The sequence below is a fragment of the Raphanus sativus genome, chromosome 1 (genome assembly GCF_000801105.2).
Source record: "Raphanus sativus cultivar WK10039 chromosome 1, ASM80110v3, whole genome shotgun sequence".
NCBI lineage: Eukaryota > Viridiplantae > Streptophyta > Magnoliopsida > Brassicales > Brassicaceae > Raphanus > Raphanus sativus.
Genome location: NC_079511.1, coordinates 5,834,827 through 5,903,459, shown reverse-complemented (window position 1 = coordinate 5,903,459; position 68,633 = coordinate 5,834,827). Strand labels below are relative to the sequence as shown.

At 33.8% G+C, this 68,633-nt stretch overlaps 13 protein-coding genes and 1 pseudogene across 13 annotated transcripts; 4 read left to right on the top strand and 10 right to left on the bottom strand.

The window, feature by feature from the left end:
- Positions 1 to 1,609, bottom strand: part of LOC108859436 (putative pectate lyase 2) — a 1,615-nt pseudogene extending 6 nt beyond the window's left edge.
- An 836-nt stretch (positions 1,610 to 2,445) lies between these two features.
- On the bottom strand, positions 2,446 to 4,257 carry LOC108859334 (putative pectate lyase 2). The gene is given in 7 exon segments (XM_018633229.2): positions 2,446 to 2,684; positions 2,687 to 2,753; positions 2,755 to 2,811; positions 3,126 to 3,263; positions 3,343 to 3,390; positions 3,392 to 3,448; positions 3,535 to 4,257. Coding segments are annotated over 7 exon segments (1,152 nt in total). The 5' UTR covers positions 4,225 to 4,257; the 3' UTR covers positions 2,446 to 2,589.
- A 1,822-nt stretch (positions 4,258 to 6,079) lies between these two features.
- On the bottom strand, positions 6,080 to 7,345 carry LOC108811663 (stigma-specific STIG1-like protein 3). The gene has a single exon (XM_018583753.2). It carries the CDS (start codon positions 6,661 to 6,663, stop codon positions 6,241 to 6,243), a length of 423 nt encoding a protein of 140 aa, XP_018439255.2. The 5' UTR covers positions 6,664 to 7,345; the 3' UTR covers positions 6,080 to 6,240.
- A 1,164-nt stretch (positions 7,346 to 8,509) lies between these two features.
- LOC108811655 (CSC1-like protein At1g11960) lies at positions 8,510 to 12,783 on the bottom strand. Its single transcript, XM_018583742.2, has 10 exons — positions 12,537 to 12,783; positions 11,478 to 11,844; positions 11,112 to 11,403; positions 10,827 to 11,048; positions 10,659 to 10,739; positions 10,225 to 10,565; positions 9,690 to 9,935; positions 9,294 to 9,618; positions 8,970 to 9,203; positions 8,510 to 8,897 (listed from the first exon to the last, which is right to left on the bottom strand). The coding sequence occupies exons 2-10, from the start codon at positions 11,789 to 11,791 to the stop codon at positions 8,646 to 8,648; spliced, it is 2,307 nt and encodes a 768-aa protein (XP_018439244.1). The 5' UTR covers positions 11,792 to 11,844; positions 12,537 to 12,783; the 3' UTR covers positions 8,510 to 8,645.
- A 2,022-nt stretch (positions 12,784 to 14,805) lies between these two features.
- On the bottom strand, positions 14,806 to 17,955 carry LOC108857408 (O-fucosyltransferase 2). Its single transcript, XM_057007168.1, has 10 exons — positions 17,271 to 17,955; positions 17,081 to 17,173; positions 16,903 to 16,996; positions 16,740 to 16,801; positions 16,571 to 16,659; positions 16,339 to 16,459; positions 16,123 to 16,266; positions 15,694 to 16,052; positions 15,352 to 15,592; positions 14,806 to 15,264 (listed from the first exon to the last, which is right to left on the bottom strand). Exons 1-10 carry the CDS (start codon positions 17,616 to 17,618, stop codon positions 14,947 to 14,949), a joined length of 1,869 nt encoding a protein of 622 aa, XP_056863148.1. The 5' UTR covers positions 17,619 to 17,955; the 3' UTR covers positions 14,806 to 14,946.
- Positions 17,956 to 18,097: 142 nt separating this feature from the next.
- On the bottom strand, positions 18,098 to 21,755 carry LOC108820238 (pyrophosphate--fructose 6-phosphate 1-phosphotransferase subunit beta 1). The gene is made up of 16 exons (XM_018593435.2): positions 21,472 to 21,755; positions 21,176 to 21,334; positions 20,950 to 21,071; positions 20,772 to 20,825; positions 20,573 to 20,679; positions 20,336 to 20,441; positions 20,118 to 20,181; positions 19,926 to 20,014; positions 19,703 to 19,834; positions 19,433 to 19,603; positions 19,219 to 19,334; positions 19,002 to 19,113; positions 18,775 to 18,859; positions 18,639 to 18,683; positions 18,476 to 18,544; positions 18,098 to 18,383 (listed from the first exon to the last, which is right to left on the bottom strand). The coding sequence occupies exons 1-16, from the start codon at positions 21,668 to 21,670 to the stop codon at positions 18,310 to 18,312; spliced, it is 1,704 nt and encodes a 567-aa protein (XP_018448937.1). The 5' UTR covers positions 21,671 to 21,755; the 3' UTR covers positions 18,098 to 18,309.
- A 2,056-nt stretch (positions 21,756 to 23,811) lies between these two features.
- LOC130500158 (uncharacterized) lies at positions 23,812 to 26,258 on the top strand. The gene is made up of 2 exons (XM_056994915.1): positions 23,812 to 23,990; positions 24,986 to 26,258. The coding sequence occupies exon 2, from the start codon at positions 24,991 to 24,993 to the stop codon at positions 25,984 to 25,986; it is 996 nt and encodes a 331-aa protein (XP_056850895.1). The 5' UTR covers positions 23,812 to 23,990; positions 24,986 to 24,990; the 3' UTR covers positions 25,987 to 26,258.
- A 7,873-nt stretch (positions 26,259 to 34,131) lies between these two features.
- Positions 34,132 to 35,807, top strand: LOC108850553 (1-aminocyclopropane-1-carboxylate oxidase 3). The gene is made up of 4 exons (XM_018624066.2): positions 34,132 to 34,346; positions 34,582 to 34,808; positions 34,905 to 35,238; positions 35,321 to 35,807. Exons 1-4 carry the CDS (start codon positions 34,233 to 34,235, stop codon positions 35,606 to 35,608), a joined length of 963 nt encoding a protein of 320 aa, XP_018479568.1. The 5' UTR covers positions 34,132 to 34,232; the 3' UTR covers positions 35,609 to 35,807.
- Positions 35,808 to 38,733: 2,926 nt separating this feature from the next.
- On the bottom strand, positions 38,734 to 39,668 carry LOC108843498 (uncharacterized). The gene has a single exon (XM_057005708.1). The coding sequence runs from the start codon at positions 39,600 to 39,602 to the stop codon at positions 38,904 to 38,906; it is 699 nt and encodes a 232-aa protein (XP_056861688.1). The 5' UTR covers positions 39,603 to 39,668; the 3' UTR covers positions 38,734 to 38,903.
- Positions 39,669 to 40,598: 930 nt separating this feature from the next.
- LOC108857109 (uncharacterized) lies at positions 40,599 to 42,623 on the bottom strand. Its single transcript, XM_018631045.2, has 2 exons — positions 41,842 to 42,623; positions 40,599 to 41,249 (listed from the first exon to the last, which is right to left on the bottom strand). The coding sequence occupies exons 1-2, from the start codon at positions 42,224 to 42,226 to the stop codon at positions 40,759 to 40,761; spliced, it is 876 nt and encodes a 291-aa protein (XP_018486547.1). The 5' UTR covers positions 42,227 to 42,623; the 3' UTR covers positions 40,599 to 40,758.
- Positions 42,624 to 43,603: 980 nt separating this feature from the next.
- LOC130510647 (fumarylacetoacetase-like) lies at positions 43,604 to 46,913 on the top strand. The gene is made up of 15 exons (XM_057007164.1): positions 43,604 to 43,961; positions 44,258 to 44,336; positions 44,438 to 44,496; positions 44,600 to 44,724; positions 44,814 to 44,888; positions 45,111 to 45,186; positions 45,274 to 45,373; positions 45,462 to 45,521; positions 45,616 to 45,686; positions 45,754 to 45,816; positions 45,912 to 45,976; positions 46,065 to 46,161; positions 46,261 to 46,386; positions 46,508 to 46,583; positions 46,738 to 46,913. The coding sequence occupies exons 1-14, from the start codon at positions 43,752 to 43,754 to the stop codon at positions 46,568 to 46,570; spliced, it is 1,269 nt and encodes a 422-aa protein (XP_056863144.1). The 5' UTR covers positions 43,604 to 43,751; the 3' UTR covers positions 46,571 to 46,583; positions 46,738 to 46,913.
- An 816-nt stretch (positions 46,914 to 47,729) lies between these two features.
- Positions 47,730 to 49,502, bottom strand: LOC130498886 (rho GDP-dissociation inhibitor 1-like). The gene is made up of 5 exons (XM_056992652.1): positions 49,203 to 49,502; positions 48,978 to 49,044; positions 48,353 to 48,577; positions 48,123 to 48,247; positions 47,730 to 47,885 (listed from the first exon to the last, which is right to left on the bottom strand). Exons 1-5 carry the CDS (start codon positions 49,386 to 49,388, stop codon positions 47,814 to 47,816), a joined length of 675 nt encoding a protein of 224 aa, XP_056848632.1. The 5' UTR covers positions 49,389 to 49,502; the 3' UTR covers positions 47,730 to 47,813.
- Positions 49,503 to 56,822: 7,320 nt separating this feature from the next.
- Positions 56,823 to 57,783, top strand: LOC108835435 (uncharacterized). The gene is made up of 2 exons (XM_018608716.2): positions 56,823 to 56,974; positions 57,249 to 57,783. Exons 1-2 carry the CDS (start codon positions 56,960 to 56,962, stop codon positions 57,627 to 57,629), a joined length of 396 nt encoding a protein of 131 aa, XP_018464218.1. The 5' UTR covers positions 56,823 to 56,959; the 3' UTR covers positions 57,630 to 57,783.
- A 7,646-nt stretch (positions 57,784 to 65,429) lies between these two features.
- LOC108814742 (14 kDa proline-rich protein DC2.15) lies at positions 65,430 to 66,214 on the bottom strand. The gene has a single exon (XM_018587721.2). The coding sequence runs from the start codon at positions 66,141 to 66,143 to the stop codon at positions 65,730 to 65,732; it is 414 nt and encodes a 137-aa protein (XP_018443223.1). The 5' UTR covers positions 66,144 to 66,214; the 3' UTR covers positions 65,430 to 65,729.
- Between the last annotated feature and the right edge of the window lie 2,419 nt (positions 66,215 to 68,633).

Below are 68,633 nucleotides of genomic sequence, written 5' to 3'. Positions count from 1 at the left end.
AAATCTAGAAATCTTCCAATATAATTTGAAAGTTCTCCCGGCTTAAAAAAAAAAAGAGAAACCGCAAAACACATTAACGAAGAAGAAAAATTAATCAGCAGATCCTGCCGGAGTAGCAGCTGAGGGGACCGGCGGAAGAAGTAAGATTAGGGACGAGAGAACCGTCGTACACCGAAAACTCCTCTTCCCTTTCGTACAACGACGTGACTTTTCCGTTGCTAGACGGCTCAAAGTAAGCCCGTTCAACAAAACGTCTTTTGAAGATATCCATTTCCAACTCTTTCGATCATCTCCACTGTCTAGTCTCTTTGTCACCTTCATATATAGACAACACCTTTTTAATATTGAGTTTTCACGACGCAAATCTTATATCATTAATATAATAATTTAAAATGAGAAACCTGTTTTTTGCTAGGGTCATCAGGAGCAACAAAGTAGTTGCCTTCACTGAAGATGGTTGGATCAGCACTTCCACCGATCGCGTACATTTGCCATTTGTCGTATCTGTTGTTTGCTACATGCGCATACCCTCTCCTTACCCTGCCATGTCATCAATCTCATATCCACGTCAGAATATACTAATTTCATTCTGTTATACATACTATTAGTTAGTAAAATATATTTATATACCTAGGCATCCTCTCAATGAGACCCAATCCAAAATGGTTGAATGCAACTGTAACTTTCATAATTTTATCTTCCACATAGTTGTCGTTATGACCGAGCAACATCACCTTCATTAATATCAAAAGTTATCATTAATAGTCAATATTTTAAAAAGTTCAAATTTACTGTAAGTTGTAAATACTTACTTTATCATGTTGAGTGAAGTAATTATTAGAAATTGTGACGGCAGTGGAACCAAGTACCACATCGATCAATCCATCTTCAGACTGAGAAAAGTAACAATGATCGATCCAAACATTTGACGAATTAAAGACGGAGACTGCGTCACCGTCCGAGCCTAGACGTCTACCAATATGAGTCGGAGTGCTCCGTACCATACCATATTTACCCGGTTTGCAGTGGTGGATACTGATACCATGTACAATGACATGGCTCACGCCTTGGACCGTGATGCATGGTCCGTTCGCGATTTCCACTTTTGCTCCTCTTCCGTCAATGGTCTTGTAGCCGTTCATGATGAGCTCGTTTTTCAACACTATGCCCATGTCACGCTCGAATGTGATCCATAGCGGCTCGGTCTGGATCACGGCATGTCGTAGGGTTCCAGGGCTAGGGTTTTCAGGGTCGTCTTTTGAGCTTGTAACCACATAGATCGACCCGTCTTTGCCCCCAGCCGCGTATTTTCCGAATCCCACGCCGCAACCGGCTAGGTCACGACGGTTTGATTCCCAGTTAGGGTTTGTACGCCAGCAAGAATCGATTGGATTTTGTGACTCAACAAGAGAAGAAAAGAATATTGCAAAGAGAAGTGAAACTGCTAAGAAGAAAGAAGAAGCCATACTATTTTGCTTGAGTTAAACTATGTGTGTGGAAAACTGAAATGTATACACACGATATATATATAGTTCTGGTCAGCTAGAGAATCTGCTGCTAAAGGAAACTTGTATCGTCTTCCATTGCTCAAATCCCATATATCACTCCTGTAAATACTCAATCACAATTATCTCGGTAATCAATCTCTGTGATCAATCCGTATGTAAGGCTCTAATTGAGCTTTGCTTCTATATATAAGTTGTGACTCCCGCTATTCAATAATATGCAAAAGCACACAGCTTTACATAATCTACATATAATCTATCTATAAACGTATATATTTAAAATTTGAATTTTTTGTCGGCTTATAATTTTTTTGGGTCTATTAAATGTTAAGAGGCTACTATAACTTTGCTTCTAGGAATAAATTTAGTCAAATGACTCAAATGGAATGAAAGTTATACAATCATTTAAATTGCTAAACCATGCCAAAAAAAATTGCTAAAAAGGTACTTCTTGATCGATGCTCATAGTTATTGAAACAAGTGGTTGAACAAGTCTGAGATGGCGACTTTGGATTTTTTATGTTCATTAATCTCAGAAGTTTTGATCTATGCAAACAGTTATTTTTCTTTTGTAAAAATACAATTAAGTTTAGGTAAAAAGTAGTGATCGCTAGTCTTTTCTAACATAATTAATTAATAGTCTATGATTAATGAGTTTGGTACCAAAGACATTGCATTTTGACATGCATGGTCTCGACCGATGTATACAACATGGGGCCAGTTATGTGATTGAATTTGTCGGTAACTCGGCGCTTTTAATTAAATACATATATAAAACATATATAATACATGTATAAACTGTATGATAATATAGTTTAACTTCAATCTTTATAATTATACAACTCAATTTTTTTATTGCAAGATACATAATTATCCAAGTCTTAGTAAAAACAAAACTTGAAAGAAATTCTTTTAAAAGATGTAAAAATCGATTCTCCAAGCTAATTTGAATTCCGTCCCGGGTAAGAAGGATTCACATAATACACCTCAGATACAGGAATTCCGCTTCAATGTTAAAATACGAAAACAAAACAAACATGTTTGTGAATATTATAAGGGTATATATAGAAAGGTGAGTAATTAATCAGCAAGTCCTGCCGGAGTAGCAACGGAGAGGGCCGGCGGAGGAAGTGAGAGAAGGCACGAGAGAGCCGTGGGACACCGGAAACCACTCTGCTCTCCGTACAACGGCGTGACGGTTCCGTATCCAGACGGTACGAAGTAAGCTCCGTTCTTGAAAACGTCTTTTTGATGTTCTCCATTTCCACCTTCTCCAATCATATCCGCTTTCTATTCTCTTTGTCACCTGCACATATGCAGCATATACAATACTTATCATGACACCAGTTTCAAACAATGAGCCTTTCCATGTTAAAATCAATTGATAATGCATACATAATATATTGTATAAATACGTTATAGATTTCATGTTATTGTGGGATATTCTAACCGTAGTTATTTAATTGTCATTTTTTCTTCATTTCATATATATATATATAATATATATATATTATATATATATATATATATATTGTACATATATATGTGTGTGCTTTTTAGTTATAGAATTCAAATTTCAATATAATTTATATACATACATATGTTTCAAAGATTAATTACCTGTTTTTTGCTAGGGTCATCAGAAGCAACGAAGTAATTGCCTTCACTGAAGATTGTTGGATCAGCACTTCCTCCGATCGCATACATTTGCCATTTCTCGTATCTATTGTTTGCTATATGTGCATACCTCTCCTCACTCTGCCACGTCATCAACCCCATATACATGTCAGCAATTTCAAGATTTTATTCTGTCACTGATAACGTATATAATGTATACCTAGGCCATTCTCTCAATGAGACCCGGTCCAAAATGGTTGAATGCAATTTGTAACTCTCATAATCCTATCTTCCACATTATTGTCATTATGCCCGAGCAACATCACCTTCATCATACGAAAATAACATCAATATTCAGAATAAACACTCGCTAATAATTTGTGGAAGTTACAATGTAAATTTAAATGCTTACTTTATCGTGCTGTGTGAAGTAATTATTAGAAATAGTGACGGCCGTAGAAGCATGAAGCACATCGATCAAACCATCTTGACACCGAGAAAAGAAACAATGATCGATCCAAATATGTGAAGAATCAAATATGGCGATCGCGTCACCATCAGACCCTTTCCGGCTTCCAACATGGGTCGGGCTGCTCCGCACCCGACCTGACTTACCCGGTTTACAATCATGGATACTTATCCCATGTATAATGATATGGCTCACATGTTGGACCGTTATGCATGACCCGTATGCGATTTCCACCTTTACTCCTCTTCCGTCAATAGTCTTGTAGCTGTTCATGATGAGCTCGTTTTGCAACACTATGACCATGTCACGTGCGAATGTGATCCACAGCGGTTTAGATTGTATCACGGCGTGTCTTAGTGTTCCAGGTCTAGGGTTTTCAGGGTTGTCCGATGGGTTTGTAACCACGTAGACCGACCCGTATTTGCCCCCTATTGCGGCTTTACCGAACCCCACAGCGCAATCGGCTAGAGCGCGGCGGTTAGATGCCCAATTAGGGTTTCTACGCCAGCATGAATCGATTGGATTTAGTAATGGTTTTGGGGTGGGGTAATAACTATTACTGTAAGCAGCCTCTACAAGAGAATAAGAGAAAGCTGCAAAGAGAACTGTAACTGATAATAAGAGAGAAGCCATTTTTGCTTGATGATGGGAGGCTTGATTTGAACTGTGTGTGGGATATATATACACGACATATATGAGCCAGACATTATTAAACAATCATTAATTAGCATCTAAGTATATGATTTTATGTGTGTGTTTGAAAGATGAGAAGGTGGGACACACGGATAGCGCTGACTAATGAAATGAAACTTATATCATCATTTGAATTTGAATTGTAATAGAAGTACTTCTTCGGTCGATGCTCCTATAGGTAGACGTGGTTGCACGAGTTTGAGATGACGACGGTTTGGTTTTGACTTTGCAATTTTTACTTCAACTTGTTTAATATAATGCTCTTTTATTTGAATACAACTGAAAAAGTACATATAGAATACTATCTGAGACGGCAATTAACAAATGGCATTATTATCGCTTTGTTATAGGCAGAAAAGTCAACTTCCGCCAAAATCCGTACATTCACATTCGCTTTTATAGAGTAAAATGGGAATCGGACAATGTTGTACTTTTAGAAAAAAGTTATGATTACTAGTTTAGGGTGGGAGTTCGGAAATCGGTGTTTGGTTCGAATCTATTCGGATTTTGGATTTCGAGTTTTTAAACTCAAAAATTTTAGTTTCATTCGGATATTTATAAATTTCGGTTAGGATCTGGTTCGGATCTTTGTAGATTCGATTCAAGTTCAGGTTTAAATCACCCATTTAAATTATTATTAATTTTAAATTTCATTATATGTTTTAAATTTCTCAAAATCTATAAACAAAACAATGAGTAACATATAAATTTGAATAAGATATATCAAAATACATAAATTAACATATAAATTAGTTTGGTTTGAATATTTGGATTGGGAATCATAGATATTTTAAGTATGTTTGGTGTTTTGAGTATACTTTAGCTATCTCAGATATTTACTTTTAACTATTTCTATATAATTTCAAGTATTTTGGACAACTTAAAAGTATCTTATATGTTTTATATGTTTTTATTATATATCAAATCTGAAAATAATTAATATATTTATATGTATAAATCTATTTTGGATACATTCGGCTTCTGAAATACTTCGGTTCAGATCAGATTCGGTTTCGGTTCTCTAAATACCAAAATTTTGAACCTATTCAGATATTTAATCAATTTTGGTCGGGTTCGATACTATTATTTCTGAAAAATCCGATTTGGTTCTTTGGATTTAGATTTTTTGCGCAGTCTTAAAACCTTCAAGTCTATGTAAAATATACTTCAGGCATGATAATAAATGTACAGATTATTATTGTTTACGACTATTGGATTTCTTACTAATTATATCATCACTTTCTTTGAAATGAATAGACTCAAACCAAAAGAAAAAAAAAAGACCAATGGTTAATTACCATCAAAAGTTAAACTTTAGGAAATGTTTTGTTTTACATATTGTTATTGGGAGATAGAAATTTCACTTTGAAAATATAAATGTATTATGATTTATTGCATGCTTGTTATAACTCATTTTATAAAAAAAATGAATGATATGAAATGCTGTTTAGCAGATGTATTTATATATACACACAAAATAATGAGATAAATTCTGTTGGAGTTGTCCAAATACGCCTTGTTATTCAGTCTTCACCAACCAGAAGCATCTGCCCAAACATCTTAAACGAGAATAACCATCTTTTGCGCAAGAACAATGCAATTCCCAAAAATGTTGAGTTTAAATATTCTTTGATATTCCTTTTTGTAATACTTACACCACAGTACCTATTAAAATGTGACAAAAAGCTTGAATGAAGTATTCATGACACCGTCTAACTTAGTTATGTTTAGATTTCGTAATAAGTAATAAATGAAACTGTATATGAGAAACCAAAAACGTTGTTGAAGATTAAACAGTAACACAATAATGATGACAAACATTTACAAGACCTTTCAAAAAAAAATTAAGCTAGATATAATGATTTTATTTGTTCCAGATTGTAATATGAATGTAATCCAATTTAAACCAACAAATCAAATATTTTTTCTCAGTAACCTTAATACACTCATGTTTCTTTAAGCATAGGCATAGCTGCACATGCCGTATGCACATCTCCCTTTGTTGCACTTCTTAAAGCAACCTCCACAGTGTCTCTTATCAAACATCGGGTTAACACAATATCCGTTGCAACATATCTCCGAGTATTGACAGCTTTTCCCACATCTTCCACAGTTGAATTTGTTGGTCCTCAAGTCCACACACCTCTCACGACAACAAGCAGTGCCTGAACTGCCTTTGAGACGACATACTCTGGGGCTTTTGTCACATGTCATTGCTGCACTTCGGTTCCAACCTTTTCTCCCCCGTGTACAGGCTATCAACCGACCATATCTGTCTCGGTGGTTCGCTTCAACCCTTAGCGGTTCGCTAAGTGTTAAACCAATGGCTAAGACCACTAGGACCACCACAACGAAATTGGATATCTTGAATGTATTCATTCTTTTATCGCCTTTCCAGAATTTAAAGGAGAGAAAGTGCAAACATTTTTTTGTATGGGAATGTGTGCTTGCGTGTGTTTGTATGTGTATGAATGTATTTGGATGAAGAGGTAACAAAGGACGGGAATGGTATTTATACACGAGGGAGTGATGCCACAGGTCAACGAAGAAGTGTTTGAAAAATTAGGTCTTCTAAGAAAAGTATTTGACTTTTGTATACTCTTCTAGTGGAGTAGTCTATTTCGAAGGGTTGATATTTAGAAGAATGAACGAGTTAGGCTCGCGTAGAAAAAGCAAAATCAATAAGAATTTTAAATTAGGCAGAACAAAAGTAACACGTGAAACTCATTTGACATCATCAATAATACAAATTAACTAATAACATGAAAAGATGGTTACAAAGAATCGAACAATAAGATGTCCGAGTTCTTTTTTCTGATAGCGAGATATCGGAGTTATTTTGATTTTTGAAGATTTTGTCCCCTAACCGGGGCTTCTAGCTCAGTTGGTAAAGGGTTCACAGCTGTGAGTTCCGCCACCTGGGTTCGAATCCTGGCCACTGGGGAATTAACATTTCGGCATCGCCAGGGACAGAGGACCGACATGTGGCAACACGTGACTAGTCTGGACCACTTCTGTGGGGCCAGGATACCTCTGTATAATTCAAAAAAAAAAAAAAAGATTTTGTCCCCACTAGCTTGACAAAGAAAAGAGGCAACCAGCACAGTGGAGGATCCAGCGAGATATTTAGTTAGGGGTTCAACACTATACTAACAAAAATAAATTGAATTGGAGGCACTTTTCATGTTTATTCAGTAAATTAAAAATAATTTAACTAAAATAACATATATTATTAATGCAAATTTTTAAAAAAAAAACAGTCGGGGGAACCTGACTTCATTGCCGTTGACATTGCCGTTGACGTACGTCCGCTCCTGAACCAGCATTGTAATGTCTCGATCGCGTACGGTAGTGGATTTTATACCTTTTATGACAACCAATCACATAATTTTAGGATTTTGAAAGAGTTTACTTATATGTATAAAAATAGGGTAGTTAAGTACGTTCAGATGTTAGCTTACCACTTACCAGCGTCTTTTAGCATCTTGAATAGCTTATAAACCCTTTAATTAATGAATTGCCTATAATGTTACAATTTTAATCGAATTATTTGAAGGACATCAGCTCTGAAACTATAAAAGACACTAGAACAAGTTTAAAGATATATATTACAAACGTTAAAACGACTGGTTCTCCGTGAAATATAGGATTGGATAATAAATAGATCAAAGACAAACCGTGGTATAGTTTTGCGATTAGTTATTCGACACTACGGTTAGCACGATATTTATGTCACAAAGATAAAAACGCCAAGAACGTGTTATTATAACAAAATTCACAAGTATCATTGCTATATCTATCAACAGCTGCAAGACTGTACCACATTGGAAATATAAATCGCTGCTCACAGTTGACATAACCCAACTTAAAAACTGTTATAAGAGCACTCGGATCCGAATCACCGATCCTCGCTCGGACACTTCCAACAAAGCTTCTCTAGCTTTTCTAACTAAAATAATAGTAACTGATGTTTCTTCCACTGCTAATTGCCGCGTTCACTTTCCGTAATTTTAACACGGTTATGATAGATTTTCAACGAAAATATGATTATGAACATTAACATACAATTTAGAAAAAATGAGTTTTCTTTTTTAAGATTCAGTGTTTTTAGCATTCAGTAGCATTTAAGTAGCATTTAAGCTGCTATTTAACGGGCACTGCGGTCTCTTTTTAGAACATGGGGTTTAGGCAACATCTTATACGTATTTTTCTTTGCTACTGAAAAGGTACTAAAAAAAAAAGCAATCCATATACAAAATCTTGAGTGAATAAACAAAGAGATCATCTCCAACATGGCTGATTCTGTTTCTTTCTGTACCGTACAAAACCAACCCGGTTAAGTAAAGTTTTTCTGACTATCCCTATGATGGTGAACGCAAAGAACCGCAGCTAGCATGACTAGCTGCTGGCGTAGTCATCCGAGACTGACGTTTGGTCGGCACGGTAACACATTCTTCGTCCGTATCCCCGAGGCAATAACCGGAAATCTCAGACCGAACATCTTCATATTCATCGTCTTTGAAAACCGGATGAATATATGCTTTCTTAAGATAAGGTTTCAGGTTAAAGTTCGGTTCTCTTGCTTTTTCCAATGTATCTTTAATCATAGCTTCCTGTAAACCAAACCAAATGAGATCAACAACACATACTTAAACCAAAAACCAGCCTACAAGAATTTTACTGACCTGCAAGGGATGGCGGAGAAAAGCCGGTTCGAACCGGCCTTTGCAGAACCGGTGAAAGAAAAAGGTGAGGACCGGTAAGGCGATGAGGAAAGGAGTGGACTGAGCAGCTCCTTTAGTGCTCATTAGTCCAAGTAAAAGAACTTGTGAGATGATCAACGCCGATATTATACGTCCATGAACATCAGGCCAGAACCTACCCGCGCTTTCGTATTCTTGATTGTACACATTTATGATCTGCAACCAAAACCGAACAACTTTGTGTGATCGATCAATCTTGAAGATGTTATAAAGAATGAAACAGAGTCTTTGCTTTTAGTATTATACCTGGTGACGAAAGACGAGGTAAGCCAATGCGAAAAAGATTATAATGAAAGGGAGTAGAACAGGAGTGACAGGGGCGTAGACAAGACCAAGGAGGAAGTAGAGTTGAATCCTAGGCTCAGTCGCATGGAAGTTGATCTGTCCAGGGTTCATTGCTTCTTCTCTATCCTTTTCAGTTTTCACCAAGAAGAAGTTCTTTACATGGAAAAAGATTAGAGGTTTTAACCTCAGTATCTCCCCTGCAATTCCCGCCCAACCATCCACCATTATATACGTGATAAAGAACGTCGCCTTTATTGGTATCGCTACTCCAACCGTCCTAGGAATCCTGACAAAGTCACAAAGAACATAAGCTCAAACAGATAGAAACAGAGAAAAAACAGAGAAGGGGAGACTTACTGATTAGCAGATTGTTTAAGGAAAGAATCAAGCTGTTCAAAAGCAGAACCGGTGACAATGCTTCCGAGGAAGACGTTGACGAGGTTGAAGATGTAATAACGAAAAGCAGCTCTTCTCTCCAAAGATGATAACGATACAAACCCTTCGAACTTGGACATGACCATCAAAATGCTTGGCAGAAATATTATAAAGAGCTTCAACGCGATACCAGGAAGAAAACCTTGAATTACAGACTTAACAAGATCACTGCAAAAAAAAAAACATAACAAACTCAACATCTCCATTCATACAAGGCCGTTTGATAACACGTGCAAGTAGAGCAGTCGAACATGATCCATAAAAGAAATTTAAGAATTTTTCATCAATATATACATAAATTATGGTCTGAATCTTTAAAATTTAGATATAGTATTGACTAATTTAGAGTTTGTAATTTATAAAAAACGTTAAACATATATAAATACAACTATTAATTGCTAAAACTATTTCATATATCATACATAACTAACTAGTCAATAGGGAGAGAGAGAGTTACTTCTCTATGATGGGTTTGAGGAAAGGAGCAGACTTCTCTATGCCTTCGATGCTCGCCAAGGACTGAACAAAGGCTATTGGGATCATGAAGAAGAAAGTGAGGAAGAAGAAGGCAACGTGCATTATAAGTCTTCTCACTGTTAGAGAGACGTAAGGAATCGCTAGGTTTGACCAAAACACCTCACGTGCCTCGGGAGCCCATTCGGTTAACCACTCGGTCGGGTTTCTAGACTGTTGTGTCTGTGCACAAACCGCAGCTCCCCAACGTGTTTTAAAAGAGACAAAAGCTGCTGGCATTACGCTCTTGTCATCTTTCTTTACTTTCCTCCTTTCCTCCATTATCTACAAAAAAATAAAAATAAAACCCATTTTTTCAATTATCTTCAATGGTTTCTACCATTTGTAGAAAGAAGTGAGAAGAGAGTACACACTTACTTGGTCGTTTAGTTTCTCGATCTCAGCTATGTAATGATCGATGGCATCAACTTTCTCTCCCCATAGCCCGAGAAATCCCGTCTGGATTCACAAAAAAGAAGACAGTATTAAAGACAAAAGCAAGCTTGTTTTTTAAGTTTGTGTCTTAAAGAGTCTTGAACAGTTTACCTTAATCATTGGTCTTTGATCCTGGTTCCTTGTATACTTCAACTGGTAATAGTCAAGCCAGTTCTGTGTGCTCCTCTTCTTCTCCACTAAATCCGCCAAATCGTTTGCATTGTACACAACTTGATGTGTAAGGTAATGGTCTGGATGGTTAACAAGGAAGAAATGCTCCACGCTCTCACTAATGGACTCATCTGGATCCGATGGTACATTCCTTACCAAAACCTGTGAAAACAAAACCAGGTCAACATCAAGAAGCAGAGCTGATTATATAGTAAGTAGCTTTACCGTGAATTGATCAGGACGTCTTTGCTCGGACTGGAGAAATGATAAACGCATAGAAGCTACTTTCTCATACTCTTTCATTAGAACATAGCAAGTCCAGAACGTGAATGCATAAGCCATCACGAGATGAGTCCAAAACCTCTCTGATCCACGTTCCACATTTGAGATTGATAACTTATCAATATCACTAGATGTTACGTTACGTAGCTTTGCTAGTTGCAGCCCGTCGCTTGTCCAATTAACAGGTACAAGAATCGACCATGCAAGTAACGCTATCGGTACAAAGATTTTAAGTCTGCAGAAAAAAAAACAGAGAATAAAATCAAACAATGCAAAATCAACAAGAAAAAGGTTCAAAACAATTAATACCCTATCAAGTAAATCCTCAAGTAGACCGCAGAATCCAAACCGGCATGATCAATAAGCTCAGGCTCGGGCATCTTCAGAGCAGCGGGCATCCAGTTCAAGAAACGTAGGTAGGAGCCTAAGTTTACGTTGACAAACTTGCTGACAAGAGCACCAGAATGCAAAGGGCTGCTTCTTATACCTTTGAGATACCATTTAGGAAAATAAACTCTGTCGTTGAAAGGTTGAATCCTCAAGATTGCAAACGCCAACAGGAAGATGATGGCAGTGATTATGTTGATCGTTGCAGCTACTCCAATATCTCCTAGTGTTGCCATCTCTTAGCTTCTTCTATCAAAATCTAAAACTTCGCTTAAATCGAATCCTTCACCTGCAAAAATTTTCAGACCAAAAATCTATATGTAAAAAGCTCGTTGAATTTAAAAGCTTCACCAACAAAATATTCAGCACTAAATATATTTATTTATTTCTTGTGGTTCTGTCTTTCTTTGTTTTATATGGAAATATATATATTCAAAGATTTAAAATAAAATGATAAAGTCAATAAAATCTTTACAAAAAAGGATATTGGTAATGCATAATTCATTAATTTGTAAGAAATTTGCCACAGGATTACCGAAAAAAACAAGAGATTCTCTTTAATTAAATTTCATTCCTTAATAAGTCTATTGTTTTTCTCATCCTCATATTCCTCTAATTACTCACTAATATAAAAAAGAAAATAATGGAATAAAAATATGTACTAATAAAACAGTGACATAAGAGTCCAGAGATTTCCTGTTAAGATTAAAAAAATTCAAAGTTCAAGACTTTTTAAGATCATGAAAGAGAAACTACTAAGTTTTTTTTTTTTGAGAAACTAGAGAAAACTGCTAAGTTATAGATTGAAATTGAATTAATCTTTTTGACCAAAATCTCTAAGATTTTATTTTCTTTTGCAGTAACTTCTCTTTTAGACAAAGAAACTACCTTTTTCATGAAACTTCTAGAGAAGCAATCTAACCAGTAGATTATTCGTATACAGAGAAAAATATCAGTTGAAGGAGAAAAGCTGAAACTAACCTAGAGAACCAGATTGCTGAAACAAAAGGTTTCTTTAGATTGTTGTTACTCTCCACGGCAGAAGCTTGACAAGTACTCTGCAACTCTTGTAAACTGGAAAGACTGATCTTTAGTCTGCGCGCATTAATAACAAAAAGAAAGGAAGAGAAAAATAAAGACGCTGTGAGGTTTTAATTGAACTGTGAAAAACGCTGAAAAAACACGGAAGAGGAAGAAAGAGGCAGGATGAGGAAGAAGAAAGATTTTTTTTAAACCTTTGACACCGAAAAGTTTTTTTCCTCATCTTTTTATATTCTTTATGATCAGTGGGTGATGAATATAATAAGGTTACGTTGGTCCCCGTATTGTCTCGGGCTCTTTTTCCAAAGTTAAAATTAAATCCTGATAGTCTTTCTCAGGTTTGCTTTAAATTCACTATTTATTTAGGAGTATTTGTCAGGCGTTAAGTAACCCCATACTTTTTTTTAATTTTAATTGCGTCCTATACGCATTTTCATCTTGTAACTTTTTTATAATTTTTTTTTGAAACTTAAAAAAAAAAAGATTAGTTCTGACAAAAAAAAAGATTAGTTAATATTTCAGATGTAAGATGAGATGAAGTATAATATGTTAATATAGTTTGTTTTATAATACGATGATTAGTAACAAACTAATATAATTATATAAATAGTGAAAACATTTTTCTAAACATTTTAGGTTAGTAAAATTATTCTGAATAATCAACAAAATTTTCAGAATAAATGTGAAAAGTTAGAGGAACAAACTGAAATGCATGGAAAATAAAGAGAATTTGTGTTTCATATACAAAGAAAACTTACTATTTAGCTAGGTGGATATGTCAGTATTGCTAAATAAAAAATTGATTAGTATATTATGGGGGGTCATATGAAATACAAAATAAAAAAAGTTGATTAGTAGATGGCAAGTAGTTATCAATTAATTTGTCAATTCTCATTAGATTTGATTCAGAAAGAAGCTTTGCTGCGTTAGATGCCACGTGGGGGCGGCAAACGTTAGATGCCCCGTGGGGCAGCAACGGTGGACTCCGCGTTCGTATCACGTGGCCTTCTCTTTTGATTCAAGCGAGCACAATGGAGAATGTCACGCGCCGTGGGTTCGAGCGTGAGTGCACTAATCCAATATTAAATGTATTTTTCTTATATAGCAACAAGAGGGCTGGCAACGGTAACTACAATTGAATAACAATTTGTCTGATCAAGTTACAAAATTTTGGATGGATATACAAAAAAGTATTTTATTTCAATTTTTTTTGGAACTGAAACCATAAAATGTTGGTTGTATTTTCACTAGAATTTGGTTCCAAAACAACATGATAATTATATAAAAAATGCGTAAAATATGTCACGTGACATCACAGTTAAAGTATTTTTACTTTAGTTTTTAACTTCGAAAAAGAAAATCCATTGTTGCTTGAAACGCTAGTTGGGATGGGATGCACATCTGATCAATTCTACTAATTAAAATATGCTAGGTTATGGATTTATTTGAACTTTTTTCCTTTTCCTAAAAGAAAAGGAAGAATGTTCCAAATATTTACATTATTATCCTGACATGAAAAGTTAAAACCTCTAGTCGGTAGGTTTATTCCAAATCACTAAAGAATTGTAAGTCTCCGCGGATCTATATATATATAACACACACACACAAGGCAAAGACGAATCAGATATACATTCAGAGCGAAAGAGAGAGAGAACTTGAGCCGAGGAAAGAAAAGAAAAGATGATAGAGATCAAAGTGAAGACTCTAACAGGTAAAGAAATAGGATTTGAGATCGATCCAATGGATACAATAGCTAGAATCAAGGAAAGAATAGAAGAAATAGAAGGGATTCCACCTCTTCAACAAAGGATCGTCTACACTGGTAAACAACTTGCTGATGACCAAACCGCCAAACATTACAACGTCGAACGTGGTTCTGTTCTTCATCTTATTCTTGCTCTCAGAGGTGGTTCTCGGTTCTTACACCCTATTCAGTTTACGGCTATAAACTAGGGTTTTGATCCTTTTTTTTCTAATTTGTTATTTTGCTAATCGGTTGTTTATGTCTATTTACTATTGGTTTGTTCTTCTTTTTTCTTGTTGGATTTGTTGATATTAATCGACGTTGGTTTATGAAAATCTTGCCTCATCGAACACAAACAAACAAAAAAAACATATCATATGGTTTGGTATTCTCTTCATAACTGTTATGAATATGGGAGTGTTAGAATCATGTATAATCTTCAATCGCAACCAAAACCATGTTTTCATTACAGAAACTCAACTCGAACGTTTTAACTTTTTAAGGGATTACATTAATGCCGGAAAAGGGTAAAAAAAGGATCACTCGTTAAAACGTTTAAAAAAAAAAAAAAAAAAACCGGTGTTAACCATCTCAGTAATCGAAGAATCAATGTTGTTGATGAACATTACACATACATTCTTTACATCTTGGGTAACGGTAAACACTGCGTCCAGTAGGTCTAGCGAAGACATGTTTTGTCTGCCTAATCGCTTTTCTCACTCTCTTCTCGAACACGTTCCACTCTATCGTATTGTTCTTCAACAATATGTCCGAAAGCCTCCGTTTGTTCGGTCTAATCGTCGGCATCTTCCCACCTCCATAGTATATCCGATAACCCGATACAAGAGACGATAGCTGGCTCCCCGAATCCGTCATCGCAAAAGCGTTTGCCGCAGCACAACCGATGAAATCTAAAGCCGCTAGCTACATGTTTATAACACAACAACATGTAACGTTTTAAACAAATTATTTGTCAGTCACAAAACATGATATTTTAAGTTTCTTTGTTACCTGAGAGGAGAAGTTCTTGAAAGGTTGTAGCTCGGATGGAGAGAGTAGTTTCTCTTTGGTGACTAGGTTAGGGTATAAGCTAGTTAACGCAGCTAAACGTTTTGTTCCTCCGTATATATGTGCACCAGCTACGAACACTCGGGTTTCACGGTTGAAGCCAAGAGCCACGAGCATAAGCACGGCCTCTTCGGGTGTTAATGGACAAAGTCCTTGCGTTCTCAAAGCATCTGGAGATGGCAGTCTGAAAAAAATAAAGAAAAAAAAAATTAGGGCTTAGACTTGAAACACAAGGAAGAGGATGATGCTCAAGTTTAAAAAGAACAAAAAAAAATAAGAACAAACTTTTTCGTTTTGGTTAGATTGGAGAGGGAAGGAAAGTGTTTTTGACGATAAGAATCCAACTCTTTCTGTTCCCTTTCACCACCTCCGAAGTAACAGAGAGAGTGAGCCACCATGTCTATTTCAAACCGTAGATGGAGAGCAAGATACTTTGAAGAAGAAGAAGAAGCCTTCTTCTGCGTAAGAGGATCAGACTTGTTGTGCAGGAGTAAAGAAGAAGCGGATTTTGGACCGAGGAGATGCACGTCGATTGGTGCAAGGTACGGTACGCTGTTACGCAACCTCTTCACGATCAACGCTCCTGTTTCTTGTATTCTCGGGACAAAGTTTAGGGCATGGAAGTTACATCTGCACCGAAGCCTCTACTTCCGACAAATGAAAAAGTTTAGAATCAAATCAAAGGATTAAAATAAATAAATAGAATGTCTAAACCTGTAAGTGAAACGGCATTGGATCAAAGGCCAAGCGGTTGCTGAATCCAACAAAATGGATTACTCTGTTTTTATGTAGTATAGGGAGAATGTGTTTCATATAGAAATCTGGTTTGGCTTCTTTCATCACATCTACATCAGTAACCTTAGGATAGATATATAATAAAGGGGTCAAACACGAACAAAAAAAAAAAAAAAAAGAGATTGGTCAACTCACAACGCTGCCGATTGCTTCAAGATCCAAAGATTGAAGCTCTTTTGGTAGTTCCGTTACCACCCGAATATCAGGCGACAAGTAGTTGATAAAATGTTCTTCTTGATAAATATCTCCGAACTGACTATATCAAAGTCAAATTACATTATTACGTATGTAATTTTTTCTTCATGAAATGACTCCGGAAATGGTGTAGAGACAAGAGGAGAAAGGACGAGGAGCTTACAATAGTTACCTTGCATCTGTCCAAACGTCGCTTAGCATGAATTTTGGAATAACTAGAGACGCATTGAGCAACCGAGCTACCACAACTATGTTACATACCTGTGTAAACATATTCCAACGGGTCTCATGATGATGATAGATAATTTTCAAAAGGCAACTTGAAGGAGAAGAATATTTACAGCAACTCTTTGTTGATTAATCCCTCCGTTTGCTGTCACCATAATATATCCATTTTCTCCATCTACAAAATCAGAAAGTAAAAAAATAAAAATAAAACTTCATAGGAAACAAGCTTTGATCTCATCAGCTTTTAAAGAAACAGAGAGAGAGAGAGAATGAGACCATTAGGAGACCAAGAACGTTGCTCAGCGCATGGCTTCCAAGCCAATGCTTGTGCCTTTGGCTCCTGCCATAACTCTTTTGGCTCACGTTTGTTCTGCTCCAAATAAAAAACCATTTACAAGATAAATAATAAAGAGAGGGTAATAACATAAAATGTGTTACGTGAAGAACACGTTACCTCTAGCAAAGCCCGAGCGGCCAATCCCAACATTCTATCATATGTTCCATTATGTTTTCTCTTTGATTTTCCAAACTTTTGACGCTTATCGTTCTGATGATACACAACAGCAACTTTGTACATCATTGATACTTTCATCATTCTGTTTTCTTGGGAGACAAGCAAGAGCTATAATCTATCTATTTTTTACCTGTGTAGAAGAAGAAACCCATTTAGCGATCAGGTTTGGATTCATACTGAATCCTTTTCGAAGCGAAACTCGTCCTTCCTGAAGAGACGAGAGCAAGAGCCAATTCACAAGGAAGAAGACACACAAAATGACGATTAAGCAGATGGCTGTTGTAGCCGTTCTTTTCTCGTACCAAGTACGGATTAATCTGGTCTTCTTCCCTCGCTTTGTCGTTTGTCTCGGACTCGGTTCTCCGGACAATGGGAATAAACGGGTCGGGCTGAGAAGCGGGGAATATGGCGGTGTAACTCCGTAGATCGTAAGATCACGTAACTCGGGTCTCTCTATGTCAGGTCTCTCATGTTCCATGATCAAACACACAAGTTCCCTGGTCTTTTTCTCTCTCTCCTCTTGTCTCTGGATCGACAAAAGGAGAGAGAGAAACTAATCTAACGGAACAAAAAAAATTGCCATAAATAATAGCGCGAAAGCTTTGCCGAGTTTGACGAAGTTTCTGTTCCGACAGAGAGATTTGTCTGAATTTCAGTCGGTCTATTATTGTTTCATTTTACAGCTCGACTTAAACTTTAGTCCCATGTTTTAAACTATATTCATGCTTTCTCCCTCTAGTTTAGCTACTAACAGAAACAACCTATACACTCTCCTTGATTGTTTATCACCATCCATCGTTCCAAGTTCCAAGCAAAATGAACCAGGCAATGAGCTCTAATGGGACCAGGAAACTAATAATACTAAGTGAGCATTTACTGAATCTAAAAGATAAAGATGTTCCTAATACAATCTTATCAATCTAGTAACGATTGGCACTGCAATTTTGGAACTTTGAATTAGATGTAGGCTCCATATTATAATATATTATATTATATGTAGAAAAACACAACAAAAAAAAAAACATTTAGAGTGATGAATGCTTAACGGTAAGATGGAGACATATAGGTTTCAAGATAAAAGAAAAAAGAGAAGACCAAACGTGAAATCCCAAGGAAAGCAGAAAATCGAGATGTAGAATGAAAGGAAAGCCGGTTGGTTACTCGAGAGATCATTGAGCCCCGAGTTCAAGAAGTAGAGTGTGGCTGAGAGCATCTGAACCAGGTCCCGTGAATTGGATTGGACCTACAAGACAAGAAAGTTTCCGCAAAGAAAATATAAGGGACCAAGAAAAACAAAAGATGCATTGTTTAGAATAAAAAGAATATGTGACGAACCAGGGCTGATGTATCGGTTCTTCAAAGCCCATTCCTCGCGCAGCGATGCGAATTTCTTAAACGGTGCACCTGCAGATTCGAAAAAAAAGAAAGAAAAAAACTCATTATATGACCATTTAACAGCAGCTTCAAGAACTATGAGAAAACAGGATCAAAGATTCACCTTCAAGTTCCACCATTGCTTTCTTGATCACAGGCTTGAACTTACCTGCAAGTTGAAAATCAAAGCATGTTTTTTTTTAATTATCCAGATTTCTAATGGTTCTTAGCAAACTTTATTGATTTAATTATGTTCATACCGTGTCTCCTCTCCACATCCATTAAAGCTGTGAGAGCAGTTCCACCTACAGTCCATTCTTCCACAGGAGCAGCCAAGTTCCCCACCTGCGCCAATAAATTACTCAAATCTCATTCCACCGCACAAACTAGTTTTATCAAAGGCAGTTATGTTCAAAGACTCAACAGATAAACATTATTTATAAATAGAGAGAAAACTGATTTTAATGGAAAACGGTGGAGTACTAACCGAAGAAATCAGTCCGGTTTTCCCACTGTTGAGAAGCACTCCAGCACCATAACCAAGTGCATAACAGTAGGTGGCATCAAAGTTTGTAGGCAAACCGCACCTTCCTTCATACCTGTATACATATCGACGAAACTTATAAATTGAGATTGTGTTCTTCATAATGATTAAAAAAAAAGCATTGTATTTTTGAGACAACAAAAAATGTGAGAGGAAGTACCCGAAGAAATGAGACTGGCCCATGAATTGTCCCTTGTATGAACCAGCTTCCTTTCTTTTCTCCAATTCAGTTTCAACCATTTGAATGAGCATCTTCTCAGTCTCAATCTTGGCCACCTATCACGATCAAGAACATGGGAACTATTAATAAAACATGAGAGACGGAAGGGAACTGCGTCTTGGTAGAATTTTAGACAAAACCTACGATCAATTACCTGGACATTTCCGTGTGGGTCTCTCTCGAGCATCAGCTGTTCCTGAATCGCTTCAGGCAGAAGATCAAACAGCTTCAGGGATTGCTCGGTGAGCTTCTTCTTCCACTCTCCACTTTCATCAACCACCTCATTTGCCAGAATTTCATTCAGTTCTGCGATCAGCTCCTGAACCTGACAATTCAAAAATTAATAGTAATAATCAGTTAAGCAGAACAATCATATTAATTGTCTTAAAAGTGGTAGCTTCCGTGTTTTGCTGTGGAAACACACCTCGGGAATAAAGTCGATCAGACCTTCTGGAATCAGAATAACACCGTAGTTGTAACCAAGGTCAGCACGCTTGCAGATAACATCAACCATGTAATCCGTGACGTTCTTCAAAGTCTGCTTCTGAGCAGACACCTACAAAAGGGTATATCCAGATCAAAGATGAGTAAATATTAGACTGATCAACTGAGGTATATGGGAGGCGTAATTTCAAACGATAGCATACCTCCTCTCCAATAATGGTTATGTTTGGGTGAGTTTGTAAAGCACACTCAAGCGTAATGTGGGAAGCAGCACGACCCATAAGCCTTACAACTGTAATGAAAATGTGATACAAGATCGCAGGCATCAGTAAGAAAAAAGGACACAGCAGAGAAAAGATGCAAGCAAAAGAACTTCAGTTCACTCAATTACTTACAATGATAGTACTTTCCAGTTGACCTTGCATCAATCATGACATTTCCAATCATTTCAGAGTAAATCTGCATAAGCAATAGAATGTTTTCAATAAGCTTCCTTCAACATATTTCTTTTGATTGAACAGACAATTAGATTCTTGGCAAGGAATAGAATCAACACCACACGACTCAGCGTGTGGAAAGGAAAATTTTAGAGCAAATACGAAGGGAAGCTCACCTTGCAAGCTGTATCAAACCCAAAACTAGTAGGAACCTCCTTGCATTTCAAGTCACCATCAATGGTCTTTGGGCACCCAATGACTCGGGTCTTCAAGTTCTTACTCCTAATCACACGTGTAAAAGAGAAGTCAAACGCTGAATCAGAGAAGCACTATTGATCTTGAAAAAAATAGCTATAAACTAAGCTAAATAAGTTTCAAAAGCAGCCATGGAAAGATTAGACTGCAAGGAATACCTGAAGTTTTCAGCAAGGAGGCAAGCATTGGTGTTGGAGTCATCTCCACCGATAACCACCAATCCATCCAAATCTAGCTTCTTTGCTGTTTCTTCAGCTTGTTTAAACTACACATGTGAGACAACATACAATTACACACTGCACATAACTTTGGAAGCAGTAATAAATCAGTTAAGAAGATACAAAAAAAGCAACCAACCTGCTCAGGCGTTTCAATCTTGTCTCTTCCACTGCAGATCATGTCAAAACCACCCTTTTGATACAAAAAGAGAATTAAAAACCACATCAGCATAAAACGATCATCGAATTTCTAGAATCCCAATCAAATAACAAATTTTGTGACAAGGATTCGCAAACTAAATGTCATGTCTAAGTACCTGGTTCCTGTAAGGAAGAATGTATTCAGCATTCAACTCAACATATTTGCATTTCATGATACCAGCTGGACCACCCTTGAACCCGTAAAAGGTGCTTCCTTTCGCACGCTCCTGCAAGTAATCTAAAAGCCCCAAAAAAAAAAAGAAAAAAAAATATTACAAAACTGAGACTGAACAATGTGAATAAGCAAAACATAACTAGTGACATAGACATTAAAAACATTACCGAACAATCCAGAGATCACATTGTGTCCACCAGGCGCCTGCCCTCCAGACAGAACAACACCGATCTTCAGCTTCTCTCCCGACAAAGCTGCACTCTGATCTGGAACAGCTGATACAGACGGCTGACCATACAGACCAGGAAACAACTTCGCAATCTCATCTGCAATCACATTTTAAAAAAAACAACAACACTTAATTACTCTTACAAAGTCTATACAACACAGATCTGTAACGCAAGATCTATAGATCAATACACAAACACAAAGTTTCATCAGATCAGACGGAGAAAACCCTAACCTGGGTTCCCGGCGGCGGAGCTAGCGGGACCTTCGACGATTTTGAATGCTCCTTTGAGCACAGAAGGCAGAGGAAGGGCGTTGTTGATCCGGCTCGACTGGACTTCGCTGTAGACCGAAGCACGTCCTTTCGCCGCCGGAGAGTTATCCGGAGATGCGGCGGCGAGATCTCGATTAACGGCGGCGAGTGAAGGGGCCATTGCTTTTGGGTTTTTTTGTTTCACCTAACTCTTCTTCTCGTGGTTTGTTTGCTCCTTAAGTTAGTGAAGTTCACTTCGAGGACTCCGCATTGGGGTTGGTGAGCAATATATAGTGTGGACCCTAAGTCAAGATCTATTGACTCATCCTCCAAGGCAAAGGGTGTTTTAGGGTTTTTGTATATCGGCCCGCTCTGTGATATTACTAAAGGCCCAGTTGTTTTAATATGGGCTGCAGCTTATTTTAGGCCTTATGATTCCATATCCAGACTTGGGCTTGGAGTTTCAGTGGCTGATAAATGTCTCAGTTATTTTTGTTTCCCAGACCACTCGTTAAGTTTTTTTTTTTTTTCCTCGTTAAGTTTTTTGCGAACGCCTACAATTTTGAAACCTGTCAATTCTGTAGACGGAGACAGAATTGTTTAGAGACGCACAGATTACAAGAGCATTAGTTAAAAATAGGTGAAATAGTGGTTGAACTGTTAGATTCTATGGCGATGAACTCAGTGAAATTATACCGATCAGGGCTGGATCTGAGATTTTTAGGGGCTTAAAATATTTATTGAAGAAGAAGCCAGTTTCAAAAAAAAAAAAAAATTTACTGAAGAATATTTATAAAAAATATATTTTTTTCATTATTTAATAGCATTTATCTATGTAAAACATTTAATAAAGAATATTTATAAAAAATGATATTTTCATAATTTAATAGCTTTTATCTATGTAAAATCTTTTCTAAAAATTTGGAAATCAATCGAGATCAATGTCTTATACGGCTGTCCACAGATATTTAGATCATATTACTTTGAAAACTAAGAAAAGATATGTAAGAAGAAAAAAATAGACTTCGACTCATATCTCACGGGATAGGTTTGTTTATTTTTCTTTTGGAGAATGTAATGATGCGTGTTGGCAATAAAATTTCAAGAAAATAAAGTTTCTTTAAAAAGGCATGGACTGTGGACAACAATAATTGGAAGCACTACATGGTTTACAGTTATGTAAGGGTAATTAGTTATTACTTGTAAAAGAAGTTACTTATTACACGCACAGGTGTATGTTAACATCTTTACCCTCGTTTCTGCGAAAATGAGCACTCAGTATTTTAATGCTAATCTGACGAGATAAAGGTTCGATTTTGTTTTACTCTTTGTGTTTGCGTGTTCGATTATCGATAACAATCTCACATTTTTTCCAGTTGATTCGCATTTAAACTGCGTACAATAGCTAAATGAATGTCATTTAATTTATACATGCATCTTCATAGTGTATCAGGATTAGAAACTGTGTACTAAATATTAGCATGAACAATTTGATTAGCCATGTCCCCACTTATTTTTCTTTGTTGCAACAACAACTAATCGTAAGTAGAATATATATATACTTTTAACAAAAAGGCTCACCAAGCACTTGTTTCTTTGTAATGGACTTCATGATTTGAACTATCGTTTCGGGCTCACTTCTTTTTCTTAGATTTTTTATGAAAATATTAGTGACAAAAAAAAAATATATACTTTTAAAAACATATACTTTTACTATCGTGTCTTTTTTTTAAAGACCTTTTACTATCATGTCCGTCGAATCTTTTTCCAGTGTTCCGCTTTCGTAATCTAACAGCACGGTCGAGCTGATAAAATAACACAAATGCATGAATTTGAGTATGATGAAACCCCCAAAAATCCAATTACTGACATGTAAAGAAAAGGCACTAGTGCAATTCAAAAGAAAAAAATGATGCGAGTCAAGCCCATCATAAGTTGTTACTCTCACCAAACAATCAATCAAAACATGCACCAACAATAAGAAGATTCAAATTAAAGAGACTCAACCGTTCATCGCCTCAACTAATATGTTTCCAATTAAAGATATTCCCTTAGCTGTAAAAGCAATTTTGTAACTTCTTCTTTCTGTAAACTGTTTATATGTGAACAAACAAACATTAATTAAAAGATAAGTAGATGAATAACTAGACGATCTCACATTAATACCTTTTGACTTACGTGGTTAATTTCTTCCAAATAAGATCTTCATCGTTTTGTGATTTGTTTGTTGTTACTGACTTACGAAGATCAATTGGTAATTAAAAATGCATCATGATCTATATTTGAATTGTGTTATATTTACATTTATTGTGATGTCGATTATAGGAAGTCTTGTTCACCAAGATTTACTTGTACTTGGTCTCCAAGCTAAACTCTCTCATTGTATCACTATATAAGGAGTACATTATTCATGGAATAAGACACACCAATTCCTCTCTTCTCTTCTCTTCTATTCTTTACTCAAAACACGTTATCAGCACGAAGCTCTAGCAAGACAATAGGTATAGATTTCTTTTTTTACAGTTTTAGTTTATTTCTATTTCTTCTTCAAATCATGTTTATTATAAAGTCATGGTTTGTAAGAATGGTTTCATACACAGTATGAGCTTAGGAGCTTTAGTCGACAATTTTGATCTATCCTTGTTCCAAGGAAAATCTTTTGATTTTAAAAGATCTTGTCGATGTTTATAAGCTAATGCTTAATATGATTATATTTTACAGCTGATTATTTTATGTCATCACGCTAGCATATATTGTTCATATAGATGTTTTGCTTTTACTCGTTAGAATTATTTAAGTTGTAAAAATGTCTCTACGGCTGCATACCATATTTTATTAATATATATGGTTGCAACCCATGTTTTTTCTTTAATCTCAAAGAGAAAAACAGACTGAAATCTCTACGTAGATTGATAATTAATTAAGACGCGTAAGTCGTTAATTTATTAAACACCTTTTGTGGAGCTATGATTATTATTCTTTCTTTCTTTTAGTTAAACTAGAATGACTTAATATTAATGGCATTGAATCTTGAATCAATATGTCGTGTGAAAAAGTTAATGCAATAATCATAGAATATTTATATTGCCTTATAAGTTGTACTCCCTCCGTTCCTAAAAATAGGATTTTCTGGATTTTATTTTTGTTCCACAAAAAAAGATTTTCTATATTTTTAAGGTACTTTTGTATACTTTTGAGGTACTTTTGTATACTTTTGAGGATCATTAATTATGAATATTTGAATTGATTAAATTTTATTGGTTGATAGTTATTGGAAATTGTATAAAACATAAATAGTAAACTAAAGTTGGCAAATATTTATTGTAGTCTTAATAAACGTGAAAACTCTAGAAAATCTTACTTTCAAGAACGGAGGGAGTATATATTAATTCATGCATATATGGTTTACGTTCTAAATTTATTAAGGATGATTATATTTTATTTTATTTTCCTTTTGTTCTATTTAAGAAATTTGATTATTATTTTATTGTTTCAGTGAACATGTCAAAGTTTACTAGTCTTGAATTTGAAGTTCTTGATATCACTGGAAACAATTACTTGGCTTGGGTATTAGATGCCGAATTTTCCTTTAGTGCAAAGGGACTTGAAGCTACAATCCTAGAAGGAAATAAAGCTGAAAGCCAAAATAAAGCAAAAGCTATGATACTCCTTCGTCATCACCTCCATTTAGATTTCAAGAATGAGTATTTGACGGTGAAAGATCCGCAAATCCTTTGGAACAACTTAAAGGAAAGGTATGACCACCAGAAAACTGTGATTTTACCTAAAGCTCGGTATGAATGGACACATCTGAGATTAAAAGATTTTAAGTCTGTAAGTGAGTACAACTCAGCCTTGTTCAAAATTACCTCCAAGTTGGAGTTATGTGGAGAGAAAATCACGGAAGCTGATAAGTTAGAGAAGACTTTCTCTACTTTTCATGCAAATAATCTTGTCCTGCAGACACAATACCGTGAAAAGGGATTCCAGAAGTATTCCCAACTTATATCTTGTCTCCTTGTGGCTGAGCAAAACAATGAGCTTTTGAGGAAAAATCATGGACTACGTCCAACTGGTTCTGCTCCATTCCCTGAAGTGAATGTGACTGAACAGAACAACACGGGCCGCAGAAATGGCTATACTCGTGGTCGCGGTCGTGGTCGTGGACATGGTCGTGGAGATACACGTGGACGTGGATATAGTCAAATTCGAGTCCGAGGAGTTTCTTTTAAGAACTCTAACTCTCACCAGAAGTGGGAAAACAAGGATGGTAACAAACAAGCAACTGAATGCTACCGATGTGGAAGTAAAGATCATTGGGCTCGTACGTGCCGTACACCAAAGCATCTTGTTGACCTGTATCAGAAATCAGAGAAACAAAAGGGAAAGAATGTGGAAACAAATATGGTGTACGAAGGTGGAGAGGGAGACTTTGATATGGTTGATGCCACCCACCTTGACATTTCCGATTTTCTCATTGACGAAGAGAAAAAGTGATCAAGCAATAACTATTAAAGAGATGCTTTGTTTTTATTTATTTATGAGCTTTTAATTATTTGGCTTTTGATTTTATTTACTATGGTGTTGTTTCTTTGCATTAATGAATTTAATATATTTTATTATTTTATGAGATTATAATTTATTTTATTTATTTACTTGAATAGAAATGGATGGTGGAGATTTATGCTTGGCAGACAGTGCAACTAGTCACACAATTCTGAAAAATAAGAAATATTTCTCTCATTTGATAAATAGAGAAGCAAGTGTGAGCACTATAACAGGAAGTGCAAAAAATAATTGAAGGCTCTGGAAAAGCAAATATAATACTTCCTATGGGAGCACAACTTGAAATAGTTGATGCATTGTATTCCTCTAAGTCTCAAAGAAACTTATTGAGTTTCAAAGATATTCGCCGAAATGGATATCATATTGAGACAATGAATGAAGAAAATATTGAATTTCTTCATATTACAAGTATTACCCATGGCTTTAAGAAAGTAGTAGAAAGACTACCAGCATTCTCCACTGGATTGTATTACACTAAGATTAGTACAATTGAGGCAAATGCCATTGTAAACCAGAAGTTTACTGAAAACATTACTATTTGGCATGACCGGTTAGGCCATCCCGGTTCAACAATGATGCGAAAAATAATCACAAATTCATGTGGGCATCCACTGAAGAACCAGAAGATTCTTCCCAATGATTTTACATGTGCTGCTTGTTCTCAAGGAAAATTGATCATAAGGCCTTCACCAGCCAAGATAATTCATGAATCAATAAACTTTCTGGAACGTATTCAAGGAGATATTTGTGGGCCGATTCACCCACCATGTGGAACCTTCAGATATTTTATGGTTCTGATTGACGCATCAACAAGATGGTCACATGTTTCTTTGTTATCAACTCGCAACCTAGCGTTTGCGAGACTGCTTGCTCAGTTGATCAAACTACGAGCACACTTTCCAGATTTTCCCTTAAAGGCAATTCGCCTGGACAATGCTGGTGAATTCATGTCTCAGGCTTTTAATGATTATTGCATGTCTATTGGAATAAGTGTTGAACATCCTGTAGCACATGTTCACACACAAAATGGTTTAGCTGAATCTTTAATTAAACGTCTTCAGTTGATTGCTAGACCATTGCTTATGAAATCAAAACTCCCAGTCTCTGCATGGAGGCATGCTATATTACATGCAGCAGCATTGATTCGCATAAGGCCAACGAGTAATCATCAGTTCTCCCCATCACAATTGATTATGGGTCATGAGCCAAATATTTCCCATCTTAAGATATTTGGATGTGCAGTATATGTTCCAATTGCTCCACCACAGCGAACTAAAATGGGACCTCAAAGGAGGTTAGGAATATATGTTGGATATGATTCTGCATCAATCATTAAGTATTTAGAGCCATCCACAGGAGATTTATTTAAGGCCCGATTCGCAGATTGTCATTTTAATGAGTCTGTTTTTCCAACATTAGGGGAAGAGAATAAACAGTTGGGAAAAGATATTAACCGGAATGAATTATCATTATCTTATCTTGATCCTCGAACTAAAGAATGTGACTTAGAAGTCCAAAAGATAATTCATTTACAAAGCTTAGCTAACCAGTTGCCAGATGCATTTACTGACCCAAAGAAAGTGACCATGTCACATATCCCAGCTGTAAATGCTCCAGTGAGAATGAATGTCCAAGAAGGACAAAATCAACCTGCTAATGAGTCTAAGACACGCCTGAAGCGTGGTAGACCTGTCGGTTCTAAAGATAAAAATCCTCGAAAAAGAAAAGGAGCAGAAATTGGCAATAATGAAATCGAGGTAATAACTACGAATGAAAAATCTCCAGAAGAGAACATGACACCAAAGGAAATTCAGGTACCTGATAATGAAGAGATCTCAACCAACTTTGTCATGTCTGGAATAAAATGGAACCGAAATCAAATCGACGTCGATGATATTTTTGCATACAAAATAGCAGTTGATCTTATGGATGAGGATCATGAACCAAAATCTATTGAAGAGTGTACACGAAGAAGTGATTGGCCAAAATGGAAAGAAGCAATAGATGCTGAATTAAAATCTCTTGCAAAGAGAGCAGTTTTGGACCTGTAGTCCGTACACCTAAAGGTGTGAAACCAGTGGGTTATAAATGGGTTTTTGTACGAAAGAGAAATGAAAACGGTGATGTTGTGAGATAAAAAGCACGTTTAGTTGCTCAAGGATTTTCACAAATACCCGGAATTGATTATGAGGAAACATACTCTCCTGTGGTGGATGCTACTACATTCAGGTTCCTTATCAGTCTGGCGATAAAGGAAGGACTTGATTTACGCTTAATGGATGTAGTCACAGTTTACTTATATGGCCCACTGGATACTGATATTTACATGAAAGTCCCTGAAGGATTTAAACTGCCTGAAGCAGAAAATTCTAATTCTCGAGAAAGTTATAGCATAAAGTTAAATCGATCTCTTTATGGACTGGAACAGTCAGGACGTATGTGGTATAATCGTCTAAGTGATTATTTGTTGAAAGAAGGCTATAAAAACGATCCCATCAGTCCATGCATCTTTATAAAGAGATTTGAAAAAGGATACGTTATCATTGCAGTGTATGTTGATGATTTGAACATCATTGGAACTCCTGAAGAGATCTCACATACAATGGAATACTTGAAGAAAGAATTTGAGATGAAAGATCTAGGAAAAACAAGATTTTGTTTGGGACTACAAATTGAGCACCTCAAGAATGGAATCTTAGTGCATCAAGAAACTTACACAGAAAAGGTGGCTAAACGATTTTCTATGGATCAAGCACATCCTTTGAGTAGTCCAATGGTTGTTAGATCACTCGATGTGAATAAAGATCCCTTCCGCCCTAGAGAAAATGATGAAGAAGTTCTTGGTCCTGAAGTACCATACTTAAGTGCAATAGGGGCATTAATGTACCTTGCCAGTCATACAAGACCTGATATATCATTTGCAGTGAATCTATTGGCAAGGTTTAGTTCATGCCCAACTCGTAGGCATTGGAATGGGATAAAACATATACTTCGTTACCTTCAAGGTACGAAAGACATGGGTATATTCTTTCCTAATCCATCAACAGAAGATTTGATTGGTTTTGCAGATGCTGGGTACATGTCTGATCCCCACAATGCTAGATCACAAACAGGATATGTGTTTACTTGTGGTGGAACTGCTATCTCTTGGCGTTCGATGAAGCAAACCATTGCAGCTACTTCTTCCAATCACGCAGAGATTTTAGCCATTCATGAAGCTAGTCGCGAGTGTGTATGGTTAAGATCAGTCATTCAACATATACGAGAAGATTGTGGTCTATCTACGGGGAAAGAAGACCCTACAGTCATGTATGAGGACAATGCTGCATGTATCGCTCAACTCAAAGATGGATACATCAAAGGAGACAGGACAAAGCACATTCTACCAAAATTCTTTTTCACTCATGATCTGCAGAAGAATGGTGATGTTCGTGTTGTTCAAGTTCGTTCAAGCGACAATCTGGCTGACTTATTCACCAAGGCGCTACCCACTGCTACGTTCAAGAAGTTGGTTCATCTTATCGGATTACGTCGTCTCAAGGATCTTGACGTCTGTACACATGAGGGGAAGTAATTGCGCGCTGCACTCTTTTTCCCTTAACCATGGTTTTTCCCATTAGGTTTTCCTGGTGAGGTTTTTAATGAAGCAGCATCTTACGCGCATAATAGACATCAAGAGGAAGTGTTATATTTACATTTATTGTGATGTCGATTATAGGAAGTCTTGCTCACCAAGATTTACTTGTACTTGGTCTCCAAGCTAAACCCTCTCATTGTATCACTATATAAAGAGTACATTATTCATGGAATAAGACACACCAATTCCTCTCTTCTCTTCTCTTCTATTCTTTACTCAAAACAAATTGTATATTAGTTAGTGCTTTTTTTACGGTTCATTATCATGCATGTATCTTAACAACCTCGCTAAGAACACCAAAGAAAAGTAGGTAGCAGTAGTCACCGACCAAAGTTTCATCTGAATTTCTGTTGTCAAATATTTTTGTCACAAAGGATTATGACTTCAGAAGATACAAGAAAAATAAAATGTAAGTTTCATATTAATTAGTACAAAATAGTTTTCTTTGTGAAGTATTTTAAATATATAACCTCAACTATTGCAACATGGAATAATTAATAACATTTAGTGTTATTTTTTAGTTTTGACAACTTGTGAATTGTGATATAGTTTTTGAGGGTATCATTTATATAAAGCAAAATGAAAAGTAATATAACTTCAAACTTATTTTTATGTTTCTACTTCTTAGTGAGTTCGAGAATATTCTATAACTTTTATTTATATATATGTATCTATATGCATGTTATATATATATATATATATATATATATATATATATATACTATGTATGCTTTCTTACCAAACATCTGATCAAAGATTTTTAAAAGTATGGAAGAATATTTTCCCTATTGTAGAGGAATCCAAAGATAACTTATTGTAATTCGGTGGCTAATGCCAATTGCCGACCGATATTATTGAAGAAACAATCTCATAAATGATCACGATTGACAAAAATCAGAATTTATCTTCAAATCAGAATATAAATTTTTTAAAATCAGAATTTTATCTTTAAATGATCATGATTCTACTTTTTTATTTTGGTGTAAATCATGATTTTACTTTCTTCGCTAAGTTAACCAAATTATTCGTAATTCAAACGGGACAAAATCATTTAATAAGAGGTAATGATCTCACTGTACTACGATTTATCGATTGTATACTTTCCACAATTTTCAAGACGAAGTAAAAACAGCATTATCATACCGGAAATTTCAGTTAAGCTAAGAAAATATGAACAACCTCATCATTTCATAATAATAGTACTATAAAATAAATCAGAATCCTATCATGTTCTCATATATATAAACATCTCTCATTGTCAAATTGTCGTATTGTAGCTACTTACTAACATCCATAACAGGAAAGTAATCGATCCATTGATCAAACATGAAACTCTCATATAATTAGAGTTTTCATCTTTTGTTACATAAACTATTCCAAAGTTGCAAAGGTCCTATTAATAATAAGATACTAGATATTGACCCGCGCTTTTCAAGCGCGGAATGTTTTATGATGAAAAAATTCACTAATAACAAAAATTTTGTTAATTTATAATAATTTTGTACATCTAAAATATATTTTTGCATTTATATGAGTGCTATTAAAATCGATCCGGACTCACGGTTAAACCGAATAATGATGATCAGATAGTTTGGTTGAAGTTTATAAGAATATATTTAAAACCTGTAAAAATCACTAAAATCAGAGTATAACCGACTTAACTGATAGATAACCTATATGTAATCAAATTTGATCTAGATTCTTATTGTTTCATAATTTGTCACCTTTTAATCTATATTTTAAAGTTCATTGTTTTGCAATTATATGAAATAATAGCGTTTCTATAAAATTTTGATAGAGAAAAATGGTAAATATAAAATAACTAAGAAGTATAAATATGTCTTGATCATAATACTCTTTTTATATAGTTTAATTAGATTGATTATATTTTTTGTGTAACTTATTTTGTTAATGATCTGGTTTAAATTATAATCGGTTAAAAAAATTTGTTTACAATCAGTGTTAAAGCATTTTTCCAGATAATATATATTTTGAATATTTTTCATAATTATATTTATTGTACAATAGTTATTTTCAATGTATAGTTTATATATATATATATTATGTAATGGCTATTATTGAATTATTATTTTACTTAAGTAAATGATATAACCATTGTTTAGGAAACATAAATAAAATAATCCATATTAATTGATTTGTTATTGATTGAAACTCTTTTGTAGTATCTAAACCTGGAAAAAATAATTCTATTTATTTTTGTTGTTTCATACATTATTTGAATTTTCTCAATTATTTAATATATCAACAACTGGAAAAAAAATGTTTAATATATATTAAAAATATGAAATCTAGTTTTTATATTGTTTGAACATAAGATTAATTATTGCATTGTTTTAAAACATGGATAATACTATAAAGAATGAGTATTAGTGAATTAAGGTATGTTTAATATATAAAATAGAAATGTATATTTAATTTAAAAACTTAGGTTCAAAGATAGAATTCTAGTTAATAAGTGAATAGATTCGGACCCACACGTCAAAATGTTGATATTTTATATAAATATGTAGTTCAAATGAAATTTTTTTATTTTTTTATTTGCATAGTATATATTTTTAATGGAAACTCGTAGTATGTCCAAGTATGTTGATTTATGTAAATGGTTCCACAATTTTCTTTCATTTTCGATTTTAAATATTTCCATAAATACTTAATAACTATCCTTAGATGCCAATATATATATATATATATATATGTGATTAGATATCTAACCAAAATATAGAAAATCTATCTTAAAAACTAAACTAAGGAATAAACTGATAATAAATGAATTTTCAATAATATTAAAAGAAATACGAATTAATACATAAAAATTACAAAAAAAATTAAAGTTTAAAATTTAGATTATATTGTAAGGTGAGTTTCCGATTTTTTTTGTTTGAATTTTTTATTATTAGATATGAATATTGTGGAATAAAATGGTTAAAGGCTTTTTTTCTAAAAAAATTATCAAAGATCTTAAAGATCTTATCTAATGCCATATATTTCTTGTTTAGAATTGACTTTTATCAGATATCGCTATGGAAACCTATTATCAAAGCTCTTATACCATTTATCAAGAGGATCTTTTTTTGTTACCATATCTGAAGGATCTTATTTAATTTTTATGAATATTATATACAAATAGTGAGAAAATCAATAGGAAATCAAATATATGAATCGTTTTATGGTTTATGATTCCATAAAACATCATTGTCAAAAACTTAGCTGATTATAAGACCGGTTGTTCATTGATTCAAGAAACTATATGTCATCGTCAATAGTTTATGCAGTTCCTTGAATTATACAGTTTCTTCATCCACATCCATGCGCAAGTCGCAACACTTCCGTGTCAAGGAAACAAATCCCTTAACATATTTCCACCTCTTTAACCACAATTTTGAGACAAATTAAACATGCAACAAAATCAAAACCTTCTAATTCGTCCCGTCAATCCCCATCGCCGCCGAGATCATTATCACCAAATATGATTTTAAACCATGTTGCCTAAACCTATAGACAAAATCCAAACTAATCTCAAAACACTTTTCGTCCAGATCGAATCACCATCGAGTCTCTCTCCCCAATCCTCACGGTTTGATTGATCTTCAAAAAAAAAACCCAGAAAAAGAAAAGAAAGAAAAAAATATTTTAAAATTTGTTCTGTTTGATGTTTTGTATAAAAAGGATTATGTTACACGTATAGAAAAAAAAATATGGCTTGGTATGAGAATTGGTTTGACTTAAACATAACCGATGGACTTTGTATTTTTATGCTGGTTTATATTAAGTTATAAGTTCTACTGATATATCTTAATAGCCAAACATATTTAAGTAACCAAACAGTTACTATTCTAGAGGAAGTCCAAAAATAAATGACAACTTCTAAATGGTAGATAAAAAACAGGACTCTAAATTAATATAGTAGATGATCCTTTCTGATTTGTTGGTATCGACCATATATATATACACATATTTTAACTATTCCAAAGTTGCAAAACTCAGCAGTATACGAGTGTTTTTCTGATTTAAAACAGCCCATAAACAATTATTCATATAAAACGCAAAAGAGAAAACCAATATAATTGCAGAAAATTAGATTCGAAATGAAAAACACGAAGTTTTTATACATACACTTGCAGAAAACTAGAATAGAAAATATAAAACACCAAATTTATTCTCATCCCAAAAAAGAAAGTGTAGGGTACCACCAATTATGTTGCACACAGACACACCTTCGTATACAACTTCCACAAACTCCTTTTCTTTTTGTAATGAAAAAGAAAACAAATGTATATCTAGTAACTTTATCTAAATGGCACAATTATATAATCGTATGATGATATGTACCTATCGTTTCGCATTTATACACATTATCATATATTCTTAAGATCTTTATTTTACTATTTGCACCTATAAATAACGACCCTCTCTCAGTTCCACAACTCACATTAACGATTAACATCACCAAAGACATTACTTAAGTTGCGAGTTAAGAAAACAGTGACTTTACAAGTTTATATTGAGAGAGTCCAGAGTAATGGAGAAGAACATCAAGTTTCCTGTTGTAGACTTGTCTAAGCTCAATGGTGAAGAGAGAGACCAAACCATGGCTTTGATCGACGATGCTTGTCAAAACTGGGGCTTCTTTGAGGTTATTGTCTCTCTTCTCTTGTTCTTCTTGCTGTATTAGTCTGCTAGATGTTCTTTGTCTGAACTTTTTTGGTGAATGAAATAAGAAAAACTTGATTATTAAACTATGAAACGACGGAATAAATATACTCTACCTAGTTTCAAACCTCAAACAATTTTCCTTTCATTATTATTATTATTTTTTTTTTTGAAAATGGGTCGTTAATTATAACTCTTGATATTTGTAATATGATCAGCTGCTAAACCATGGAATACCATATGATCTAATGGACAACATTGAGAGGATGACTAAGGAACACTACAAGAAGTTTATGGAACAAAAGTTTAAGGAAATGCTTCGTTCCAAAGGTTTAGATACTCTTGAGACCGAAGTGGAAAATATCGATTGGGAAAGCACTTTCTTCCTTCGCCATCTCCCTCAGACCAATCTTTATGACATCCCTAATATGTCAGAAGAATACCGGTACACACACAAACATTTCTTTTACCCTTAAATCACATCTCTAACGATATTATTAAAAGGTACCATTGATTTGCTTGCCATGTTTTTTAATAACAGAGCGGCTATGAAAGATTTTGGGAAGAGGCTAGAGAACCTAGCAGAAGAACTGTTGGATTTGCTGTGTGAGAATCTAGGATTGGAGAAAGGGTATTTGAAGAAGGTGTTTCGTGGTACGAAGGGTCCAACTTTTGGGACAAAGGTTAGCAACTATCCACCATGTCCTAATCCTGAAATGGTCAAAGGTCTTAGGGCCCACACAGATGCAGGAGGCCTCATCTTGTTGTTTCAAGACGATAAAGTCAGTGGCCTTCAGCTTCTCAAAGATGGTGTCTGGGTTGATGTTCCTCCACTCAAGCACTCCATTGTCATCAATCTTGGTGACCAACTTGAGGTATAATTGTTATCCGGTTTAGATTTAACCGATTACTAATCAGCAAATTGGTTTAGATTTAACCGGATTATGTTTCTCATAGGTGATAACAAACGGGAAGTACAAGAGCGTAATGCATCGTGTAATGACTCAAAAAGAAGGAAACAGGATGTCTATTGCGTCGTTCTACAACCCTGGAAGCGATGCCGAGATCTCTCCGGCGCAGTCTCTTGTGGGCAAAGAATCGGAGTACCCGAGTTTTGTGTTTGACGACTACATGAAACTCTATGCCGGAGTCAAGTTCCAGCCTAAGGAGCCACGGTTTGAGGCCATGAAAAATGCTGCAGCAACCAAGGATGCGAATCCGGTTGCCGCGGTGGAGACATTCTAATTGGAAGTGGGGTATTCTATGAAGGCAAGAAAGATGAAAAATAACAAAGTGGGTTTGATATGTGGGTAATAACGCAATAAGTATTGAAGTTAATGTTATTAGAAGCAAAAACTAAGTGACTAGTGATCACTGGTGTGGTTAAGTAAGTGTGGGGGTGTTTTTAAAACATATGAATATTGAAAAAAAGACTTAAAATGAATATTAAAAGTTGCAATATTATAAAGATCAGAAACGTTGATCATTTCATCAGTAAACTCCACAAGACAAAAACAAACAAAGCTCACACAGAATTAGGAAAACCAATTCTATCAAGACATCATCAAAATGGTTTCAGCTTATCCAATGAGTGCAAGTAGCAGAAATGCACCTTCCATGTTTAGCCTTTTGGTTTTAGCTTCCTATGATCGAATGGGATCCATCTGACAAGATTTTCGAGATTCAGTTACATTCTTCTCATCTCCTTCCGCAGCTGCTTCGTATGAACAATGGTTCTTCACAACAGTATGTCAGTTTCAGAAGCACCTGCAAGTTTGAATCTTTCAACTCACTGAGTCAAGATTCTTCTCCCAACTGCTTACACTGATTTTGCATTCCACTTGTGATCTTTCAAACAGCATATTTCCCCCAGAACAGATGAATTAATCAGATCAACTTTTAGCCGTTGGATCTGCTAGAGCCTAGTGGCTTAATATTCGCTGGGCTCTATATATTTTGGCCCAAAAAGACCCAAAAATAAGTTTGCTTTTTGAGAATTTCTAGGGTGTCACTCTGTATGTCACACTCTTTATATTCCTCAAGGATCGACTAGTTAGTTTGGTTCTGAATTTTTTTTCGCTAATCAACAAAGATTCTTAAACAGGAAAAAAATAATATAATTATTTTTTTATCAGTTCAAACAAAAGAATTTTTCTCAGGGGGGAATATGTGAGAGTAAAAAGTGTTTCACCGAGACCAGCGCCATTCTGTCTCCTCTGTCCCTGTTTATTTGTAAAACCTATGTTAGAATATCCGCATTTCTAGGATTTAGTTCCCTTGTTCTGTCCAGGGGCGACTTAGATGGATGGGCGGGGAGTGCAACCGTTCCAGGGTCTAAGGGTTCAGTTTTTTTTTTAGAATATTTTTTGAAATTTTTAATAAATAAAAATGTAAGTATAAATATATTTTAACTAAATTTAGTTATGTATATTTTAAAAACTAAATTTATCTTGAAAATTTTCATACAAAATAATATAATTGTTTAAATAATTATAATAAATTTTAGATTTTAACTAATTTTCAAAAAAAAAATTGCCAAAAAGCTATATAATTTATTTTTGCATAGAGGCCTAAAATGTTTATGAGCCAGTCCTGGTTCTGTCTGAAAAGAAAGTTGAATTGTTTATTTTATCGTAGTTACAGCCAAACTATAAACCAAAAGACAAGAATGGTGCACTTTTGATTACTTTAGGAAGCTCTAAGCTTTTGTCTCTTTTGCAGATGGGTCATGGAGGTAAATGCTGCGGACGATAAACATCTTCATTGCATTTGCACGTTTTAAAGTGTTGCATGGCTCACAAGTTTGACCTAGATAAAATATTGTAGTACGAAGAAAATTAACGAGTTTGCTCAACTAGTAACACTTTAGGCATTTGTCTGAGACAGTGGCGGAACTAAAAATATTTTTGACCAGAGTTATAATATATAAATTTAAATTATATATATAACAAAATTATTTTTTTCACAAATTAATGGGGGCAAAAACATTTTAAACATAAATTAGTGGGGTCAAATGCCAAATTTTAACTAAATTTTATAATAATTTTAGAAAATATACACTAAAGGGGGTGTATTCAACCGAGAGTTTCAGGTGATTTGTATTAAAATGGCAAATCCACTGTTATTCAAACATGAATTTTAAAAACTCATTTAAAATCCACTGTTATTAAACTTGACATTTCGTAAAGTACTCTGAAATCCACTGTTATTGAAAATATTTTAAGTTGTGAGATTTTAAAGTTTTGAAGTGATTTTAGAGTGTTTGGGTGGAGTTTCTTAGTTAAAAAAAATAAAACTCAAATCCCATTGTTTTAGGTGATATTCTAGAGTAGTTTAACAAAAATCACCTAAATCTCTGCAACTTATTAAAATCATCTGAAACTCCATTAAAAACCAAATCACATCAAATGTTAAATTGAATACATCCCTCTAAATTTTTTCCCCCAATTTTACTGGGGTCAAGTGACCCCACCATTACCACTGTGCCTCCGTCCATGGTCTGAGAGGTCACGAGTTCGAGTTTCGAGCGGGGAGAAGTATCCAGGACCCTAATAGGTACAGACAAAGACTGGTTCTGGGTTTAGGTAGGGATTAAGGCCAAAGGCCCGAACCCATCCTGGTTAATAAAAAAAAAGAAATTAACTTAGGATTTGCATATCTACTAAAGGTTCCAAGACATTTCTTTCTTATACGTTCTATTTTCTAGACGTAACTTGAGAACTTCTGAACATGGCAAAACATACCAAACTACCTCAAATAGGGTAATCCGGGTCTAATGGATGTTGGACTGCACTATAAGAAGTACACGATCTGATCACGGAGAAGTGAGCGTTTTAAATAAAGTTGTGAAATGATTGTTGCTTTTAAATTCCTTTACCAGCTTACGAACCTAAAGTTTAGTGTTTTTACTTTAAAATTTAGACTGTGCGCTTTGATGAAAGGGATCATTGACTGAACCGCAAAGGGCAAGAATGTGCAGACAAATAATGTGACAACAACAATGCATGGGAAGCATAAAAATGTCTGTGCTGGTGGGCAGCACTATAGATAATCGTCGGACCCAAAATAAATTACATATGTATTATAGAAAAAAGCCTCTATCAGTATACATAATCAATTACATATTTCTAACTAGTATTAGGAACTAACGATTCTACTTTGTATTCTGCTCACTGCTCAGTAATATATTTCATAAATTTTCTTTTGGCGGTAAGAAAACAATACAGGTTAAAGCATTATCGGTGAACACTAACTTTTTGATATATCAAGATGTTATAATACAATGATATTTGTCGCATTATACTACAGTTAAGGCTTATAAGAAAGCTTCGGACAAATCAAACATGTTACCCTAGATAGATCCAAGGGAATAAGAAAACATTTCTTTGAACAAAAGAAAAAACATTTCCAGATTTTTATTTCTTGTAATTTTTCACAGACATTTTCTAGGCCAGATAAAAAGGATTTGGGATATAGTTTTTCTTGACATGGTCCGGGACGAAGAAGTGGGTACTTGTGATATGCTTGGGACAAAGTTTTCTTATCTCCAAACACCAAAAACTTTCTCACCAATGAAACTCACAAATCTACTCACGTTCCATTTCTCCTCCTCCTCCTCCACCGCTTCTTCACCAAAGTCTCCGGCACTGAACTCCTCCGTTGACCCCAAACTGCCTCTGCACCCACCAGTACCATCAACCAACTCGCTCGAACTTGAACTTGAACAAGTACAGGAACTTCCAATCGACTCACTGAGTTGACTCGAAATATCATTCGTACTAAAGCTAGAACTAGCGAGAGCTGGAGGCTTCACTAAACGCTTTCTCCGATCTTTCTTCCCATTTATGTTGTTCTTATTCTTCGTTTGTTTCTTCTTCTTCTTCTCCAAGCTGTCTTCGAAAGCGTCAATGATTTCATGAATCAGCTGGCGACTTGGCGACGAGTCCCATCTGACCCAGTAACTCGTGTAACAGCTGAAACAGTCGCAATGGAAGAGAGGCGAGTGGTTGTCAAAGTGGGACTCTTTGTGTGGTTTGGTCTTGTTCAGGCGAGAGGTAGAGTTTCTGTCGCTGGAGTAAGAGGCGGTTGATATGAGGTAAGCCAGGACTTCACGATCTTCCGGAGAAAGAACCGCCGCTAGTGATAAGATGGCAACGGGAAGGAGATGGAGAAGCTGGTCGTCTGATTTTATCTGCGGCGGCGACGGGTGCACGGTTCCTTTCCGGTAGAGCTTCTTCATTGCTTCGTATAGAATAGAGAGAGAGAGAGAGAGAGAGAAAATACTAGACTTTTTTAGTGAAGAAGATGTTATTGACTTATTCAAACTTTAAATACCGAAAGGTTCATTAGGTTTTTGTTTGTATCATTCATTTTTTTTAATTGTTTTGTAATTAGTGTATGTGTGGTTAGGCCGCTAGATACAAATCACACTTGGTAGAAAATATTAAGTGTTCTAGTTAAAATGTTTTGATGTGTATAAACACATCATATGTTTTAACTATAGCCTAATTTTTTCCTTTTTTTTCCAAATATTATTCAATGTCGCAAAGGTCCTTCGGATTTGGATGTATATATTTGTTTTGTTTTCGGATATTTATTAAAGTTTCATGTAAACTTGTTTAATTCAAAACTATTCAAATGCCTTTTCTTTTTTTTCGAACAACTACTATTCAAATGCTTAACTGGTTGACGGGAAAGGTGCTTGATATCATCATCGCCCATGGTGTCATTTGTTTATATTAAGCTTCTAATCGGTATTCACATAAACGTATACTTTTCTCTTTAAAAGGTTCAAAAGGTGTTATTCCATGGCAAATGAAACTAGTATGTTATAACTTATAACCTCAACAATTCGAAGTAGTCTTGTTAAAAAAGGGGAAGAAGAAAAACACTCTTTAGATAAGAAATTTAATCGAGTTGGGATATAATGTGCTTCGTTTGAGAAAAGCCCATCTATCATTTGAGAAAAGCTCAACTAAGAATTATTGCAATAGACAGATTCATACACTAAGAGCAAACCAATGGGGGAGGGTTCACACAGTTCCCAAAAAAAAAAATTAAAGAAAGTCAACAGTTGTGAATCTCAAGCCCGCGAGCTCTTCTTGGTGAACCTGTATCATCGCTATTTCGCGGATCCCACAACACGTGGCATCCCGCGGTTGATCGATTATTATTATTATTTTTTTTACTGTTTGATTTTTTTGGTGAACCTCCCTATAAAGTTCACTGATGGAGATGATCTAATCAACAATTTTATTTATTTATTTCAGCGATCAACAACTTTATGATAGTTGCTTCTCTAGTTCTGTAATCCCCCAAAAAACTATATATTTACATCATATCCAAACATTTTAGTTATAAACTACGCATATGCTTTATTCTTTGAACAGCTAGCCTCACCTCACTGCGTTGAAAGCCACCGTGAGCTGGCCAACCTTTAAACCATTCTTCTTCAAGTCCACCTCCTTAGAATCTTTAAACCTCGCCGTTTTAACCGATTCGAACCCGACACGTGGTCCGCAGCCACAGCTCTTAGCCCTAGTAACCACTTCGTTATTTGTTCGTTTGAAGTGACCGAACCATTTGGCTTGCATATAGCCGTTCCTCCTCCACGGAGGCACGTGAATTTTTGCTCGCTTCATCGACCGTCTTATCTCAAAGGACATGATCCTCACAATCTGTTTCAGCTCTTCAGGTTTTCCAACAAAGAGACGTGGTAGTTGTGCTAAGAGAGAAGTGTATCTTGTCGTAGGCCGAGCAATCTCAAATTCTCCGGCAAGATTTGTCTCGACAACAAAACGGTTCTTATCTCCTCCGTTAACGTCAACGTACTCGTAATTCCCAGCTGGGTTATTGCCGAATCTATCCCACCGGGACTTGCAAAGACCTATGTAATATTAGTATGAATCACAAAAGGTGTTACATTAGGTGCGGTACCATAAATCTATGCATACAAATGCGAAAACGTAAAGATATTAAATGATAATGAGATCAACCATAGTCTTTTTTTTCTTTTCCGTTAAAATTGATATCAATCATCTTTTCATCTTAGCATTTGCGCATCTACTATGGTTTAAAATATATACATACAACTGCTGTGTATTACAGATGATATCCAACCTAGCATTGATATTTGTTAAATCAGCCTTTTATACAATGATATGCTACAAGAAATCATCAACATCACTCATTACCAGATACTAGAGAATGAGTTATAACATTCATATTAACAATCTAGTTCTACTTGTGACTATATATAGACCAACAATATTCTATAAAAATCAAATATATCGTGTTAGCCTCTTGAACAAAGCAGTTTCCAGTCAATATTTTTAACCCTTGTTTTAAAATAATTTATCTTTAAATCTATAAAATTTAGGTTATATCGAACAAACTTTATTAACATCCCTGAATATCAAATGCATATATACAAACATAAATTGAAATTTCCTATAATATATTCATTGAGAGCATAGTACCTGCATCAAAACCTTTGTTACGTAGATAAGCCATCAAGTGTCGTTTCTTACCGACGAACTCACTTGCATTTACTACCTCATCAACTATTCTCCGCCGCTCTCCGCCTCCTCCGTGATTTTCAAGAATCTCCCGTAACCTCTCCTTCAAATCCTCATAATCATCATCAACGTCCGATTTATCATCGTTTTCTTCCCCGGGAGTAACCTCATCCCGTATAACTTTCACTTCGCTGTCGATAAAAGATTCGATCAGATCCCAAAGATCCTGCGTCTCCTCCGGAAAGTGATCGCTCCCGCTGCTACTATCGCACGGTGCACGTGCAAGCGCCGCCGCCACGTCAAAACCTGCAGCGAATCTGTTGAATCTATTTGGCATCTGTACCATTTTATGCCCCTTTTTCTGGTTGCTCCTGTCTTAAGCTAATTGTGATATATATATATATATATATATATATAGATACACACCTGAATGTTATATTTAGTTATTTTTCATTGTGTTGACAACATAAACGACAAAATGGTAATTATATAAAACATGACAACAGAATGTGTAACGATGTCGAATAATGGATTAACGGCGTTACTTTTGGGCAACGGAGAAACTAATTACAGTTTTGGAATGTGCTGCCTGATTAATTTCTCGAACCTCAACTGTCACCATATCTTCCACATACAACTGCTTCAAAACGAATAACTTATATCAACACAGAATATAAAACATTAGCTAATACTACTAACTAGTCACTAAACAGTATAGTGAATGGTTCTACTTTGGAAAAGGAGTTTGCATGGACTAAGTCAGATTCACGTCTACTAATAACCACGTCTACTCCTTTTCTATTTTATTTAATGTCAAAGAGCATTATCAATATCTTTTAACGTCCGTTGCATTTTTTATCGACAACCAGAGTTGCTGAGGTGGAGTAAAGAGAGTCGGCTCATGGGTAACTCGTGGACACACGTACGGAAAGCAAGGTAAACTATGATCGGCACGTGGTGAGTTGTGTTTTCTTTTTTTGTCAACGAGTTGTGGTTAGATTGTTTCATCTTCTACTCATTTCACTTCAGTAGAGTTGTTCACTGGACTGTGTCATTGTGTGGATTCTTACTTCCGACGCGGAAACTAAAAGTACGTCCAAGTTCATTGAATCTACAAAGTTGACTAGGTTCATCGTATCTAAGGTTAGCTTTGTTTAAGTGTTTCTTTTTGTGTGTGTTAATATATTAAAGTGTCACAGGCAATGCTTGATGCGGATAAAGGCTTATCCATTACACGTGATAGCACCAGCCTTTGGTTCTGATTTGTAAAAATCTCAATTATCAATCAAATCACCAAAAACATGTTTTCACCACCATATGTCGTGATTATAGATGTGGGCCTACATGGTTAAAGCAATTTGGGCTGATCGCAAAAGCCTAAATGAATCCAAAACGTGCAAAAGCAAGTAGATTTGCCCGGCCCGGCTTGGAACTCTTTAGTCGGCAATGACGAAAAGACGGTGATGTTTTCTTCTTCGGGAAGTCAACGAGACGACGTATCCGGATAATCATAACGCAAGTTCTTCCGTCGCTGGTTTGAAACAAGTTGCGTATACGCTGGGCCTATCTGTTGGGCCTTTATCTTTCAGTTTAGTCGGGGTCTGTTTAACCCTTTATCTTGTAGTTGGGCTTTATCCCATTAATAATATTTCCAGGAAAAAGAAAAAAAAACCAAAATCTTTTACAGACGTAAAGATGATTACGTCAACTTATCAGTCATCATCTCAAGAACGGCAGTTTAAAGAAAAAATCTGTATACCATACCTAACACTGCCCTCCTTTTCTTCTTTTTATCTCCTCTGTATCCGAATCTGTGGTTGGTTATAGCTTTGGAGACTTCGCCAGTGAACCTAACAATACTTCATCTGTCCATGGCTGCGTTGCTAAAGTCTTTCGTGGATGTAGCTCCAGACTCTCACTTCCCAATCCAGAACCTCCCTTATGGTGTCTTCAAGCCTGATTCCAACTCCTCTCCCCGTCCTGCCGTCGCTATCGGCGATTCCGTCCTCGACCTTTCTGCTATCTCCCAAGCTGGCCTTTTCGATGGTCCCATCCTCAACGCCTCCGATTGCTTCCTTCAGGTTCGTTTTTATTTCCCCTCGATTCCTATTAACTCGGATTACTTACTATCTAAGTCTCCTTGAAACTTAGCTCTTGATGATTCTGTAAGTTACGATATTTGAATTTGATCCTTTTCTCAAGTTTGCTCTATACTTAAGTTGGTTAGTAGCTCTGGATTGCGATATGTATGTAAATCACACTAAGTTACTTACAAGACTAGTTATGCACTGTAAGGGTTATGTTATTTCTTGAGATGTTGTGTTTGTTTTTTTTGTTGTTAATATTTTTAGTTTATGTGCTCTGTTTTTTTTGTCAGCCTAATCTGAATAAGTTCTTAGCCATGGGACGGCCTGCGTGGAAGGAAGCGCGATCTACGCTTCAAAGACTCTTGTCATGTAATGCCTTGGTTTTCATTTCCTATCCATTCATTTGTTTTTTTTTTGTGGAGTTTTTTTTTTTTTTTGACTTTTAAGGTCTTGGTGTGCTTTTGATGCAGATACCGAACCCACCCTTCGGGATAATGATGTTTTGAGGAGGAAATCATTCTATGAGATGGTTAGCTTTATGTGAAATGATTAATTCTGAAACATGCGAGAGATGCTGTTTTGAAGTTCAGTTACTAACGTTTTCATCGTTTTGTTCTGGTGTGAATCTGCAGAGTAAAGTGGAAATGGTTGTTCCTATGGTGATTGGTGACTATACAGACTTCTTTGCATCCATGCACCACGCCAAGAACTGCGGTCTTATGTTTCGTGGGCCTCAGAATGCGATTAACCCAAATTGGTATGGTTGATGTTACGTTTTGAGCTGTGAGGTGTTTCTTGGTGAATTTGTTTAATCTGTAATCTACATGACACTACCATGGTTTTCAGGTTTCGTCTTCCCATCGCATATCATGGACGAGCATCATCTATCGTCATCTCTGGGACTGACATTATTCGACCAAGGTTAGGTTGTTAAGAATTCACAATGTCATGTTTTAAGTCATGCATCATGCAAGGTCTTATGCTTTTGGCCAAAAATAAATAGTTGTTTTAATTTTTTCTATAGGTTTAATAAAATATTCTTACTTTGAACAATAACCAGAGGATAGTGAGATGTCTTGTTAGACAAACTAATAATGAAATGCTAATTCTAGTTTAATATTTTCTTGTTTTCCTTTCTTCCAGAGGTCAAGGCCATCCACAAGGAAACTCTGAACCATATTTTGGTCCTTCACAGAAACTTGATTTTGAGCTTGAAATGGTAAGCATTCGATGCCTCGCTTGTGTGGGTTTGTGTCACTGTCAACCATTGACAACTCAGCAATTAACTTTAACCTGTCTTATCCAGGCTGCTGTGGTTGGCCCAGGAAATGAATTGGGAAAGCCTATTGACGTGAATAACGCAGCCGATCATATATTTGGTCTTGTACTGATGAATGACTGGAGTGGTACTCACTTTAATCATATTTTTCTTTTGAGTCATCTTTAACCTTGACTGTGTGTGACTTGGTTTATGAAATGTTTGTTGTTTTATAGCTAGGGACATTCAAGCGTGGGAGTACGTACCTCTTGGGCCTTTCCTAGGAAAGAGTTTCGGTGAGGATTTAGTATTCAAGTTTGATACTCTATCTACTCTAGTTGGAGTTTTTGAGCAACGAACTTCATGGAATGTTGTTTTGTTGTGTGGTAGGGACTACGGTATCCCCTTGGATTGTTACCTTAGATGCGCTTGAACCTTTCAGTTGTCAAGCTCCCAAGCAGGTTGATACTTGGTGTCAAACAGTTTGTTTTATCATTGATCCTCTGATCTAAATCATGCTTGTTGCAGGATCCACCTCCATTGCCATATCTGGCTGAGAAGGAGTCTGTAAACTACGATATCTCCTTGGAGGTAGTGTCCGATTCTAATTGCTACCAACAACTTCAGCTTATGTTTGGATTGAACCGAAGTAAGCACGACCCTTTTTTTCTCTTTTTCTCTTATAGGTTCAACTCAAACCTTCTGGCAAGGATGAATCTTCTGTAATAACAAAGAGCAACTTCCAAAACTTGTGAGTTTCTTTTTTAATTTTATAATCTCCATATCCCAAATCATCCATTATGATTAACCAGTTTTGCCTCCAACTCTTATTGTGACAGATATTGGACCATAACGCAGCAGCTAGCGCACCATACAGTTAATGGTTGTAATTTGAGGCCTGGTGATCTCCTTGGAACCGGAACCATAAGCGGACCCGTAAACTCTTTTCTTACCAGCTTCCTCCTCGTCTAACTTATCATGTGATGTCCAAAAAAAAAAAGACGAAGGAACATTGTTTCTTGATTATAAACGCAGGAGCCAGATTCGTACGGGTGCCTACTCGAGTTAACTTGGAATGGACAGAAGCCTTTATCAATGAACGGAACAACTCAGACGTTTCTTCAAGACGGTGATCAAGTGACCTTCTCAGGTGTATGCAAGGTAATGTTTTGTATCAGCTCATTAAACAGAGATTCTACTTGGTTTAAACCAATTCTAGATATGATTATGAATCTATCTGATGATATTTTGGGTTTACGCTTTGTTAATCAAACCGTTTTAGGGAGATGGTTACAATGTCGGATTTGGAACATGCACAGGGAAAATTTTACCTTCACTGCCTTGATGAGCTTTCCAAGGTAATTAATTCCAACGAGATGATTTAATCACAGTGAAAAATATATACTTCTTTATAATTAATTAACTACGATTTTCATAGATTCTCTATGGTATAATCAAAAAATGTTATTTCTTTATTTCAGTTACTTATGTTTTCTTCTTCTTTATTTGCAGGAAAGTTGGTGGAAAGAAAGATCTCATCCGTATTCACATCACGATTAAGCACTTGGAGAATGAAGATGATTTAAGTAGATAACCCTATCCAATTAATAAAATAAGTCATCTCGATATTTGGTGTAATATGATATTGTTTAATCTTTCACTATTAAGAAGACAAAGGAATTTAGTTACCTTCTTTCTCTATATGAAAGCGATTAATAATACTTAATACATCGAGTGTGAATGACTCGGTCGCTTTAACAAAAACTTAGATTTTTAACTATTTGAGTGAAAGAAAATACTTGCACGTCATTTTTATTCAACATTCGAGAAAACTCAACATTATTTAAACACACTAAAAGAGAGCATTAAGTGGCTAATATCCTAAGCAGCACAGCTACACTTACACCTAGAAACGCAGCGTTTACACTCCAGCAGCGAGGGCTTGGCGAAGGTGTCGCAACCGCATGAGGTGGTGCATTTCCTCTGAGACAAACCTCCCCAAAGGCAACGAGCCATGCATCCGAGCACCGGCCCACACTTAGGACAGCCGTATTTCGTCTGCTCCACCATGCATGTCTTGCAGCTGTTTTGTGACGGCGGATGTCGGCAGCCAACACCGGGTTTGACGGCGTCTGTTCTCGAAATTGAAAGGAGTGTGAAGAGGAGTAGGAGGAAGATGAGAGAAGAGAAGAGGCTTTGAAACTTGTAGGTCTTCTTCATGTTGAAATTTAACTTTGGTTTTGGTTTCTGAGAGAGTTGAGATTTGTATATTTGAGAATGTTATTGCATTCATTTATATAGAGGTTTTGTCATGATCATATACAGAAAATATTTATGTTGATTAGGTTAGTATCTAGTGACTTCCACAAGAGTTAACACTGCAGTGCCCCCAATATGCATTTAAGTAAAGCATTCACTGTTCTTGAAGTGTACAATTTCCTTAAATGCTTTCTCTCTGGTAGGAGTATCTTTTTTATTTTGGTCAAGCATCTTTTTATTCCATCAATATACACAGTCGAGAACAAATAGTACAAGAAAATGAATAATAAATAATAAACTTCTCTTCTTCCAGTAACTTATGCGATGGATCACACCCAATTCTTGCGAATGTCGAAGGTGTAGTTGTTCTCCAAGTAGCACTTATCATCATCATCGACGAACTGAATGACATAAGACATAATTATTTGGCAAAATAAAAATGTTTTTAATTAATTTTAATAACAATCTCTTGTAACCATCAATTGAAATAGTGAAATAATTTTCGGCCTATTAATCATAAAAGCATTTATGTAAGTCTAACTAACACTATGATAGTCATTTCAGAGCTGTAATAGATTATGTATACAGTATACATGATGATAAATAAATAAAAATAAAATTATGTGACTTTTGGTTACCTTAGATTTAACGGAATAGGAACCTCTAACAAGCATACCAGACGGTGTCGATTCTTCAAACATGACATGGGTATACGGTTCGGCCTGTGGACTAAACGTTCCTAACATCTCCTTTCTACCATACACTGTACTCAACAAACGAGTAAGAAAAATAAGTTAGAGAAACAGCTTCAAAATTTATTGGTACATAATGTGGTAGACGGTGCGGTAAAAGCAAAATAAAAATGTACCCTTGATTCCAGTCTTCCAAACCGTATTGCTGTATCGGAGACCGGACACAATATTGTTGGTCACACGGAAAGTAAATACGAGTGTGTACTTAGAGCCTTCTTTGAGAGTAAACCATGGTCCTTTGGATGTCGGGTTTCCATCTTCAGGGACCGTCAATACCATGTCTTCTCTATCCGGTGACCTAATTGTTAAGGTCAATATCTTCACCACCGGATCAGGAGTCTCTGTATTTACATTTTTTTATTCTGTCAAAACATTACAATTTACAAATCCATATCTGAAGTTTTGTTTAAAAAAAAGAAACACCATTCACTGTGGGCTAGTAACTGAATTTGGAGCAGAACCATTACTCTTAGTTACCTCCAAATGGTGACATTTTTGTTTTTCCTCTTTTTGCACAAAGTATCATATTGTTACTTGGTCTAATCATATATTACGTTAATTCACTCTACAGCTATTAATCGACCTTTCCCCTTAACATTGCCTATAAATTAAGTATAACGCATGAGGCAAGAGACGTAGAATTTAGGACATTACAATTTGTAATCAATGGAAGTCCTCTAAACCGGACTTAGTTGTCATTAAACCATATATCTAACCGGGAATTGAGATTAGGTTAATTACCTCCAACTTCCTCAAGATCCACTTTGCCTAGAAGTTGTTCTTTCCATCTCATCAAGCTTTCATCATCCTACACAATTTTTTCATGGTAAAAACAAAACTCACTCATTATTATTAGGCCAGATACATAATATTAAAAGTACAATAACCAAATTAGCATTTGTGGACTAACTAGCGGCATATCCAAAATGCTATTATAATTTTTGAAAACAGGATGAGATATCAAACCTTGTCTTTCTCCATCTGTTCTTTGAGAGCGATCATTGGACCAAGTTCAAGCTTCTTGTCTTCGTCTTCTTCGTCATCTTCTGTCGGACAAAAAGAGCTGTGGCTGTTCTTTCTGCTTAACGTCCCTTGTCCCTTTGGATCTTCTGAAGATTCCTCAGCTTTGCTCTCCTCATCTTTCAAACCCATCTTTGTTTTCTTGACTCTATTGGTTGTATGATTTAATTCGAATACTAGAAAATCTCAATCGTTGGTTTTTGGAGATCGTTATTCAACCGACTTTGACGAGGAGACAACCAAATAGGCAAATACTCTTCACAAAAAATTAATTTTTTTTTGGTAAAAAAAGAGAAAAAAGTAACTAGAACAAAGGGAGTTCAGAGACAGACAATGAGATGGAAACGTTTGGTATCTTTGTCTGCGGAATGTTTAAATATGGAATTCGAAGAAAAGGTCATGCGGTACTGATCCTAAATTAAGGCTTCTAATCTTACCGTTTACATGATTTATTCTCTAAAAATAAATAATACAATATAACTAACTATGCATACGTACGTGAATCTGAACATATACATACATACATGCATGCACCTACATATATCAATGTACGTATTCACGTCATGAGGTTGATTTAATAGAGACAAAACAATGAATATCTAAGTGTTGGTAGCCAAACGGCCCAACCCTAGTAATATTTTACTAATAATCTGTCGACGCAAAAACTTCTACGGGAAAGTAGTTGCTCCATCATAGTTTTAGTAAACCTCGTATGTTCCAACAATGTCATTATGTCAAGTCTATAATTCGGAAAATGTTGGAATTACAAGTCAAATAATTTACCCTTTTTGTAATAAACTATAAACCATGATTGACCCAAGAAAGTCTATAAACCATGCATGACTTGCATGTTATGGAAGTAGATAAAGTGTATTGGGCTATGAAAGTCGGGCTTCAATCCCCAACTCCAGAGTCCAGAACGGTCTACAAAATTCGGCCATCACCTAGTCAGCGGTTAATGAAACACAAACTTTTGCTAAATCCAATAATATGAGTTCGGCCATGTTTTCAAACTTTAACTTTGTCCTAAAAATTTGAGATTCTTAAATCAAATAGTACTAAACAATGTTCTTTTTCTATTCATAGCTTTTTAAACATTCGTTCATTGATGATCAGATTCTTTTTAGATTCATAGACCGGATTAAGCCATGATAACTCATTAGTGATCACACTAGGTTGTGATACTCATATTGCACGTAGTCATATAGACACTAATTTGTAGTTTTTTTCCCTAAAATTTGGCTAGTTAGTCCAGAACGTCAAGGACATGCTCCTTTCTGTATTTAGGGTGCGAGTTCAAATTCTGCCAAAAAAAACTAAGTCATAATTTTTGGATATTATATGGATATGATCTATTTAAATATCCGAAGAAATGATCTATCTATGGACTGTACTTTTCATTAAGGATTAGTACGTGCCTTTTTATAGATCTAGGATCCTCCAAATTAATCAAAAAAGAAAAATTGACTAGTTAAGTAGTTACTATCGGATATGTCTGGCCATGTATGTTTTGAGAGTTTCAGATTTGGGCCAGGCAAACTCGGACCCTTTCCAATTAATGACACTTCTACGTGTTTCCCTATATTATTTAAGGAAAAGAAATCCATAAAAGTTCATCACCGTCATGTTCACAACCCCCGAGTGCCAACTATTTTGGCTACAAAGAGATTCTCTTAATCTCTTCTCTCTAAAATAACCCTACAGCATGAATCCTCTACCGTCAGATTAAAAATCTTCTTTCTAAATCAACGGAGTAGAGTGAGACGTAGATAAGTGTATGATTGCAGAGACATTCCGTATGCTCGGCTTTAGCGTTACACATGTTCAAGACATGGGACACATCATAATTGGAGAGCAAAAGTGAATTATTTACAACCTTTTCAGATCTCATTATGAATAAATATCAATCACATCGAAAACTAGAAAGGGAGACCATATAAATGTGTTTCTATTTTATTTATTAATAATCGACACCTATAGTTTTAACACACATAATTATCGGTAAATAGGTATTGGTCTAGTGATATTTGGGTATCTCCAAAATTACTAGTTCGTTTTATTTGAAGTGAAGTGATTTATGGTAATATCAACTATTGGTTTCGAACGCTACAAAATATTATAGAACAAAATTTTGAAATTTACAAAGTTAATTCATCTCTATTCTTTTAGAAAATTTACAAAATTAATCGCTTCTCTATATCTGTGACTATATACAGAGCCGGACTTGACCCTAGTATCACGAAACATTTGAATGGGGCTCTTTAAAAAAAAATATTTGTATATTTATATATATGTATTAGTGTAATTATATGTAAAATACATTAAATATGAAGTAAAAAGGAATAACTGAGAGAAAAAATTAGTACATAAGATGATAATAAAATAATATTTGTATATATATATGTATTAGTGTAATTATATGTAAAATACATTAAATATGAAGTAAAAAGGAATAACTGATAGAAAAATTAGTACATAAGATGATAATAAAATATTGAAGGTGTCTTATACTATTATAATTCGTATATACATATATTTAACAGAAAAAATAAAACAAACACATATTGTTATTAAATTTTAGCAGATTTTTAATTTTTAAGAAAATATAGCTTTTATTTTGTAGTATTTCAATTGATATTTTTATATTATGGATATAAAAATTTATATGAATTATTTTGGAAAATTCATATATATGTTAAATTTGCATGGAGTCCCGAAAATCTCAGGACCGGCTCTTATCATATATATATAGTGGTGGATGACATGCATCATTGTCTTAAGATTGTTCTGGTAATTGATCTGTGGCCAAATGAACCAATAGAATTGATCTTTGGTTATGACTTATTCTTAAGATGTCATACATCTAGTCTCCTTTTCCTCTCTATTTTCCAGCTTTGTAACATCATTTTTTATAAAGGGTTTAATTGGTAACATCGTCCCCTATATGCATTACTGGTGCGTTACTACGTTTAGTTTATTTTTCAAACAAAATTATACAACAAGTGGACCTACTGATGGGTAGCCGTCCAATCATCTTTACAGACTGTGAGTACGTGGCATGTGGTCTGTATTTTTGTTTTGGGAAAAATTATTAACCTTTTGTAGGAAGAAAGGCTATCTTAATCACAGAAACAGATTTAGGCCGGCACAAATCAGAAACCCAGAATTTTCGAGGTATTCTTGATCAGATATATTTTATTTGAATGAATTATCCGATTAGATTCGATCAGTGGCCATTTGAATATTCGGTATTTTGGATAATCGAGAAATTTTAAATTTTTGATCCGATATATCTGATTTGATCTGAAAAATAATAGAAAATAAAAAATAAAATAAAATAAAATAATAATATTTTATTACAAAATAAAAATTATTTACTTTTTAAAAATATAATAAATAATTTTATAAATTTAGTCAACAAAAATACTGTAAAATTATATAAAATATAATATTTATATAACTATATATATATATTTATATATATACAACGGATCAGATATTCTTAAAAATATTAGTATTTTTATTTGCTTCATTCATTATGGACGCTACAAACTAGTATTCATTTTGTTTCGTAGAGTTACATATATCTGAATTTTCGGTTTAAATCTAGAAAGATAACTAATGAAATCAACTCTACGTACATTGAATTATTACCATATTCTAAAGAAATTATCAAAAATATAAATCCACATCATATGTAATTGTCCATGTTATATTTATTAATAAGTCATGTCTCTAACTTTAGAAATTATATCATATTTTGGTGAAAATAATGGTAAAAAAGATACGTGAAAACCAGCTTTTAAATAACGTCAAAAAATATAAAATTGAAATTTTCCATTGATTCATAAGCTTTCATAACTCTACTTAAGTTTTACACTCAAAATAATATAATTGTACGAATATATCACCTAAATCACTCTGAAGTTTAAATAAAAAATCTTACCAAAATACCGACTTTTTAAAAAATTCCAAACAAAATCATATAGCGATCTCTTAAATTCACTTAAAATCCGAATTACTAGTAAATTCACAAAACATTTTAAAATCATTAATTTAATACATCTTCCTATGTATAACTATATAAGTAGGAAACTATTTCAAAAAATAAAATAAAATAAAATAAAATAAAATTGTTTCGTTATATTATTTTATTGTTTAGATTTTATCATTTGTTTTGTATTTAGCGTTTTTTGCCTATTTTACCAAAAAGTAGGAAACCTAAAATAAATATTGTTATTAAATACTTATTTTATTGTTTAGACTTAATTATTTATTTTGTATTTGACCTTTTAGTTATCCTCTCAAATGGCGTTTTTGCCTGTTTTACCATAAATTAAAGAAAAGAAAAGACGAAGAAACAAACTCGTGTACGTGGGTCCACGTTCACGAGGATTCCTACCTGGCTCACACTCACATGTCCCACTTGAACTTGTAACCACGTCGTCATTACTCAAATATGGTACCGGATATAAAAAGAGTACTAGTACGAAATGCGTGAATAAGGAACCCTTGTAAGTTGTAACCAGTGTTGTTAAAACCGGACCGGCAAGCGAACCAGATTTTTTTTGGGTCATGGGTCAATGTAGTTCGACCAGATTCGATCCAGTTTGATCCGGGTTTGATTAGGCTAAACTAAATTTAATGATATTTTGAATATGTATATTTTTACAAAGATAAAAATCATATCAAATAAAATATTTCAATAACCGTAATGTTTAGAAATTTTTAAAAAGTAACAAACTAAAAATTTAATAAAAATAATAGAACAATGTAATAGTCCAAATCTCAAATCAATAAAAAAAACATATTTAAATTTTATTCTCCGGGTTTTTGTCACTCCAAATCTTCATCACCTTTACAAAAATTATAGACACATTAGTTAAAAATTTATACTATGAAATAAAATTAAAAATTATACCATGAATGAGTTCTTCAAATCTAAGTTTTCAATTCTTAAAATCTTCGAAATAAAAACAATACCTTGAAAAATAGATACTTTGTGAGTTGCAGTCTTGCATAGATGTCAAAGACTCAAGAGAAAAATATGAGATGGCTTTACTTTATTAATCTGAATCCTATTTTTATTTTAAAAAGGAAATTTTAATTGTTTTATTAATAAATTTTTGGGTTTAATACAAGAACCAGGGTTTAGCCGGTTCGTTGGATCGCCGGTTCACGGGTTTTTAACGGTTCGATAGGGGTTTTTAACCGGTTCAACTATAGTTGGGTTTTGGCATTAACCCAACCCGCATTTGTGTCCGGTTCGTGGTTGAACCTGGTCCGACCGCCGGTTCGGTCCGGGTTTAATAACACTGGTTGTAACTAAACACGCTAATTCTGGTTTTAAAATATAGCGTTCCAAAAAAAATACTTGGAAAAATATTATTCTGATTCTTTTTTTGAAAAAGAAATAAATAATAAATAGTTCACATAATGTGTAAACTATTACACTAATAAATAGTTGAAAAAAACTTGGAAAATATTATTCTGATACTTAAAATGAAATAAATAATAAATAGTTTTACATAATGTATAATGGTGAAAACAAAATAGGAAAGATTGCATTCTTTTCTCAGACAATAATCAATCTCAAACATCAGAGTGGTTATAAGATTAAGCCTTTGTTCAAATTGGTGTTCTGAAAAGATAATAAGTGTTAATTAGTTTTAAACCTGCTTTTTTCGTGAAATGTAAATTTGCGTACTAATAAGAATAAACAATTACACTATAATCCAAAAAACAGATATCAATTACATGAGAAACAAATGTCACAGTAAGTCTGAAAACCAAATGATCTGAATTTGAATACTTAAAGATGTGACCTGTAAAATTTATTCAAATGTTCATTCTCCTGAATTTCATTTTCACAAAAATTCAGACTGTCATTATATTTGAATTGATTTTTGTTTAACCTTGTTTGTTTGTACGTACAGTGACTGGTAGTCCAATTGACTTCTTTTCCAGTGAAAGAAAATATACTGCTGTTGATTGTTGATACTTGATATATATCTTTAGTAAGGAACTCTTAAACACTATACCGAATCCTCACCATTCCATACTCCGTATGGCTTCCTATTTGAGGAACTTGCATGTGTTCCTTTTTTCTATAAAGAATTACATTAAAAATTATCTATTTTCATCTGTTAGTTTCGGGTTAATTATGAGCTTCCAACTTAAAACTAATTGACAATTAGTGGAGTAGCCATAACTTTTTATATAGTAGTAGATTAATTCTTATATTTCCGATATGGGATGTTTCTCATCAATACCCTCCCTCACGTTCAGACATCTAGGTCTGAAGCGTGGATAATGTGGGAATAACATCCACAGAAGGTCCAACATCGGTATAGCAGTAGTAGTTGTAGTAAATTAGGTCAAAAGATTTTGTCGCTCTGATACCATGTCAGATTCGGGTTAATTATAGACTTCCAACTTAAAATCAATTAGCAATTAGTAGAGTGGTCATAACCCTTTATATATTAGTAGATTAATTCTTATATTTCCGATGTGGGATGTTTCTCGTCAATATCATCTAAATCGATACTCGACCTTTCTTTAACTAAAAAAATCGAGGGTTAAATCCATCAAAAATAACTAATACTATATATTTCTTCAAGTCAATAGGACATCTTAACTACTGATGCTTCCTTTTAATGAGCACAATTATATTTCAAGGAACAATCTACTCACATCGACTCGGCAAAAATAAAAACATGCTACAGCTCCTAAAAATGTTACATCCATAGTTTACAAAAAGGTTCGTATATTATAGAGTTGAAACGGCACACCGGATAACATTGATCATTTGGCCAATTAAGAGAATGAAGCTTCGCATGCAGTAATCAAAGTAACTTTTTTTTTTTTTTTTTTCTAAAACCTTTCCTTTTATTCATCTTTTCCTTCCCTTTTCAAAAGGGATACTGTTTCAGAATAAGCTGACAGGAAACTTAACAAACAGCATAAATTAAACACATGTGCAACAGAAACTTTTTAGATAATGGAAGATAGATAGCTAGCAGGTCACGATGGAAAGTTGTGGAACCACAGGTGAAGATATCTATCCACAGGTAATCAAAGTAACTTCAATTGATAAAATTCCTAATAGAGTTCAACTTTACATGAGAAATCGTAACGTTTAACTCAAAATTTTTTTTCGAATATTTTTTAATTCAATAGTTAAATGTAGTTCAACGTTAATAACATGAAAGGTTTGTTGTAACGCTCACTTAGGTCACATACGAAGAATACAAATACTTCTCAAAATATTCTATTGCATAGAATTAATTTAATTTTTGTAAAATATTTCTTTAGCTGGAAATTAGATAAAATATTTTTTTATTACAAGTTGATAAAGTAATGGTTAAGTGATGAGGTTCTATGTCTATGTGGCATGAGGTGTAAAATAGTACATAAACTTTTTTATATAAGGAAAATAATGCTTTCATGTGCAATATTCATCATTATTATTCTTTAATGACATCGTAGACAAGAAAACAGATAATTATATTTTTGACACATATACATATATATATAATATATATAATATATATTTAAAAAAATAATAATCGTAAAGCATTTGCTTCTACTATAAATAGCTCTCCTCTTGATCAAAGCTTTTCACTCACCAAAGCATCATATACACTTTTACTTCTCTTCTCATCCTCTTTGTTTTTTCTCTCTTTAGCTTTTGTCTTTTCGAAATGGCCAACGTTGAGGTATGATGATATTCAGTTATATTTTTTAATCAGTTTCTCATATATATGTCGATCCATGATTAGTAATATTATGTGGTGATATTAGATAGATTTGATCTACGATCTAGTTATGTACAAACGATCAGCTTAACTACACGTATTCATGTGTAATGTAATGTCTATCACCAGCAACAAAGATATGTTGCGGGCCAAATATGATGAACTACTCGCCGTCTAATCTAATAAAAACAGGGAGACAGTTTTTTTGGTTCACTAAGTGTGTGTTTGCTTACAGAATGAACAAGTGATTGCTCCAGCAGAAGAGAACGTTGAGTTGCCAACAAAGACGGTGGAGGAGCCAGAAGTGACGGAACAGCCGGAAGAAGTCGTCACCGCGACAGAAGAAGAATCTGAAGCACCGGTGGAAGAAACGAGCAAAGATGTGGTTGTGGAAGAGGCAGAGCAAAAAGAAGAAGAAGCAGAGAAAGAAACGGAAGAGCCAAAGGTAGAAGAGGAAGAAGAGAAGACAGAAACTCCGGTGGTTGTGGAGGAGCCAAAGGAAGAAGAGAAGGAGGAGGAGACTGAAACTCCAGCTGTTGTTGAGGAGGAGGAGGAGGAGGAGAAGAAGACTGAGGCAGAGGAAGTTGTGGCTGCTGAGGAAGTCGCCGCCGAGTAAAGAGCATGAAACTATATATGACCTTCTTTGGTCTCATTTCGTTGTCTTTTTAAATTATATTTTATCAAAATTTCATATGTATTTTCTGTATCGTTTGTTTGGGTTTATGATGATGTAATCAGATCTTTGGTTAATGATTGCTGGACATTTTTTATATGCTTGATCGAAGCTACAAAGAACCTGAAATTTTAAACCGGTTGCATTCATATAAGAAAAACGTTTGCATTTACATGAAAAAACCTATACTACTTAATTTCAGTTATACAAGCGGTCCATTGATACGATTGTTGAGTGCAAAACACCTGATTGTACTATCTTCGTTTAGAAATTTGGATCAGTATTGATACCAGCAACCTAATAGTCCTTCGAATTAGTCGGTAGAGGATGAGAGCTGGAAGTGATTATAATCATGATCGAAAGATAGATAAACCCCACAAGTTTCTTTCCGTTTTTCAAAATCAAAAGCAATAGAGAAATTATTGGGTTCATCCCTAAAATTAACCTTTAGGTTCACCCAACCAATAAAATTACGGTATTTCATATGCAGTATCTTTTAAAAAGAGAAATAAAATATTGTCAAGTTATATTATATTTTTAAACTAAAAAAAATATTAGTTGCAAACAAAAACACGTTAAAAATATATTTTTAATACCGTCAGCTAAACACTAAACCCTAAACCCTTTGGTAAACCCTAAACCCTTGGATAAACCCTAAAACCCTTGGTAAATCCAAAACACTTGGATAAATTATAAATCCTAGGTTTAGGATTTATCCAAAGGTTTAGGGTTTATCCAAGGGTTTAGGGTTTATCCAAGGGTTTAGGGTTTAGTATTTAGGGTTTAGGGTTTAGTATTTTGCTGACTGTGTTAAAAATATTTTTTTTTAAAAAATCCAAAGATTTAAGATTTATCCGAGGGTTTACGTGGATTTAGGGTTTATGATTTAGGGTTTAGGGTTTAGTGTTTTGCTGACGATATTTTAAATATAAATTTTTTTACGGGTATTATTATTATTTTTTTAAACATAATAAAACTTGACAATATTTTGTTTCTTTTTTTAAAAGATATTGAATATGAAATAAAGCAATCCTCTTGGTTGGGTGAACCCAAAAATTTCTCAAAGCAGTATACTTAAAAGTTAAAGTCGACAATACTAGAAAAGCAAATACAATCTTACAACCAAAAAAACATTCTCATAAAGAAAGAACGTTGTGGAAGCACCTTAGCCTAATGGTTAAGGTCTAAAGGATTCTACACCCAGGTCTGGGGTTCGATTCCCAGACTATGCAATTTATTGCAGATTTTCTCAAATCCAGGTTTCAAGTCCCGGAGAGAACGCAATGGTCAGGCGTGGATCTTCATAGGACGGCTCAGATGATGCAGTTAGGCATAGATCTTCATAAGACAAGTAGTATTGTCGGTTGTCGAATCGTCTATGTAATGTTCCTAATAATTGTAATTGTAATATCATAATAAATCAGAGTTGAAAAAAAAAAAGAACGTTATTTCCAACGTACACTAACTAACCAAATATTTGTATACATGCACCAACAACCATAGAGATATAGGGCATTTAGTCAAAAAGAAAAGATAGAGACCTAGGGCACTGATCAACAACTAATATTGATTAGTGTTAGTTGTCACGTGTGGCCCAGCCCATGTTTAGCTTAGCCCGTTTAATCTGGCCTGATTTTGATCTGATCCATTTTTGGTTTAACCTTAAAGTTTAAAGCTTAATCGCATTCATTAATTGAACATGCGTCACAATGACCCGCGATTGAGATATAAAATAGCGGTTTTTTGGGCTACGGGTGTGTGGAACATCACATTTGCGGACGGTTGCGGAAAGAAAATATTAAATATTTACTACATGAAATGAGTTATGTCAACAGAATATGTTTTCGTAGATAAAAACATAAAAACCACAGAGGGAAGAAAATAATATTGCTTAGGAGTAGTGGGCTTATTTTTAGGCCTAATTTAGTCAATTTGCAATGCCAGTAACAACATTGTTATTTGAGCCAAAAGCCCACGTTTCAACATTGTTTCTTCTTTTTTTTTTTTTTTTTTGACGAAAAACACTGTCATAGTTATATGTATATAAAAAACAAAAATTTGCGATATAATTGACTAAACGCCATTTACATCACATATTTATTAATGCTGAAAAAGTTTTACTGATTTTTTTTTGACAAATTAGTTAACCAAAAAATATTGTACGCGAATTTATGTTCTAGATGGTTAGACTATGTAAATAGTTATCTCATGAGTTGTAGGAAAAAATAAAGCTGCTAGGTCTAGGAATATAGAAAATTGTGTTATTGTTGGTTGTCGTTTGTAAACGTGATCATCTTCGTCTATAGTCTATAGATACCAAAAAAACCGATAGATACCAAAAAAACCCGTTGATTAGACTCCACCCATTCACAGGAGAACATCTACCTATCCACTTATGTAAATAAGTATATGTGTTATAAATCTATATTAATATAGTTCTTGTTCATTTAGTATCACATGAATTTCAACCCGGTCGACCTACTAATCCGACCAGTCTACTCTACAGTCATGAAATGGTTGCAAAAGTTAAACGAAATCTCACGGCCCGAGCCACTCTCTTCCATCTGTGGAAGCAGAGAAATAATGTGCTCCATAATAACATCCACATTTAAATGCATTGATAGGGTCATCCGCAATACAATTTACGCAAGGAAGGGAAGGGGAAATTTCAGGGACTTGATGTCCCGTTGGCTTGGCTGAGTAAAACTTCACCACTTATTCTTTGGAAAAATTATTACATCTCTGTTTGTTTGAAAATCATTTTTTTTTTGCCTGAGATGCAATCTTTATTAAGTATTTTTATTATGATATTATAATGTAAATAGATTGTTACACGTTTGTTAGAGTCGTTAAGCTTATTCTGCACATGTATATAAGGAAACCATAATGTACGGTTTACAATTAATCCAATATTCATTTCATCATTCTCTTGCTTCGTTCACTCTCTTTTGATAAACAGTTTCATATTTATGTAGTCTGTAAAATTGGTTTATATTGCTATATTATTTCCAAAATGTTCGATTCAGACTATTTCCATTAGACTTTTTCCACCTACATTTCGAAAAGATTTACTAAATGTTCCATATTGTTTGGACAAATGATCTTTGGACAATATATATAAATAGATAATCCTCAATTTTTGAATTAGTTTTTAGATGAGTTAGGCTCATCGCTAATAGTTTTACCTTGTAAATTAATTCTTAGCCTTTCACCTATCCCCTAGACTATATTTGCGAAGTGATTTGCCACATGTCCTCTCTATAATCGATTTCACAAAATAAATATGACATGGCTACTGAAATTGATGACATGGCTTCCGAAAAAATATGACATGGATAATTTCATTTAATATTGATTTATATTTTTGGCAAACTTATTAGAATATGGTAATAATTCATTTATTATATTTAATATTGATATTTCTTTTTGTTAATTTTTTAAATATGGTAATAGCTCATACATCATCTATAAAATAAATATATTCATATATCACATTTTAAATTTCGAAATATTATTATTTTGTATAATTATACAATTTGTATTACTAAAACTTTCAAAAATTTCTACAATTTTTTTTTAAAATATCTAATCGTAAGATCATTAGTTTCTTATATATCTACAAAATTTATAAATATTTTTCAGGCTAATTTTTTTGATAATTATACAATTTTATATCATTTTATTAGTTTTATACAAATTGAATTAATATATATTTGCCACATGTCCTCTCTATAATCGATTTCACAAAATAAATATGACATGGCTACTGAAATTGATGACACGGCTTCCGAAAAAATATGACATGGATAATTTCATTTAATATTGATTTATATTTTTGGCAAACTTATTAGAATATGGTAATAATTCATTTATTATATTTAATATTGATATTTCTTTTGTTAATTTTTTAAAATATGGTAATAGCTCATACATCATCTATAAAATAAATATATTCATATATCACATTTTAAATTTCGAAATATTATTATTTTGTATAATTATACAATTTGTATTACTAAAACTTTCAAAAATTTCTACAATTTTTTTTTAAAATATCTAATCGTAAGATCATTAATTTCTTATATATCTACAAAATTTATAAATAATTTTCAGGCTAATTTTTTTTGATAATTATACAATTTTATATCATTTTATTAGGTTTATACAAATTGAATTAATATATATCAAATTTATATTAAATATTAGTAAGAAAATAGTGAAATCTATAATATTTAATAAAAAAATTAAATATAAGTTAGATTTAAAAATTTCTTACTGCACATGGTGCAGGAAAACACCTAGTGATATTAACATGTTTAGCAAAAAGAAAGAGTGAATGTTATAGAAAAAAAAAAACCATGTTGCAATATTCACCAGTTATTATTTTTGGATTTTAGTCCATGATACTAACGTCCATGATTCGAAAGCGAAAGATGGAGATTGCTTACACTCTTTCTTAATTAATCGATACACCACTGTAATATCGAATGTTATGATTTAACTAACAAGAGTACGAATAAAACAAAGAGAGTTCACGGGCTCGCTATATGCACAGTGCATCCATCGAATTATAATTGCTCTTAAGGGACCATCCAACTCTACACTGACACGCTATGTACCGTGACAAAATCTATGGTGACACAAATTGTAACTTCTATCGTTTTAAATTATTTTTCTAATATTTTTAGTTACTTAATTAGTTTTTGGAGGGTTAAAAGTAACCGGGAGAATGATCGAACGTGGAAGCAATCTCTAGCCCTAGTATCTTCTGACCTCGAACTTGCATCGTATAAGTGTTTACCTACTTCACTATAAAACAATGAGATAGAATAAGAATAATATTTATCTGAAATAATATACAATAATTTTGTAGCCAGTCGTAAATATATACATATTGTAAATTTTCCCCTTCGAATGCATGTGTTTAAGACCATATATAAGTTGTTTGGAATCTTTCAACTTTATGGAATTTAGTGGTGACTGCTCTCCCGAAAAGACCAAACAAATAAAAAACATATCTTTGGTTCTCCACTTCGTTTCCTTCCTATTCCCATGTGACGACCAAAGGAGATCTTATAACTTACTCTTCATTATATCTTTCACTAGATTCTTCATTCACGGGAGTGATCGTATTTGTGTACTGTTCAGTCACTTAGATCTTATATTTGATCATCATATGCGCAGTCTTGAACTGAATATGTTCATAATTAAAGCCGTCTCTTTATAGCCTTGAAATATTGACACGATTAAACGCGATATATATACTCCTTGCCTTAGTTACATGTCAAATTGTTCACAGTTAGCTTTCATAGACAAAAAATCACTAATTCATAAAGTTTTTTCTTTTCTTTTTGGATTTGAGAAGTTATGAACTACAATTCATAATCTCTTTAAACCAGAGACAAAAGCCGGCTGCTAAATCTTCTCTCCAATTGACTTAAATTTAGTATCAGTACCCTTACTTCCTTAGGTTAAAAAGCTTTACAAAACAGCTCCGGGTCACTAATTAATAAAGAGTTCCCGTGGTTTATCGAATAAATCCCCAGAAGAGTTCTGATCTTTAGTCATACACACTACAGCATCAAAGTGCATTTGTTTTATACTGATGGCCCTGAAATTTTGAGGGTGTAGACGAGTCAAAAAAGTTTACAATTTTTTTTTTTTTTTACAAATTTGGAGGTTTATATCCATGTAATTTTTTTTCAAAATTTTCGGAGGCTTGAGACGAATGTTTCATCAGGCTTGGTTCATGGCCGGTCATGTATTGATGTAATGATGTTTTGTATGTATATAATATTTATTGGTGTATTTGATATCTATATAACAAAATGTATTTCATTTGTAAATACTGTATTGAATGCCTTTGCATGAAGACAATGATAATAAGGACGCAACATTTTATTAGCTAAAAAAAAACATTTTATTAACTAATTGAGATTTAAAAACTGGTCGAGACGTCAGGCCTGCCCGGCCACAGCTTGAGACAGAGTCTCTTCTAAGATATTTTCTTGTCCGCGTGCAAAATAAATGGCTTGATTTCCTATAAAACTTTCGAGTAAATTTGAAATTTTTGTAAGAAAATGTTAGTAAGATTAATATAAAATGTAAAAATAAAATATAGTTTTGGTACTGCAAAGTTGCGTATGATTAGATGCTCCAGAGTGACATAAAATTTTCCATTCATTGGCAGTATCCTTTATCATTGATGATGTAAAAATAAATATTGAAATCTTTTGTTTTTTTAGAGTTTTTTTTTGTAGTGATTGTTTTGTAACGAGAACATGTATATTTAGGTATCTTATTCTCCATTATGTAGCGTGATGGTTTCTTTTCTTTTGAAAGATACATGCACTAAGAAATAATTTGCCATGTTATCACCACACTAACTTAGAAATAAAAATGATAATATGACATAACAACAATGATAACATGGTTTAAAGATAGTATGAGTCTATAACATAAACATTTACATTTAGTGTTAATTTATATTTTGATAATTTTTTTAAATATGATAATAATTCACAGATCATCATTAATATAACAGTAAATAATTTAATAATATAGATATAAAAATAATAGTTTTAAATTCTTGAAATATTATTTAATTATATTTTATAATTTTATAAATAAATAAAAATAGTCAATATTTTATGCAGTTTTCTTAAATGTTAATTTTCTAGTTATAATACCATTAGTTTCTTTTTAATATAATTTAACCAAAACAAAAAAAAATCTTTTGCCAAGATTATAATTATAAATATATACATGTATATGATTAAATATATATATTTCAGTAAAAATATTTATTTATCTTAATTTTGATATATAATTAATTAAAATTTAACATTAAATTGTAAGAAAATAATAAAATCTAAAAATTAACAAATTTTTATTTTAAATATAATTTGAATTAAATGCTTTTTATTTATGTCGTAGTACATGATGCAACAAAACATCTAATAAATTATACTTGATTAAATCTGTATTAAGGATTTGACATGACATATCCGGCAACTGACTATTTCTATTTTATTTCGGTGAATCTAACAATATGTGCATACGTGTATTATAATTGTGTATATATATATATATTAAGATTTTCTTATATCAAATCAGTTTTTTCATGATTTACCATCATATAAGTAGTAACCCATACTTTGTTAGCATTATAATGCTTTGGAAACAGCTTTCTGTGTTTCAAAAAAAAAAAACAGCTTTCTATTTTATATCCTATGGGTATGTAAAACTTTATGCTATAGAATTATGCTTAAATTTCCGTAAATTTCAGAAATTAAATCTATCATGACTACGTTTTCTTGTATTAAATACAACTGGCTAAAAATATCTCGTATTACATTGATTTTTTTTTTTATACATTACATCGATTTACATTGTATTACATTGATTTATTTCTATTAGTTCAATACATCATTATTAGTTCAATACATCGTATTACATTGATTTATTTCTAATCACTGGAATATAAAATACAATGGTAAAGTATATATAAATCATTAAAATGTCATCTAGGTTTGAGACTTCTCTTAAAAGTAAAAATTATTTTACAAAATGAATTGAACTAATAATGATGATGTTGTTGTTTACAAAATTTTGCTTTCCTATCGTATGGTTTTCCCTTTTCTAGGACACGATTGAAAACAACAAACAATTTCGAGAGGATCAATTTCTAGAAGACGAACCAAATTAATATTTTTGTTGTACTTGCTTACTGAAGTGAATGCATAACTTAAATATAAATCCTTTATTAATTCATAAATCACAATACAACCAAAGCAACAATAATAGCCCCGATATAAGAGTATTAATGGGAAACAATGAAACGGTACATTTCAAGAATCTTTACGGATCACCCAGAGAGAAACATAAATTGAGCCAATGAACTCCATAACAGGTAAGACTAGAATAAGAACACACAAAGATAAAGGCACACAATATTAAAAGTATATAGATTCACCTCGTCTTTTCAAAACAAGAAGATAAATATATATATAAGTGTGTTTAAATTATATATGATATAGTTGCTTAGCACTGGAAGCCAGGAGGAACTTGTTTGCTGCAAACATTGAGGAGAAGACTGAGAGAGATCGGAAGGTTCAAGTTGATTCCAAGAACGTTAGCCTTAAGAGCGGTACAGAGACAAACGGCTGCTTCAACATCAGCGAGTCCTTGAATGAGGGTACAGCATGGTTCGACCGGTGGCTTGCCAAGGGTCAAGTCGAGGAGGCCGTTGAGCACATTGGCGCAGACACCAAGCTTGAGGGTATCTTTAGGGCACTTTCCCATGCCAGAGCTAGGGCTTGGGGTTGGTTTAGGAGTTGGCTTTGGCTTGGGAGAGGGGCAACCTCCTCCGCAAGGAGTGCAGCTACCGCATGCAGAGATTGTTGTGAAGAAGATGAGATTGAGAGCCAAGAAAAGGGTTATGGAGCTTGAAGCCATTTTTTTTAGAAGACACTGTTCACTAGCTATGTTGTGGGTGAATGGAGTGTGGAGAAAACGAAAGGGATTGAGGTAGCTTTTATACTGGTTTCAAGGATAGCCCAAGACGTCCATATGATACGGGATGTGAAATCTTTTGAATGATTGATTATATTTATCAAATATCGTTAAGGGAGATTAAAATTATAAATTATTTTGTTTTCTTTGAGTCTTCAATCAGAACAGCTGTATGCATTTGTACTTTTGCAACAAGTTAATTTGTTAGAATTTCATCTAGTTTTAATTTAATTCTTTGTAAATTCTCTTTGTAATCAGAAAGTATAGTTAAAGGACATTTTCCTAATTAACACAACCCAAGATTTGTTTTTTTTTTCATTATTAGTAATGTACATGATATAGTGATGTTATGGTATGATAGTGGAGAGAAGAGCTACGTGAAATATCAAGACGGTTCAATTCCTTTCCTGTTGTGATTTCTATGGATTTACCATTATATTTTTTTAGTGTAATTAGCATTATACTTTTGTTGTAAGGTTAACGTCGCTACACAATATTGCCTGTGTCTTTTTGAAACTCAGGCCTATAGTATGATGTAATTTATAGACAGAAAGGTAGATAATAGTATGCAGGAAAATGTAAACATAATTCTGTAATATGGTAAAACATGTATGATTTTATGAGAAAATTTGAAGTATTAAAAATAGTTGTTCATCGTACCCAACAATCTAATCTATTAAAAAGTACAAAAATAAAATATACTTTAGTTTTTCAACTTATTTACAATGGTATGCCACTAAAATTATTAATTAACCTATTTTTTAGCATTTTTTGTTTTTTCTCTTTAATTAATGCATTTTCAAAATTAAAGTCTAATAAAAAATCATGGCAACAATAATTAATAAACCTCTCTTTTAATATCTTTGTCTTTTCCTATTTAATAGGTGTATTTGAAAATAATTAATTCCATTTATACATTTCATAATTAAATACATACATTATACGGTAATTATTTTACTAATTCTATATATACATAATAATTTATTCCATATTAACTAACCTACCTTATAAGATTTTTTTATTAATCATCTACCTAGCTTTAAATATTTAATGAATAATATTGTTTTAAAAGCTATATAATTATATTTTTATTATTTATAAGTAATAAATAAAATCAAATTCGCAAAAAAACATTTATATAATATATAGGTTAATATATAAATATATTATGTTACATATATTTTCATATAAATAATAATCCAATGTAAATTTAGTATGATAAATGTTAAAAAGTAGAAAATATATAGGACCATATATTTTAAATAGTGTATATAACAATATAGTTATACATTATTACAAAATTTTGATAAAAATAAAAATAAATTTATGTGGATATACGGGTCATATTTAAAAAAATATGAATCATACAATTGATATTTTACAAAATAAAATAAAATTACCCAATATAAATTATTAAATTACTATACTTAGAAATGTCATATTAAAAAATTATTTAAACGAATAAATTTTAAAATGTATATTATCATTTATAGAAAAATAAAAACAAACATGGACGGATCAAACACTAGTAATGTGTTAAACACTAGTAAAACACATTCGTATTTTTTTTAACTTACTTTTATTCATCTTTCTTCCTTCTCCCCAATTACTCTCACTAGTAATGGGGCACATTCGTATTTATAGGCCTATGTATATATATGGTCACAAAGTTTTGAATTGATTTCTTTTTCTCCTAAACCTCAAATTTTTATTTAATTGATCACTAAGTTTCCCTTATCCCCCGTTAATTTATTAAAAAAATTCTGCCCTTCAATTCAATTATTATCCAAATAATGACTCTTAACAATATATTTATGAATATTATATTACAATGCATGGTGGCCATAAAACCATGTGATAGTGACAATGCTGGTTCTCTGTGCCCGTCAGGCCTTCACAAACAAATGTAAAACAAGATAAGATCGATCATGAGTGTACAGCGAGGCGATTTACTGTACGCACACAAAGAAAAAAACGACATCATCTTCTACAATCGTTAGCTGTCTCGAATGAATCACATTTTTATATAGTGAGGTTTTTATATACAGAACTAAAGATTTTTTTCTTTTTGAAAGAACTACAGATTATTAATAATAAATTCGATTATTTAAAACTGTTTTCTTGTTTTTTCGTTTTTCGGCTGAGGCCTTGTTTTTTCATGATAACAATTCATGATACATCAGCTGTTTTTTTTTTCTATTATAAGAGACGTTACAGAAAAATGTGATAAATATCATCATTAATGTGGATCGAGATTTAACCCAATTACTGAAACAATCTCATTTTTGAAACAATGCGAAACAATTGTGGCTGGAGAGGCTATGCTACTATATTAGATTTGCTATGCATTTTATCCAATATTTTTATTGTTTGAAATACTTTGGATTCTAAAACTAGGTGGCCAAACTCTAAAAGAGAATTCAATCTATTATG

Coding starts and splice junctions, on each gene's coding strand:
- LOC130498886 (XM_056992652.1), bottom strand. CDS start 49,388: ATGGGTTTGAAAGATGAGGAGAGCAAAGCTGAGGAATCTTCAGAAGAT. Junction 48,248..48,352: donor TTGGAAGACTGGAATCAAGG/GTACATTTTTAT, acceptor TGTTGAGTACAG/TGTATGGTAGAAAGGAGATG. Junction 47,886..48,122: donor CCTATTCCGTTAAATCTAAG/GTAACCAAAAGT, acceptor TATGTCATTCAG/TTCGTCGATGATGATGATAA.
- LOC108814742 (XM_018587721.2), bottom strand. CDS start 66,143: ATGGCTTCAAGCTCCATAACCCTTTTCTTGGCTCTCAATCTCATCTTC.
- LOC108811655 (XM_018583742.2), bottom strand. CDS start 11,791: ATGGCAACACTAGGAGATATTGGAGTAGCTGCAACGATCAACATAATC. Junction 9,936..10,224: donor CTCAAACCCATCATAGAGAA/GTAACTCTCTCT, acceptor TTTTTTTTGCAG/TGATCTTGTTAAGTCTGTAA. Junction 8,898..8,969: donor TTCTCCGCCATCCCTTGCAG/GTCAGTAAAATT, acceptor TTTGGTTTACAG/GAAGCTATGATTAAAGATAC.
- LOC130500158 (XM_056994915.1), top strand. CDS start 24,991: ATGTCAAAGTTTACTAGTCTTGAATTTGAAGTTCTTGATATCACTGGA.
- LOC108820238 (XM_018593435.2), bottom strand. CDS start 21,670: ATGGCCCCTTCACTCGCCGCCGTTAATCGAGATCTCGCCGCCGCATCT. Junction 19,604..19,702: donor TGATCGACTTTATTCCCGAG/GTGTGTTTCCAC, acceptor TTGAATTGTCAG/GTTCAGGAGCTGATCGCAGA. Junction 18,545..18,638: donor AGCAATGGTGGAACTTGAAG/GTGAATCTTTGA, acceptor TCGAATCTGCAG/GTGCACCGTTTAAGAAATTC.
- LOC108857109 (XM_018631045.2), bottom strand. CDS start 42,226: ATGGTACAGATGCCAAATAGATTCAACAGATTCGCTGCAGGTTTTGAC. Junction 41,250..41,841: donor TAACAAAGGTTTTGATGCAG/GTACTATGCTCT, acceptor AATATTACATAG/GTCTTTGCAAGTCCCGGTGG.
- LOC108811663 (XM_018583753.2), bottom strand. CDS start 6,663: ATGAATACATTCAAGATATCCAATTTCGTTGTGGTGGTCCTAGTGGTC.
- LOC108843498 (XM_057005708.1), bottom strand. CDS start 39,602: ATGAAGAAGCTCTACCGGAAAGGAACCGTGCACCCGTCGCCGCCGCAG.
- LOC108850553 (XM_018624066.2), top strand. CDS start 34,233: ATGGAGAAGAACATCAAGTTTCCTGTTGTAGACTTGTCTAAGCTCAAT. Junction 34,809..34,904: donor AATATGTCAGAAGAATACCG/GTACACACACAA, acceptor TTTTAATAACAG/AGCGGCTATGAAAGATTTTG. Junction 35,239..35,320: donor ATCTTGGTGACCAACTTGAG/GTATAATTGTTA, acceptor TGTTTCTCATAG/GTGATAACAAACGGGAAGTA.
- LOC130510647 (XM_057007164.1), top strand. CDS start 43,752: ATGGCTGCGTTGCTAAAGTCTTTCGTGGATGTAGCTCCAGACTCTCAC. Junction 45,522..45,615: donor TTTCCTAGGAAAGAGTTTCG/GTGAGGATTTAG, acceptor GTTGTGTGGTAG/GGACTACGGTATCCCCTTGG. Junction 45,977..46,064: donor AAGAGCAACTTCCAAAACTT/GTGAGTTTCTTT, acceptor TTATTGTGACAG/ATATTGGACCATAACGCAGC.
- LOC108857408 (XM_057007168.1), bottom strand. CDS start 17,618: ATGGAACATGAGAGACCTGACATAGAGAGACCCGAGTTACGTGATCTT. Junction 16,997..17,080: donor CCGCTCGGGCTTTGCTAGAG/GTAACGTGTTCT, acceptor TATTTGGAGCAG/AACAAACGTGAGCCAAAAGA. Junction 16,802..16,902: donor ACGTTCTTGGTCTCCTAATG/GTCTCATTCTCT, acceptor CTGATTTTGTAG/ATGGAGAAAATGGATATATT.